The following is a 60948-nucleotide window of genomic DNA, read 5'->3' as shown; positions in this document are numbered from 1 at the left end:
AGGACATTGCATTTGGGGATCAGAAAGGAATACAGATGTTATTTTTCTAAAATAATGTATACAAGAGTAACAGTTACTTTTCTGTGTGGAACTCCTAATGTTAAGACTTTATATCTTGCTATGTTTAACCCCTATTTGTTTTTTTTAAAGTTTCATAAACAAAAACAAGCTAACATCAAGAACTACTCAAACAGGCTCAAGATATGATTGAACATGGAAGAAGTCATAAGATGACACTCAGGGAATTGTTCCATTGGAACAGATATCCAAACAGTGTTGGGTATTATTGTCCAGGATGAACACAAAGTTCTTTAAGGATCTTGTCATGAAGCACTGAAGGTCAGAGAGAGGAGGTCTGGTTACTTTTTAGGGAGCTCAAAATCAGTAACACCGAACCCTCATGTCAGTCCCTTTTTTGTTATTTTAGATGGCTGGTTTTTTTTAAAGGAACTGAAAGGAAGTACAGTAATAGAAAAGTATCATGCAGAGTAACACGCAGTCTAATGAAACACTAAAATGTGGGGATCCCACATATCAACAATAATTAGTTACTTTCTGGGGCTCTTCAATAAGTTACCCCACAAATTACTTTTTAAAAAATTACAACTTCTGCTTATTTTGCCTTCTTTGTGCTCCAGGTCACCATTTTGCTGCAGGAGCCCCCAATGCCCTCTTCCAATCACCCAAATAAATGTTTCCTTCACCTTTTACATGTACATACATTCTTGCTGAGTGAACTTTTACTCATGGGAATTCTTGGTTTTTGGTAACTTTCTGACAGAATGAGGCCCACCTTTGTGAGTTCTTTAATGTCCGGTCAGATTTTGCAACTCATTCAATTTGGAAGAAGGCTCTTTAGTTTTCTCTCTCTTATGGATTTTTTCGTGTCTGATACAAGCTGAACGGTCAGAAAAGCACCTTCCACATATGGGGCATTTATAGGGTTTCTCTCCTGTATGGATTCTTTGGTGTGTTACTAATCCCGAACTGTAAGCAAAACATTTCCCACACTCTGAACATTTATAAGGTTTCTCCCCAGTGTGGACTCTGAGGTGGTTGACATACGCTGAGGTATCAGTACAACATTTCCCACACTCCAAACATTTGTAGGGCTTCTCTCCCGTGTGGATTCTTTTGTGTCGCACAATATCTGCACGGTACGGAAAACATTTCCCACACTCAGAGCACTTGAAGGGTTTTTCTCCTGTGTGGACTCGCAGATGTTGCTTGAAACTGGGATGACCTGCAAAGCATTTCCCACACTGCAAGCACTTGTAAGGCTTCTCACCAGAGTGAACTCTTTTGTGTCTCCTAAAAGTGGAGCTGTCAGCAAAACCTTTTCCACACCCAGAGCACTGGAAAGGTTTCTCTCCTGTATGCAGTCTCCGGTGGCTTGTGAGGCCACTATGAACAGCAAAACATTTCCCACATTCCAAACATTTATAGGGCTTCTCTCCTGTGTGGATTCTCCGATGGCTTATAAGACCAGAGATGGCAGAAAAACATTTCCCACAGTATGAGCACTTATGGGGTTTTATCCCTGTATGGATCTTCTTGTGGCTTTTGAGATGGTGTTGCTGTGTAAAGTATTTCCCACACTCTGAACATCTGAAAGGCTTCTCCCCTGTGTGAATTCTTTGATGAGTTATGAAGGCTGACTGCTGAGCAAAGCATCTTCCGCATTCAATACATTTGTAAGGTTTTTCTCCTGTGTGGACTCTCCGATGGCATGCAAACTGCGATTGTTGAATAAAGCATTTCCCACATTCTGAACATTTATAAGGCTTCTCGCCTGTGTGAGATCTTCGATGGTTCATGTACGGTGACTGGTGAGCAAAAAATTTCCCACAGTCCAAGCACTGATAGGGTTTTTCTCCAGTGTGGACTCTTCGGTGACTGACAACTTGTGCATTCTGAGCAAAGCGTTTCCCGCAGTATGAGCACTGATAAGGTTTTTCTCCAGTGTGGATTCTCTGGTGTATCACTACCTCTGATTTTGTAGCAAAGCATTTCCCACACTCTGAGCATACATAGGGTTTCTCTCCAGTGTGGATTCTCTTGTGTTTTGCAAAGGTGGAATGGTCACCAAAACACTTCCCACACTCAAGGCATTCATAAGGTTTCTCTCCTGTGTGAATCCTCTGATGGATAACAAGGCCTGACTTCTTAGAAAAATGTTTGCCACACGTAGAACACAAATGGTTTTTCCTGGGGTCCTCTGTTGACATAAAAGAGAAACAGAAATGATAAAATTGTTGAATGTGAGCAAAAACATGAAAAGAACCACACTAGATCAGATCAAAGGCCTATTAAGTCCATGTTGTGTTCACAGAGAGGCCAACAAGCTGCCCACAGGAAAGTTTCTAGCAAGAAATAAGTATAACTGCTCCCTCCACCTCGTATTCTCCAGTCGCTGATACTGGCCGAGTCTCCCTTAGTCAAAATGTTTGGGACCATAAGTGTTTTAGGTTTTGGATTTTTTTTTCAGATTTTGGAATATTTGCATATACATCATGAAATATCTTGGAGAGTAGACCCAACTCTAAACATAAAATTCATTTATGTTTCATAGAAACCTTATACACATAGCCTGAAAGTAATTTTATACATAATATTTTCAATAACGTTAAGCATGAAACAAAGTTTATGTACATGAACCATCAGAAAACAAAGGTGTCACTATTTCAGCCACCCATGGAGACACTTTTGGATATTGGAGTATTTCAGAATTCTGGAGAAGGGATACTCAGCCTTGCCTCTGATATTAGAAGGGATATATTGCTATCCTAAGTATTAACCACTGATGGACATAACCCCCATGAGTAAGAAGAAATGCAAGAAAATACACTGGTAAAGGCATGCGAGTAGAAACCATTAATATAGTCTCCCCAAAGCTGGTGTTCTCTAAGCCTATACCAAGTGTATTGTCATCTAGCTGAGGTTCATCATTCCCCATCTCCCCAAAACTACTAGGTTACCTCCCATATTTGTGCCTTCTGGTTATTTGTTCCTTCTGAAACTCTTGCCTGAGGATCACATCCTCAGAACAGACATATTAAGCAGTCATGTTCTTTGTGCCTTTACTAAAAGTGCATACAACATTAATAGTTTATTAATTATATCTAAAGAAGATCCCATCTTTCCTCCACGGAGATGAAAGGAGTGAACATGGTTCTCTCCTTGCCGCCTCATATTTTCATCTCCATAACAGCAGATGGGAAGAAGAGATAAACAAGAGGGAGAGGGTACAGTCTAAGTCAATTCCTTTTTCTTTACAACAGAGGACAGTCAGTTAACCCTAACTGAACCTGACTCTGGAGCCGCAAAGTCATCGGCCTTTCTAAACTAGAAATAACGTAGTTTGATACAAGATTAAGTGCAGTAGCTCTATTCTATAGAATATTGGAATTTGTAGTTTTACAAGGCCTTCAGCCTTCTTTCCCAGAGTTCTGCTGACTCACAAAACTACCAATCCCAGGATTCTGTCGGATGGAGCCATGGCAGTTAAAGTGGTGTCAAACTGCATTATTTCTACAGTCTGTTGTATGGATGATAAACTGCATTATTTCTACAGTCTGTTGTATGGATGATAAACTGCATTATTTCTACAGTCTGTTGTATGGATGATAGAGCTAGTTTTTAACTAAAATTATTATTATTGTCGTGTTTATTGGTCATTTATGGATGTATTTTAGGTTGTAATCCCACCTCGATCCAACTGGGAGAGGCAGAAAATATAAATAAACTATTTATTTATTTCATTTATTTAGATGCATGCTTCTTTAGTGGTGTTGCATGTGGAGGAGTGCAAGCCCTTCTTTGGATGACTGGCAATAAGTATGATATACATACACAAACACACGTGTGTGTGTGTGCACATGTGCCACCAACTGACTTGCTCATCCCAACTTTACATTAAAAATTAGGCTGGTTCTGTTTGGCCCACTTGGGGCATTGCACGCACTTGCCTGCCCCTGAGGCTGAGAGAGTGTGACTAGCCCAAAGTCACCTAGTGGGTTTTCTTGGCTGATCTGGGAATCTTACCCTGGTCTTCAGAGTCATAGTCCAACACACAAACCATTATGCCACATTGGCTCTCTTTGTATGTGTATGTTTGCGTAATTAACGAGTAAATAAAGATTAAATAGCACAAAGAAGAAAAGTAAACTCATGGACTCCTGTGCAACAAATTGAGAACTCTGCAGGGTCACTGAAATTTATAAAGTGATACTTTATAATCTACTGTACAAGGAATTCACAGGGTAGTATTTTAATGTTAATTTTAATCCACAGGAATAATTACCTTTCAAAGCTCCAGCTTGCTCTCTGGGTTTTCTCTCCAGTTTTCCTTTTCCATTTGTTCCCATTTTTTTCATACAGTTCACTCTAACTGCCATTCAGAAAAAGAACGGTCACAGGGAGGAACAATCAGTTTACTTTTAACAGAATAATTTTGAGACATTAATGTTGTTGCATTTGCCACCCACCCAATTTTAATCCCACTCAAAGAGGGAAAAATACATACTTAAAACTATTCACCCCAGACACCATTATATTGAAAATCTTTCTATTACTATTGTGTCAGGGTCAGTAGATGGAAGAGGACAAAGCAATTCCCATGAGGAGATTAGAAGGAAAGAATTATAACACTTAAAGGGTAACTTCCAGTGTTTGCTTTAGTGCTGCCCTTTTGGAATGAGAAAAGCTATGTTCTCATTGTAACATTTAATTTTCTCCTCTTAAGAAACATTATGATGACTCCAAATGCAGGGACTCTTTTTTGCTTAAGTTTTTTAAACAGATGTTGGACGATCATTTTTGAGAGATACCTTAGATATAGACTCCAGCACTTGTAATGGGCTGGACTAGATGTTCTTTGGAGTTCCTTCCAACTTTATGAATCTATGAATGACTGTTTTCTCTTTTCATTGGCAACCCCATTATAAGAGTGCGATCTCATGCAATGTAGTGTTATTTTATTTCTATGCTTTTTAACTACCAACAATGGGGGGAAAGTACCGCCTTTACTAAAATAACGCGTCTGGCTTTGAGTAACAGGCACCTTGATCAGAGGGAGGCGGTGGTGCCATTTGCTATTCTGCCTCAGACAGCAAAATATTTGGGGCTGGCCTTGGCATGGGACTGGGATAATATCCCACTCTGATTCTAGGACTCAATGAATACTTAAAAGCAGTCTTCCCTAACTTGCCATGCTCAAGATGTGTTAGACTACAATCCCCATTGGCCATACTAACCTGGTGCAGAACATCCTGAGGGCAGGTGGACATGGCTGCTTTAAACTGAAAATAGAGAGAAACTAAATATCAAGGTAGCAGCCTATACCCTAAAGGCAGCAGATCATGTCTGATCTTGAAAGTTAAGCAGGGTCAGCCCTGGTTGGTACTTGGATGAGAGACCACCAATGGATATACCAGGTGCTGCTGTAGCCTGTATTTCAGAGGAAGGAACTGTGGCAAAACTACCTCTGAGTATTCCTTGCCTGTAAAAGCCCTATGAAATTAATGGGGTCGCCATAAATCAAAAAGAGACTTGAAGGCACATATACACACACAATGCTTTCTAAGGTCCTGTACTCTAAACTTGGCCACAGCTCCTTCCTCTGAATTACAGGCTACCGCAACACCTGGTATTCAAAAATGGTCTCCCATTTAAGGACTAACCAAGGCTGACCCTGCTTAGCTTAGGATCTGGTATATTACTTTATGTTTTGTAACACACACACACATATATATATAGAGAGAGAGATTATGTTTTGTAACATAAAAAGGCAGTTAAGACGGAAAAGGCAGGCCTTCCCTGGTTGATTTCAACAACTAATTAGACTGCCCCTCTGTCTGTTTATAGCTGCTACTACTACCTGCCTGCTTTATAATTTTAATTTAGATTGGAATTTTTAACCAAAAGTTAAAAGTGTTTAGACTGATTAATTTGATGGTTTTGTAGGGAATGGGGATTGTGATTTTATGACTTTGTGGCTGTGATTGATATTTGTTTTTTGTCAGAACCCGCCTCAATCCAAAAGGGAGAGGCAATCAATCAATCAATCAATCAATATTATTATTATAATATTAATTACTTTATTTCTGTTTTGTAACAAATATATATATTTTTATTTCTGTTTGTAACATATATTACTTTCTGTTTTGTAACACACACACACATATATATTATTTTATTTCTGTTTTCTAACATATATATATTATTTTATTTCTGTATTGTAACACACACACACATATATGTTATTTTATTTCTGTTTATTAACATATATATATATATATATATATAAAACTTGTGTTTTGTAACACACACACACATATATATTACTTTATTTCTGTTTTGTAACAATATATATTATTTTATTTCTGTATTGTAACACACACACATATTATTGTATTTCTGTTTTCCAACTCACACACACACATACATATATATATATATTAATTACTTCTGTTTTGTAACACACACATACATATATTATTTTATTTGTTTTATAACACACACACACATATACTGTATATTAATTACTTTATTTCTGTTTTGTAACACACACACAAACACATATATATTATTTTATGTTGCCTATCACACACACACACACACACACACACACATATAACTTTATTTTTGTTTTCTAACATAAATGTGTGTGTGACTTTATGTCTGTTGTGTAAATAATAATAATGATGATAATAAACTAAATGAAGAGGCCTTATACCTGCCAGACCTCTTTGTCTTCTGTCCTTTGCCTTCTCCTTCTTTTTCTTCTTCTTGGGGGGAATGCCAGCCTCCTTGGTCCTTGAGCCTCCAAAATGTCCAGCCCAAACCAAAACAGCTTCAGAGACAAAGAGGCTAAGAGCATCCCACTCACCCAGAGAGGACCAAGGACCCCCCTCTCTTTGCTGACCCTCCTCACCACCAGCCTCTGCAAACAGAAAGAAGAGACTCCTCCTGAAATTGAATTCTTTGTTGCTTTGCTGTTGCAATCCAAAGGGCCAGCAGCCCTTCTGCAATCCCTATTTGTCCCCTGTTTTCAGAGCCAAAGCTCCCCAGCTCCTGCTATCACTCTGCCCTGCCTTTGTCTTGTTGCAGCAGACCTTGGCATCTCCAGCCTGCCCCTCCTCCAGATCCAGGACTCCAATAGCCAAAAAGCCCAAGATCAGCTGGATCTTGTAGTTTTCTCTCCCCAGCCCACCCCAGCTCATCTCAGGTTCAGAGGGTGCTGGGAGTTGTAGTTTCTGTTCTGTTTGAGAAAGGCAGGGTTTACTGGGAAGCTTAGACAATTCAGAGACATCTGGAATATCAGTGCAAATAGAGTCTATCTCATGCAAAATGCTTGGGACCAGAAGTGTTGGGGGGGTTGGGTTTATTTTTATTTAATATTTATTTATTATTTTTAAATTTTATTTTATTTTTTTATGGGCTTTGGAATACGCGCATACATAATGATGAGATATAATGAGATATTGTATCCACATATATATATATATATATATATATATATATATATATATTTATATAGTGATATCTTTAAAAAGGCTATCAAAACGGATCTCTTCTGGCAGGCCTTTCCAGACCGACCTTCCTGTTAAACCGATTGCCCTTCATTTGCCCAAATGTCTCTCCCTAATCTTGCCTATTTTAAATTGATTTTAATTTGTATTTAGTGTTGATATTTTAGTTTTAAAGTAAAGGATCAGGGGATGTGTAATTTTAGTTATGTACTGTATGTGTTGTGTGTTTATTTATGTATTCTATTGTAACCCGCCTTGATCCTTCTGGAAAGGGGGATATAAATAAAATCTATTATTATTATTATTATTATTATTATCATCATCATCATCATCTTGGAGATGGGACCCAAGTCTAAAAACAGAATCATATGGTTGGAAGAGACCTCAAAGGCTAGCATGTCCATTGTCCAACCCGCTTCCATGCAGGAATACACAAGCAATGCAACATGAAATTCTTGTTTATGTTTCATATGCAGTGTGTACTTGTAGCTGGAAGGTGATTGAATACACAGTGTTTTATTTAATTGTGTGCATGAAACAAAAGTTTGGGTACATGGGACCATCAGAAAGCAAAAGGTGTCACTATCTCAGCCACACATGGAACATGTTTTGGTTTTAGGAAGATTTTGGACCTGGGAATTTGGGATAAAAGAGACTCAGCCTGTATGCAAAGGGGATCTTGTGGCACTTTTGAGGCTCAGCTAAGCAAAATACACCATCTTCCACCCAGTTAGTCTATCCCTTTGCATACTGCCTTGTGTGAAGTTAAGGCCCGTAGGTCCTTTATGATTTAGGAAAGCCTACATTTGTCATGCATGAAATAGTAATGTCAAGTGTGTGTGTGTACTGTATATACTTGACTATAAGTCGACTTCATGTATAAGTTGAGGGCAAGTTTTGGGTCCAAAATTATGGATTTTGCTATGACCCGTGAATAAGTCGAGGGTAAAACCTAGGGGGCATATAGCAAAGGATCTAAAGGATGAAGCAAAGTAAAACAATGTCAAAGAACTCACAAAATTCCAGTAGATATAGTTCTTTGTACTCACCCTTAAGGCTGGATGGAAGAAAGAGTAGAGGGGGTCAGTGCTTCCAGGACAGATTATATTCTTGCCTTTCACCAGGAGATAGTTCCTTCTTTTAAATAAGAGTTAAGATACAGTACTTACATTGACCAATGGACAAGTCGACTGAGGTCTTTTGGCTCAATTTTTTGACCTAAATTTCTAGACTTATACATGAGTAGCTACAGTATGTGTGTGTGTGTGTGTGTGTGTGTGAGAGAGAGAGAGAGAGAGAGAGAGAGAGAGAGAGTTTCTGCTGTTGTGTGCCTTGAGGTCATTTCTGATTTATGGCGACCTGAAAGTGAATGTATCAGGGGGTTTTCTTGCAAAGATTTGTTGGGGACAGGGGGTTGCCTTTGCCTTCCTCTGAGGCTGAGAGAGGGTGATCTAGAGCAGTGATGGTGAACCTTTTAGAGGCCGAGTGCCCAAACCGCAACCCAAAACCCACTTGTTTATTGCAAAGTGTCATGTCCCTCTGGCTTTCCATTGGCAAACTCTGGCAAACTCTGTGCTGGGGCGATGGCACATGTGCCCAAAGAGAGGGCTCTGAGTGCCACCTCTGGCATGCGTACCATAGGTTTGCCATCACTGATCTAGAGGGTTTTCTTGGCTAAGTGAGGCTTCAGATCCTGGTCTTCACTGTCCTAGTCCCAGTGCCCAAACCACACCACCAATCTGGCTTTCATATGCATTTCTAGACACTCCAAATCATAGAACCAGCCAAAAATATGGTGTTGTCAGAAGCAAAGGGCAAGATGCTCACCATCACCATCCATCCCCACATACAGAAAGAAACAAGACAGGCAACTGAACGTTACCTAAGCTCTGAATTTTATTCATTCCCAAATTTAGATGAGGGTTGCCAGAGTGAATCCAGATCTCCAGCGTCCCAGTCCATTCTGCCTGTTATACTAGTCATGCTGTATAACCGGCATAACCAGTTAGCCACTGATCACACCAGCCATCTATGAATGTTTCTTAAGACCAAGTTGGTGTCTGTCACCGACACTACTATCTTATGGTACAGAATTCATTAGCTACCACTCTATTGTGAAGTTGTTCCTTTTCCTTCTCCTGAATATTCTTCTAAGTTTTGGTGGTACAGTGGACCCTTGTTATACTCTGGGGTTTGGTTCCAAGATCCCCCGTGGATAACAAAGTCCGTGTATGCTCAGGTCCCATTAAATATAATGACATAGCAAAATGGTGTCCCTTATATAAAATGGAAAATCAAGGTTTGCTATTTGAAATTTATACTTTTTTTGAACATTTACAAACTGTGGATGCTTGAATCTGCTTATAAAAAACAATCTGTGTATAAGAAGGGCCGACTGTAATTTATATTTTCAAACTCACCCCACTTAGGCAGAGAGAAAGACACACACACAACTTGGGTACACAACATTTTGCTGCCGATATCATTTCTAAATAATGCTGTTGCAGTGTGTATTACAAACAGAACTGGTGGGTTGAATTTGGCAACTTGTTATTCATTGCCACTGGATGTTATTCTCGGTTATTAATTGGCTCAGATCATGTACTCTTTTTCTCAGCTATCTTGTGGACTACAGCAACGGAATGCCTGCAATTCTATATTCACTTACATGAGGGTATTCCTATTCTATACTCACATGAGTATACTGCAATTCTATACTCACTTACATGAGAATATCCGTATTTAAATCAGTGGGCCACAACATCCCAAAACTGGCTCCAAATCAGTACAATTTCCTTTCCTAGTAGTAACCAGAGGTCACTTCTGGTTTCAATTTCTATGTGCTCTATGTGTTTGACAAAGGCATTTACCATTTGGGAAGCGATTTTTCACCCTCCTTTTCAATTGACAGGTCTTTGGTGGAGTGGCTTGGAAGGCTAAAGAAAAGAAGATGGGGATGTATACGGCTCACAGGCCTCCACCTTTCTTCAAACATAGACATAGAGAAACCCACAACTCAGTTATAGTAAAGAACGGAATACATTTATTAACCACAGGGAAAAACAGGTGAGCAAGGTATACAGTAAAGCAAATAGTACATAGTCACCCCTTGAAACAGAAGTCAGATAGTTACTTTCCAAGCTTGAAGTTTGCATCTCTTCATGCCACCTACTAGCATGATTGGCCCTTTAGGACCAGGTCCATCATTGACAAAAAGGCACCCATGGAAATCATCTCTCTCAACTGAGAAAACATCAGCCTCCCTACCCCGAGCATGGCATTCAGCCCTCCCCAACCTCAGACACTCCAAGTGAGACTGAAGTACAATTCAGACTACCCTCAGACAGCATGTTGTCTGGGGATGAGGAGAGATAAATCTAAGCACACCCAGTCTAACCATACCCAGGTTGGGATGAGCTAATGTTCTTTTTTTTCCCCCCTGTCTCATGTTTCTTGGCCCTTTCCATCACCAGGCGCTCTCAAACCAGTTCAGCTCCTTTCCCACCAGAGTGCATCATACACACATACACATGTATGTGTCTTGAGACCTTTTGTTCTATTTCAGTGTTCCCAAACTTTAATCCTCCAGGTATTTTGGACTTCAGCTTCCAGACTTGCCAAGCTTGCTGGGGCTTCTGGGAGTTGAAGTCCAAAACACCTGAAGAACCAAAGTTTGGAAATCACTTTTCTATTTGAATTTTACTTTTCATCCAGCTCTCAAGACCATACACATGGTTTTCCTATAGCAATAACAATAGCAAGTACATTTCTATACCGTTTATCCCTGCCTAAACGGTTTACAATGTGTAAGCCAACTGCCCCCAGCAAGCTGGGTACTCATTTTACTGACCTGCAAAAGAATGGAAGTCTGAATAGACCTTGAAGCCCTCCTCTAGGATTGAACTCACAACCTTGTTGCTGCAGTACCAGCATTTAACCAATGCGCCACTAGGGCTTCCTACCCCAACAAGTTATCCTCAAAACAACCCTATGAGGTGGACCAGGCTGAGTATATGTGACTGGCCCAAAGTTGATCCCTTTGACAGCTGAATGGGGATTTAAACCCAAGTCTTTCCAAGCATAGTCCAACACTCTAGCTGGTACCTGAGGGAAACACCAAGATGGTCCTTCCACTATGTCCCAATACCAAACCAACTGGCAGCTTTAATCTTACTTCAACACTGGTGACAGGACAGTGTCCTCCACTACACCTGAAGGGCAGCAGCCCAACTTAGATGGGGCACAGTAGGCTGTGCAAGAGCTCTTTCCTCTAGTGCTTCCTTGACACTAACTGCTCCTCCGTACCTGTGCATGAAGCAGCTGCTTCATTCTACCTAATGATAGCACCAGCCCTGTTGAGCAGAAGTAAACAAATGAAAGAAAAGTGTGGAAAACAGAGGCTGTTGAGTCATCTGATTCAATGCTGGTGATTTTGAAAGATCCAGGGGAAAATCAGAGCCTGTACCCTCCCCTCCCAAACATTATGTGCCTTCAAGTCAACTGACAACTTAGATTAAACCCCATGAATTTCCTAGGGTTTTCTTAGGCAACGAATGTGCAGAGGTGGCTTTGTCGGTTCCTTCCTCTGAAATATAGCCTACAGCACCTGGTTTTTGTTGGCAGTCTCCTAAGTGCTAACCAGGGCTGATCCTGCTCAACCTCCAAGATCAGACAGGATCTGGTGCCTTTAGGCTATCCTAAAATTTACCCCTCCCAAACTAACAACTCCACCACTGTTTGGCACAATATTAGTCCAGCATTCAGCTATACACATCGCCAGTAACAAAAGAGAAGGCAGGAGTTGATCGGAAAAGACTTTTGCTGTGAATCAGGCTACTCGCAGGGGTAAGGCACATGCTTTGCATGCAGAAGGTCCCAGATTCACTTCCTGTTAAGTCTAGTGCAACTCTATCTGAAAACCCTGGAGAATCCTGACAGTCAGTGATGTAGACTAGAATCAATTGACTCAGATTCAAGTCGCTTCAGTGAGACAACTTGGACTCAACTCGGTAATAAATGACACACTGACTTGACTCACAACTTGTATACTTGTTGGCTTTGGTTCAGTAACATAACACATTCACAATGTTCCTTGGAGGGGAAGAGCAACACACTTGTTGTTCTCTTTCAAGAAATGCACCATGACGCCCCGCACTACAGGGGCACGTCTTGCCTGCTGCTCCTAGGAAAAGCTTTAGAAGGTACATACAGCAAGGACAGGCTGCTGAGCAGACCACATTTTTCTAAAATGCAATCTTGAAAAGTTGCCTATGATAATTTAATGTTTTCTTGATTTTTTAGTTGCTGAATCTTCCCCACCACCATCACATACACCCACGCACCACCACCTCCTCTTTTCTGTTAGTTGGATCCCATACATGAGACTTGAAAGTGCTGTATATTTCAAGGACTTAAGACTTGAAGGGAGAGTTTTGAGACTTGAGTCTCAAATACATCACTGAGTCTGGGTAGACACTAATATGCTACTATCGTGCCAGGACTTCATAGCAAAAGGAGGCTTCCTATGACTGGACAAGAGGTTCAGAACCTTAGCCTGTAAGCACTCTCTACCCGATTGGCGGACCAGATCTCTACATCCTATGGAAATCTTGAGGAAAATCTCTATTTTGTACATTCTGAAAAAGTACCCTTTAGTGTTGAAGCCGAGTCCTCATAAATTAATCTGTCAGTTTTTAGGCCCAATGTTAAATATGTAGTGCCAGTATCTGACACCAAATAATATTTCCCAGTTGTTACCTGGAAATATTTGATATACATCCACAAGCATTACTAATTAACAGCTGGCAGGCAACAATATCAGCATTCCACTATATTTCCTAGCTAACATGCAAAGGTAATATGACTTGACTAAATCTGAGAGCTACCATGCAGTGGTATGTAGATTTTAAGCATATGTAAATTACCTGGCATGCATGCAGAATATTAGCACTTTGTCACTGACACACAACATTATTTACTATTTGATAGCTGAAATGTAATGGTATTATTTGATAATAGCCATGCAATAGCATCTTCTAGTAATATTTCATAGCTGACAAGCAATGGTGTTCAGTATGACTATTTTAAAGTCACTAGCTTATGATGTTTTATATTCAACAACTGATTTTAAAAAAGCAAACAATCAAGAGACTGCTTAACAACATCTAAAGCACTCATATTTTGAATTTCAAATTCAGTTTCCAAGTAATGACACCTGATGTTGCAGCAATTTTCAAAATTTTCTCCAAAAGTTCATTTCTGTCTCAGTGTCATTAAGTCTGATGAACTCTGGACTGTGAAGTTGCCACAACATGGCATTGTGGAAAATAGGGCAGTGGTTTCTCGAACAAATGTTTCACTGTGTTCAGGATGTGCCCAAGGCTTTCCCTTCTGTGTGGACTCCTTCGTTCTGAGCCAGGGACCCTTGAACGGTGAGCCATTTCCCAGCTGCCAACCATTCATACAGTTTGTTTTCCTGAGCAGCTTCTCCAGAGTCACACAAGGCTTGATTGGTCAACAAAATGTTCTCCACACATTGGGACAGAGGATATCCTGGAATGAGAAATAATATTAATGGAGAGGACTGTCAAAGGGGTGAGGAATAACCTGGAATTCCAAAGCCATTACCACCCCACCCTCCAAAAAATGGGGAAAAGAATCAAAACTGAACTACAGTGTGACCTCTATACCAGGGCTAAGCAAGATCTGGGGGATTCAGGGGCAATTTCTTTGCCCTTGGGACCCCAAGTGAACTGCACCATTGCTGAAAAAGGAAACCAAACTGGTTCAAAATATACTGTCCTTCTGTAATTGCACTGAACCTCTTTTGTGGGCTAAGACAAAGCATGGAGGAGAGGGAAACTGAGCTTGTATTGAACAAGCTTTAAGCTTAGGGGTGCTGCAATTTGCCTTTGGGGGACAGTTTTCTTTTAATTATACAGGTTGGGTCTTCCTTATCCAAAATGCTTGAACCAAAAGTGTTTTGGATTTTGGATTTTTTCAGATTTTGGAATATTTGCAGAGACATGAGATATCTTGGAGATGGAACCCAAGTCCAAACATGACATTCATTTATGTTCTGTACTTACCTTGTACACATAGCCTGAAGGTAATTTTATACATAATAGTTGTAATTTTTTTTGTGCATTAAACAAAGTTTGTGTACTCTGAACCATCAGAAAGGAAAGGTGTCACTATCTCAGCTACCCATGTGGACAATTTTGTATTTGGGAATACTTTGCACTTTGGAATTCCAAATAAGGGATACTCAACCACCTGTATGTGAATATTAAGAGATCTAAGGTAGCTGAAGACCTGAAAGGATGGGCAGTGGTCCATATGCAACCTAATGGTCATTCTAACTGCTACCTCCCTGGCCTCGGAGGGAGAGAAGAGCTGACAGACTCTGCTGGACTTGGTCCCCTTCTTGACTGCCATTCCTTTCTCCTTTTATGTCATGTCTTTTCAGAATGTAAGTGTGGCAGGGAACTGACAAATTAACACTGTAAGCCACTCAGAGGGCCTTTGGGGCTGAATAGCAAGGTATAAATACAGTTGACTCTTCGTTTTCATGGGAATCCCCCCCCCCCGTGAAAACAGAGTCATGCGCATATTCAAATCCCATAGGCTTAAGTGGGGCCTGGCCCCGTGCATGCACCCCAGGTGAGCATACCAATGAAAATAGAGGAAGTCGCCCCTCCGTGGATATTCAAGGGCATGGATCTCAGATCTGCAAGTTAGGGCAGGTGACGGTACTCTAAATAAATAATAAGGGCACATGCTTCCCACCCCTGTTCTATACTCTCATAGCATATCCCTCCACATTTACATCTAGCAGTGAAGCCAAGTAGTTAAGTGCCCATCAATTTTGAAGTGCAGCATGGCAGTCCCAAAAATACAAGAGCAATGTTCTACATAAAGGGTGGGGAAAGTGTGCCCCTCGACCCCACTCGTAAGTTTCCCAACGCCCCTCAATTGTTAAAAAAAACATTTTGTATGTTTTTCAGGTGAAAATTATTTGGAGAATTGTGTGCAAAATCATCAAATGTATCCAAACATGCCAAAATTAGAAACACTCCCCCCACTCCACCCCAGGCTCCCAGCCAGCCTTAGAACCTCCCACATCCCCTCCAATACTTTCTTTCCCCTCTAATTCACCTCCAAAATTGTATCAGGAAGCGACACTATATCACTTTTGGTTACCATTATGAAGGCAAAAGAAGGGAAAATAAAGTATTTTGGCACACTTGGGGAGCAATTAGGGGTGGAAAACTGGCCTCTGGCCCTTGCTGAGTTGCCTATTCCTGCTTGCTTTGTTTAACTGTTTATTTGAACCCTTCTATTCCACCCTTTATCACAGGATCTCACAGCAGCAGTGTACAAAGTAAACAATTTAAAACATTTCCAGATTAAATGCATAAATACTTTAAAGCCCACATTAAACATAGCAAGAGTTAAAACCACTGTTGTGTTTCTGTGTGCCTTCAAGTCGTTTCTGATTTTTGGCTATCCCAAGGCAAACCGATCACAGGATTTTCTTGGCCAGTTTCTTCAGAGGGCAATTGCCATTGCCACCTTCTGATGTTGAAAATGTGTGACTTGCCCAGAGTCACCCAGTGGGTTTTGTAGCTGAGCAGGGATTTTAACCCTGTTCTCCAAAATCATAGTCCAATGCTCAAACCACTACACCACAGCAATGCAGATGTGTACTTTGAAGTTCTCAAACAGTTTCATAAAAAGCCAAGTTTGGCTTTGCCACCAGTAAGAAACCAACGTTGGCACCAGTTGGACCTCCAAGGGGAGGGCATTCCACAATTGGGGTGCCACAGCTGAGAAGTGCTATATACACAGAAATATATGTTTTCAAATGTGGGGAAAAGCAGCCTTAATATGTGGCTGGACAAACTTTCAAAGGTCTGTGAGTGTCCCATGTTATGTGGAATTAGAATGAGATGTGGGTCAGGATGAAAAGGGGCATTAAACAGGTTTAGTACCAAACAATTTATGGCAAATATCACAGTGGGGAATTGTCCGTTAATCAGGAAAAATCATGGTTAGAGATGCTTCTGTACCTTTCTCAACAGGAAGAGTATAAAGGAATAAATGTTTGGACAGAGTGGTGTAGTGGATAAACTACTGGAAGGGGATGTAGGAGATCCAAGCCCAAGTTCCCTTCCTACCATGAAACTCACTGTGTGACTTTAGTCCAACCATTCTCTCTGAGATGTATAGTGAGGGGAAGCAAAAGGCCCACCAAAAAAAGAATTCTATTCCTCCAAATGAAATTTTCATTCAGTCTCTCAATTTCAAGTGTTGCAGAGAGTCAAACACTGAAAATCATACACACCACTTACATCCGCTGTGTTCACATTCCCTTGGTAATACAGTGAGCCCTTGGTATCTAGGGTTTGGTTCCAGGAGTTGCCATGCATAACAAAATTCAAGGATGGTCAGGTCCCATGATATACAGTGGGGTAGTAAAATGGTATCCCTTATATAAAATGGTTTGTCTTTTGGAGTATTTTTTAAATAACATTTTCAAGCCATGGATAGTTGAATGCAGAATCTGTGGATATGGAAGGCCGATTGTATATTTTGCCCCTTTTCTTTGGATGCCTAAATTGTATTTATGAATATTCAACTGACATTTTAAGTTAGTGCAAAGCTAGAAACATGGAGATTGAAGGAAATTTTCAATGGGGGAACTGATCTCTCATTTTATCCACATGCCCATAGCTACATCTCTGTCTTTACAGGGTAGTTGAAAAGACAAATGTGTTGGGCTGTGCATGATCCATATACACTTTGTAAGAGGAAACGTAGGATATGAAATTAACTAATATATAATTAAATAAACTATTTATTTTATTTATTTTATTATATATTAGTTAATATAAAGTAAAAGTAAAGTAAATAAACAAAAATTTATTGATATACAATAAATCATGGAGCACACTCCCCAAAGGCAAGTTAGCATTTCTATCACCATTAATCTTTATAAGTTTTACTTTATCAAGGGCAACTCACCTATGTGTTGCCTCTGATGATGGATTAGGCTTCTATTTGCACTGAATTTTTTCCCACATTCTAAACAGGCATAGGGTTTCTCTCCTGTGTGGACGCGCTGGTGGGTAACAAGATGTGTCCTGTTAGCGAAGCATCTCCCACATTCAGCACACTTATAGGGCTTCTCGCCTGTGTGTACTCGTTGGTGCTTCACAAATGCTGAGCGATCAGCAAAAGCTTTCCCACATTCCAAGCACCTGTGGGGTTTCTCACCCGTATGTCGTCTGTGGTGTCTTGTGAGGTGGGATGGGGAGCCAAAACATTTCCCACAGTCCAAGCATCGATAGGGCTTCTCTCCCGTGTGGGTTCTCTGGTGCCTCACAAATGTTGAGCGTTCAGAAAAACATTTCCCACACTCCAAACACTTGCAAGGCTTCTCCCCTGTGTGGACTCTCTGGTGGCTCACAACATGAGACTGACGGGCAAAAGATTTCCCACACACCAAGCATTTGTATGGTTTCTCTCCAGTGTGAACTCTCCGGTGGCTCCCTAGGTGTTCCTGGCGTGCAAATGTTTTTCCACACTCTGCACATTTATAAGGTCGCTCTCCTGTGTGGACTCTCTGGTGTTTCGCAAAGACAGAACGATCAGCAAAACATTTCCCACACTCTGGGCACTGGTACGGTTTCTCTCCAGTGTGGACTCGTTGATGTTTTAAAAGATGCGACTGCTGAACAAAACTCTTCCCACAGTCCAGGCACTTATGAGACCTCTCTACCGCATGGATTCTCTTGTGGCTCACAAGGGCTGAAGGGTCGGCAAAACATTTCTCACACTCCAAGCATTTATAGGGCTTCTCCCCTGTGTGGTATCTCCGGTGGATCACAAGCTGTGACTGACATGCAAAATGCTTCCCACATTCCAAACATTTATAGGGTGTCTCCCCTGCGTAGATGCCTTGGTGTCTGGCAAGATGGGCTTTACGGCCAAAGTATTTATCACACACCAAACATTTGTAAGGTTTTTCTCCAGTGTGGACAATCTGGTGGCTCATAAGATGTGAATGACAACCAAAACATTTGCCACACTCCAAGCATTTATAAGGCTTTTCTCCCGTGTGGATTCTCATGTGTCTGGTTAGATTTGGTTTCTGAGTAAAACGTTTCCCACACACAGTGCATAAGTGCTTTTTCCGAGGGTTATCTGCAGAGATAAGCAAAGGCAAACAGAGAGAGAAATGATCTGTCAAAGGATATTGACAGGCACAGGTTGAAATCCCAGCTTTAAACATCTGGAGGGGAAAATAAACACAGTACACCTCCCATATCTACAGGGGATACCTTCCTGGACTTACTGTAAAAACATGAAACCAGAAATGAATGACATTTGGTGCAAGCATACAATAGAATTGCACTGGAGGACCTAGAAATGCTTAGAAAGAACATCTCATTATGAATCTCTTGGTACTCCAGTGCAACTCTATGGTCAACCTCCTGCAGAAGCATACCAGAGAATTGTGCTGGAGAATCTTTAAATTGCCTAGAGAGAACGTATTATTTTGGACATGGCTAAGTGAAACCACTGGTCCCACAGTCAGGTATACTGTACTTTCTTGCTGACATGTTTCTTTTCTATGTTGGGAACATTTAATCATGTGATCTCTCCTCTGCCTGCATTATGAGCCAGGATATCCATCCTTCTATCTGAGCAATGTCTCTTCTGGTTAGTAGCAGGTCTTAAGGAACTGCCACCAATCAAAACAAGTTTTTCCCAGAGTTTTGGGAGATGCCAAGCTCTAAAGTACAGATCTGCATGCAAGTCATGCATTTTGTCACTGAGCTACGGTACCTGCATTCACACTTGTGAACAAATATACTCAGGTCCAAGAGTGCAGCTATACTATTTCTAGGTGTGGGATTACAGATTATTGGCAAATGCTAAGGGATTGTTTTTCATTCATTTAGCTCTCTATATATATTGTACTTTAAACCACTTACTAAGCAGAATTCTCCTGATGTCGGACAATACATTAAATAACTATCAACACATATGAATATAAAATGCATACAAGAAAACAGGGATTAGAGAAAGCAGTATAATAAATCAAAGAAAAATTGCCTTGAGTCCCATTCTTGGGAGAAGTGCAGGACAGAAATCAAACACATGAATGAATATAAAATCAGCCACAAAGAATAAAAACATGACATCATGTAAAACAAAAGCAAAATCATCAGCAAGAGAGAAAAATGCTAAGATCTAAAAGCATTACGAACTGGTCTTAAACTGGCAGTGAAAAAGACCAAGATGCAGGCACCAGACAAGCTTCTATAGAAAGGTCCTTCCACAGATGAGATGCCACAACTAAGAAGGCCTTGAAAAGGCTTAACCCAGAATAGCTTTCATTTCCTATTCTACTAACTGCCCACCCAGCAAGACAATATTGGGCTCCTTTTCCCTTACAGAGAAAGCAACAGCCAAGTTCAGCATTTCCATCTCTCTCAGTAAATTTGCTGTTTTAATGACAGATTACTGTTTTTATTCTATTTTACATAAGCTGCTCTGGAAACCTTGTTAAGTAAAGAATGAGCTTAGCATGCATAAAATAAATTAATAAATCAGCAAGTCATAATGTCTTACCTGAGCTGGTGTCAAAGATCTTCTTTCCATCAAGGGCATGAGATTCTGGCACGCAGGGGTCCTCCCCTTGTTCCAGACGCAAGACAAGCCCAGGTTTAGGGGCTGGAAACCCTTCTCAGGAAAAAGAGAGAAGAGGCATCAATGGCATTAATTTTGCATTTTGGAATACAACTCCCACAATCCCTCTGCACTGATCATACTGGCTGGCGCTGGGGCTTCTGGAAATTAAGTCCAAGAGTCCATGATTTCCACACACCAGGTGTAATGCTAACTGGCTAATAAAGTAATATTACCTTAGCCTCATATCTTCTAGATGCATAGGACTACAAATCTCACCACCCCACCGGCCATGCTGCCTGGGGATGATGACACTCTTAGTCCTACACAAGTAGAGGTCTTCAAGTAGAGGAGAAGGCTGGAAGAAAGGGGGGAAACCCACACATTTCCTTAATATTAAAAAGAAGGGAGGGGGAGAAAAGACTAAAAACAAAACAAAAATGATATTTAAATATTTATTAATCTATTTCAAAAATGTCAATGCCACATTTCAGAATAAAGCTCTCAGGGCACCTACTAGGTATATCCACACATCTGCCAAATGAAGGAGGAGGTTTCTTACCCAGCAAAGCCAAGCTCCCGTAATTTTCTATCATGACCTCTTTGTACAAAGATCGTTGGTTTGGGTCCAGCAAAGCCCACTCGTCCTTTGTGAAATACACAGCCACATCTTCAAAGGTCACGGGGCTCTGCAGGAACACAAAGACGCCTTGCTCAAGCACCACTGCTTCATAATTTTAAAAAGCAAAGTGCGGGAAGTCCCTCAAAAGAAACACAAAACCAATAGGTGAGAACCTGGAAACCAGAATCAAAAGTAATATGAAAGATTGTTATCTAATGTTATTTTAATTTGTTGTCTGCCTTATTTTATTGAATGTTAACATGTACTAATATGTACTATATTTATTTTTGTAGAATGTACGCCATAGGCAGGTTTATTTTATCTATTTTAATTGATTGTATGTACAGCGCTGTATAAATTTACAGCGGTATATAAATAAAGCTTAATAATAATAATAATAATAATAATAATAATATTAATAATTTCAAAAAAGAGACAGCTACAAAGATACAGATATAGCTGTACAGTCAGTCCTCCATAGCCATGGATATTTTATCCACAGATTCAACCATCCACGGTCTAAAGATATTTTAAAAAATATAAATACCAAAAAGCAAACTGTCGCGGCAATGAGACGCAGAGACAGGAATGGGGGTGCAAAACTTAGCTGGCCAGGTCCTGGCCAGCCCTTTTTATTCACATCAGGGTTACATCAGGTTTACATTATCTCATAGTATATCAGAAGGCAATTTGTGGAATCAGGGACCAATGTGTATTCAGGAGAATTCCAATTAGCAAAGGGAGCAGGATGTGTACACTGTCTCAGCCGAATCAACATGGGCTTATCCAATTAAGGATAAAGCATTGTCAACCAGAAGGCGAGTCATAATCCTATGGTCTGCCAGTAGGGTTATCACACCTCAATCTTGGTAAACATTGCTATCCTGGGAGGGGGCGCACCCCCTGGGCCTGCCAGGGAATGCCACAGCAAACCTTGATGATTCCATTTAAAAAAGAGATACCATTTTACTATGCCACTGTATTTAATGGAAACTTGAGCATTCGCAGATTTTGGTATCCACAGGGAGTCCTAGAACCAGACACCAGTGGATACTAAGGGCACATTATAGTATTTCCCCCAGCTGATACTAAGGACCCACTGTATCTAAACATACAGGTATATCTATACACTCGGATCTTTGTATCCGCATGGGATCTGTTCCAGACCCCTCTGCAGATACCCCAAAATGTGGAACCTTAAGTCCCACTGTTTTTAATGGCAGTGCAACATGCATGCACCAACACTGGGAACAACTGGGCTTGCCATCCACATGTGCTTAAATCCACAGATAGAAAGCCAGTGGATGAGGGCCCACTGTATATATAATATAGATAAAGAACAGAGAAAGCACACATACACAATAAAGCAAATTCACAAAATTCTGGATCTTTTAGTAACAAGCAGTCCAGGCCAAGACCAGTTTTCAGTTCAAAAACCCTGTTGTCTGCAAATGAAAAGTCCACATTCCCAACATTTTTCACAATCTTGATAACTCTGGAACACGATTTCATTTACAAAAATCTTCAGAATGGAAAACCTGAACCTCAAGTTCAACAAGTTTTGTTTGGAATTATTTAAATTGTTTGAATATGTTCTGAACTACTCAAATAGCTTCAGATCCCCTTCTTCTCTGCACCCCACCCTGAGATTTTTAAGTGATATAGGACAGTGATGGCGAACCTATGGCACGCGTGCCAGAGGTGGCACTGCTGTCACCCTAGCACAGAGTTTGCCAGAGTTTCTTACTAGAAAGCAAGAGGGACTTGGCACTTTGCAATAAATAAGTGTGGTCTGGGTTGCAGTTTGGGCACTCAGTCTGTCAAAGGTGCACCATTACTGATATAGGATATGAGATTACAATGTGGTATAGTGGTTTGAGCATTGGACTATGACTCAAAATGAGGGTTCAACCCCCCGCTTGGCCATGAAAACCCACTGGTGACCTTGGGCAAGTCACACTCTCTCAGCCTCGGAGGAGGCAATGGCAAACCCCCTTTGAAAATTATCTTGCCAAGAAAACCCTGTGATAGGCTTGCCTGATGGTCACTCTAAATTGGAAATGACTTGAAGGCAAACAACAACAATAATAAATAAATAAATGTACAGCACACGAAATACAGATCACCAGTAAGGACACTCTTACAGCTAGAATCTCCCTTATCTGGAATTCCAAAATCTGAAATACTCCAAAATTATCCAGATGAATGGCTGAGATAGGGACACCATTCCTCCATGATGGTTCAATGTACACCAAGTTTGTTTCATGTGTAAATTATTAAAATGTTGTGTATAAAACTGCCTCCAGGCTATGTATATGAGGTGTACGTTGTTGTTGTTGTTTGCCTTCAAGTCATTTCTGACTTACGGTGATGCTAAGGCAAAAGATAAATGAATTTCATATTTAGATTTGGGTCCCATCATCAAAACTTCTCAGTATGTATATGCAAACACAGCATTACAAAATCCAAAACACTTCTGGTCCTAAGCATTTTAAATGAGGAAGATTGAACATGTCTGTGCTTTTATTGTACTGTTCTGTCCTTTGTAAACTGCCTTAATCCCCATACTAGGGGAAAGGTGGAATATAGGTTAAACTAGGATGGATGGATAGATAACTGGATCCGTTCTAGGCAGTTGGTATATTCAGTATCTGGTGGAATCTGAACATATTAAGAGACCTACAATTGTATTCAGAGATGGATAATAAACTGCAGGCATCCTTATTACTGTAGTGAGCTGTAGTGACTTGAGCATTGGAAAATGACTCTAAACACCAGGGTTCAAATCCTGGCTCAGCCATGTAAACCCATTGGATGACCTTGGAGAAGTCACACTCTCTCAGCCTCAAAGGATGGCAACAGCAACTGCCTCTGAAGCAATTTGCCAAGAAAACCCTATGAACCTTAGGGTCGCCTCCCACATGAACTTCGAAGAGACATCTTCCAAAGCTTCTGCATTCATTTCCCCTCTAGAAATCCCATCACTCTACAGCCCAGCCAACATGGAGGAATGAGGGGTGTTGCAGTCCAACAGCATTCCCACCACTAATTTACACTCGAAAAAAAGGGGGGTTGAAACCCCTTCTGTTCAGAGTCAAGTAACGGAGAGACTGAATCCAGCCGATCTTCCAGCTCAGAATCCAATTTTACCATCTGGCTCATATTAAAATGTATTAACTGCTGAACAAAGCTAGCAATTGGTCAAGTCATGCTTGCCAAATGCAGTCTCCACAGCAATCCTAAAACTATTAGGTTCCCATTTCACAGATAATACTTCCAGATAAGAAGCCAAAACCAGAGTGTGCCTACAAATCATTTTTATTGAAGAGTTCCCCCCCCCCCCCCATTTTAAAAAGTTAAGCAAATATGCAGTTGTAGAAGAACTGTCTTACCAAACTGAACCAAGGCTTCATCTACTTCTTAAGTGTGTTGGAAACTTATACAATACAAAAATACTGTATAACCCAGCATTGTCTAATAGAGTGATAAACCACATATGTAATTTGTATGTATGTTTAGCCTGGAGAAGCGAAGAGGTGATATGATAGCCCTGTTTAAGTATTTGAAGGGGTGTCACATTGAGGATGGAGCAAGCTTGTTTTCTGCTACTGCAGAGAATAGGACCCGGAGCAATGGATGCAAGCTACAGGAAAAGAAATTCCACCTTAACATTAGGCGGAACCTCCTGACAGTAAGAGCTATGCAACAGTGGAATACACTCCCTCAAAGTGGTGGAGTCTCCTTCTTTGGAGCTCTTTAAACAGAGGCTGGATGTCTATCTGTCAGGGCTGCTTTGATTGTGAGTTCCTGCATGGCAGAAAGGAGTTGTGAAGAGGACTAGATGGCCTTTGCGGATCCCTTCAAACTCTAGGTTCCTCTGATTCTATGTTGGTGCAGCAGGATGGGGTGAGCTGCCGTCACTAGTCCCATCTTCTGCCAACCTAGCAGTTTGAAAGCATCAAATGCCGATAGATAGATAGATAGATAGATAGATAGATAGATAGATAGATAGCACTTTGGTGGGAAGCAATAACAGCATGCACCACATGACCACCAGAGCAGCCCTTGAACAACAATGGCTCTTCGGCTTAGTAAGGGAGATGAGCATCGCCCTCTACAGTTGGTTACGACTAGACATTTATGCCACCTTTAACTTTACCTTTTATTGTTTTATTGTCTGGACTTTGCCCTAGAATATTTGGATATATAGGGCAGGATATGGAAGACTTCTGAGTAGCCCAGCAGACGTGGCACTTTGCAGAAAGACAAAAGTCGAGCCTCTGCCCCAAGGACCTTACAATTCTGACAGGAAAGATCTTGGAATACCTTTGTCAGATGTGAAAGAAAGACACACAGGTTGCAAAGGGATGCAATGCAAGGATAGTGGGTGCATGTGTTCCTTTATGATCTTATCAGCAAGAAAAGAAATACACCGGTTAAAAAATTTGAGTATTGTCTGCCTGGCAAAACCGTAAAGCTCCATGGCTTTGGTGCTTGTTTCTTTGCATCACTGCAGCAGAGGTTTTTACGATTGCAGATAGATATTATTTTTATGATCTTGTCGTCAGCAACAAAAGGCACAATTGACAAAGGGAGCTGTAATCCACATAAACCGATGGTTACGACTTAGCCTTTAAGGCGCCACAAGCCTCCTTTGGGTTGGCAGGGAGAAGGATATGGGGAAACTTGCATATAAACATAATGAGAAGACATGCCTCCAAGCTGGGCTTTTATAGCACTGCAGCGCCAAGAGAAACTACACCCAGGCAATTTCATTACTATTATTATTATTATTATTATTATTAATGATGCAGTTAAGCAGCCAAGGATGCAGGCTGGGTTTTGAGGGTGGATTTGGAGCAGGGGACTTTTGCAAAAATAAAAATCACAAATAATCTCAGACCTAGAACCTGAGATCCAAATTCTGGACCCATGACAGAAAAAGGATAAAGAAGGGAGAACAAATCACATACCTTTAATGGATGCTTTTGTTCTGGTTTATTTGAAACAAGGAAAAATCGGTTAGAACGGTGGACTGGGATTTGGGAGATCTGGGGTGCATCTGCACTGTAGAAATAATGCAGCTTGACACCACTTTCTAAAGTGCTGTGTCTTCATCCTAAAAGAGGGACAGCATGGCATAGTGGTTTGAATATTGGACTAAGACTCTGGAGGATCAGGGGTTAGAAGCCTGGCTCAGCCATGGAAAGCTACTGGGTGACTTTGAGCAAGTCACACTCTCTCAGCCTCAGAATGGCAATGGCAAGCCTCCTCTGAAAAATCTTCAGTCTATGAAGAACATCCCACAGAAAATGACTGGTTATGGAAAATTTTGGAATATATAGAGATGGATAAATTTCGCGTTTGTTAAGAGATAAGTCATTGGACAAATTTCAAAATGAGTGGTCAGATTTTTTAGGAGTGAATAAACTTTTGAGAGACGAGGGTATATAATACATTATATGTATTTATAAAAACACAGTGACCTGAGGACACTAAACCAAAATAATAAGTCAATTAATTTATATTATTTACTGAATAATGTCAATATCGGAAACTGAGTTTTCTTTCTTTTTTTAATAAGGAAATACACTGGACGTGGATGGGATAGACAGACAGAACAAACTGGTATTTATTCAAAGTCGGGTTAGAGAAAGGTTATAACTGATAACTTTAACACTTGGAAGTCATGTTTTACAGTGTATGTATGGAGAATACAGTTAGTACTCTAGTTAGTTTGCTTGTGTTTGTCTGTCTATGTTGGTGTAAGGTTTAAACGATATCAATAAAGTTTGTTTAAAAAAAATTAAAATTAGAAGAATCTTGCCAAAGTCAGAAGTGACTTGGAGGCTCACAACAACAAAGGTCCATCCTATGGAATCCTTGGGTCTGTAGTTTTGCAAGGTCTTTTCCCTTCTCTGTCAAAGGGTGCTGGTGGTGCCTGACCAAAATACAAATGCCAGGATGGAGTCAGAGCATTCAAAGTAATGCCAAAGGGCTTTATTTCTGCAGTGCATTTGTAGCATCACAAGGTCTTTCCCCTTCTCTGCAAAAAGAGTGCTAGTGATGCTTTTTGTTGTTGTTGTTGGGTGCCTCCAAGTCATTTCTGACTTATGGTAACTCTAAGGAGAACCCATCATAATGTTTTCTTGGCAAGTTTCTTCAGAGGAGGTTTGCCACTGCCATCCTGTGAGGCTGAGAGAGTGTGACTTGCCCAAGGTCACCCAATAGGTTTTTATGCTTGAGCAAGGATTCAAACCCTGGTCTCCAGAGTCACAGTCCAACACTCAAACCACCAAAGTACACATCCCAGGATTAAAAGTGGTGTCAAACTACATTATTTCTACAATGTAGATGCACCCTGAGAAGTCTAAATAGCCCCCTAGCAAACTACAAATCCCAGGATGCACTATAGGATGCAGCCACACCACTTAAAAGCGGGGTCAAAGTGCATTATTTCCAGTGTAGATGGACAAGTCTAAACAGCCCCCCTCCACCACCAAACTACAAATCCCAGGATTCCATAAGATGGAGCCACATCACTTAAAAGTGGTGTCAAACTGCATTATTCTCTACAGTGTAGATGCACCTAAACAGAGCCAAACACCCGCCTTTACCACCAAACTACACATCCCAGACTCCCATAAGATGCAGCCACAACACTTACAAGTGGTGTCAAAGTGCATTGTTCCCTACAGTATAGATGCACTCAGAACAAGCCTAAATATCAAGTTACATATCCCAGGATTCCATAGGATGCAGCCACATCACTTAAAAGTGGGGCCAAAGTGCATTATCCCCCTACAAAGATGTAGATATGCACCCTAACAACAAAAAAACTGCAAAGCTACTACAAAGCCAGATATCATCATCATCATCATTATTAATAATAATAATATTTTCCGCCATTTTAAGAGGTCATAATTAGATAATTATTTTTTGCCTGCTTCACTATCCTCTTCCCTCTCTCTTATACTTTACCCCTCAACTTTTACACTTAACTATTACACAAAGCATTTATTTTAAAGGTGAAAGGATGTTGGGAGGAGTGGGTGAAAGTAGAGGGGCTGCATCAGACAAAGAGAAGGAGAAGAGCCCCCACTTCTGCTCTGCTAAGCAAACCCTCTGCAAAAGAGTCCCTTCTCTCTCTATCTCTCTCTGTCTTTCGTGACACACAGCACGCGCTTCCCCTCCCTACCTGCATTTGCGAAGAATGGAACGCTGCTGGAGGCTCTCCCCGGGGAACCAGCCTCTCTCTCCCTCTAGACGCTTACACGCCCCCCTCCTCACTCACTATTGAGGTTCAGCCGCTCTGCGCATGCGCAACCCCCATCCCGGCCAATCAAACGCTGGGGCTTTGAAGCCGCTGGCAGGCGCGGAGCCCGGTGGCTGCCGGGAAATGTAGTCTTTCTCCCACTTCTGACTAATGAACCCATCCTTGGCAGCATCTGTGTGTGTGTGTGTGTGTGTGAGTGGTGTGGTGTGGTTCTGTGATGGTGAGTGTGTTGTGCTTGGTATGTGGTGTGATGTAGTGTGTTCCGTGGTTGTGTGTTCTGTGGTGGTGGTGTGTAGTGTGTTCTGCAGGTATCGTAGTGGTCAGTGTGTTCTGTGCGGTGTATATAGGGTTGCCATAAGTGAGGACCTCCAAACTGGGACAAATGTAGGACAAATGCAGGACAACATTTTCAAATGTAGGACACATTTTTTAAAAATGGAGGACACGTGAAAAAATTGAGGCTTTTTTAGAAATGTTAATATAAATCCATGTTTCTTAGGCATGATCAAAATGGAGGACGTTTTGACATTATTCCTAGACAGATCACGGAAATGTACTTCCCTTTCTGGCCACCCCCCTCTCCCCATTCCAAACAGCACATTTGAGCATTGAACATGGCTTTATTTTAACATTGCCTCTTGCATATTTCAGAGGCTTATTCCACAACCAAACCCTTTGGTCAAGGGACTTTGGTTTTTCTTCATTTTGGCTTGTTTTGTCCGTATTCCTCCCCACTAAATAAAGGAGACATGAAATGGAGTTAATGGGTACAAGTTGTTAAACAAAAAAGTCTTGTGAGACTCTGTAGGCAAGAGGTGCACCATGTTAAGAACTGCATTAAGCACACTTAGGCTGCTGCCACACTGCTTTCACTCTCATCGCTCCATCCTATGGAATCCTGGGATTTGTAGTTTGTTGTGGTGCCAAGGCTGGGCTTTGAAATCTCAGGCATAAGAGAGGCAAAAGGCTTGGGCTGCATCTACACTGGAGAAATAATCTGGTTTGAGACCACATTAACTGTCTTGGCTGAATGCTATGGAATCCTGGGAATGGTGGTTTGTTCCAGCACCACAGGAGAATGGCAGTTAACCCCTGGAAAGCTCTCTGACCAAGGTGACCAATGCCCTCACCCCAAAATGTAGGGCACCCAAGCAAAAAAATGTAAATAAAAGCTAAAAACACCCATGTACTTATAAATCCATGCTTCTTAGCCATGATCCAAATGGAGGACATTTTGAAATGTGACAGAAGAGGACATGTCCTGTAAAAGGAGGAGGATGCCTGGTCACCTTGTCTCTGGTCCAAAACACACTGCAGAAATAAAACAATGTTGGACTGAAATGCCCAGAGTTCCTCACCAAAGCTGCATCCACACTGAGGAAATAATCCAGTTCGAGAGTGACTTAACTGTCCTGGGTTAGTGCTGGGGAATGCTGGGAATTGTAGTACATTGTGGCCCCAGAGCTATCTCTGACAGGGAGTCCCATAACCCTCCAAACGTAGTTGAACTGCAGTGCCCAGAATTCCTCCCCAGGTGCATCCACACTGAGGAAATGGTCCAGTTTGAGACTGCTCAGTGCTGGGGAATCCTGGGAATTGTAGTCTATTGTGGCCTCAGAGCCATCACTGACAGAGAAGTCTCAATGTCTCCCAAACACTCGCATTCCCAGGATTCCCTAGCACTGAGTTAAAGCAGTCTCAAAGTGGGTTATTATTCCTACAGTGTGTGAGAGAGATAGAAAAGCTAGAGACTGGATTCATTTGGAGGATCTCTGTGTCCAAAACACACTGCTTGGACTGCCAGGGCTCAGTGCTATGGAATCCTGGGAATTGTAGTTTATTGTGGCACCAGAGCTCTCTGACAGAGAAGGCCAAATGCCTCACAGACCCCAGAATTCCAAAGCATTGAGCTTTGGCAGTTAAAGGGGTCTCAAAGTGCAGGGGGGGGGGAGAGAGAAAAGCCAGGGAGTGTGAATGAGCTCTGAGAGGAGGAGGAGGAGGAGGAGGAGGAGGAGGGAGGGAGCCAAGGGAAGTGGCCAGGACCACCAGAGGAGCCCCTGCTTTTCCTCATCATCGCAGCCTTCTGCCCCCAGCCAGGCAACGCCTCCATTCAGTCTCCTTTTGTCAAAAGAGCTCTGGTGCCACAAGAAACTACAATTCCCAGAATCCCATAGCACTGAGCCATGGATGTTTAAGGGGGGGGTCAAACTATTTCTGCAGCCTTTGCAACCCCAAAGCCTTCTATTATTTACCAGCAACTTGCAAGGCAAAATCTCTTCCTTCCAAGCCCTTGAAAACCAACCCAAGGGGAGGGGGGCTGATTGCTTCTTTCCCATTGGTCAGCTTCGGGAGAAATTTGCATATTACAAGGAAAGGTGTTTAGGGCCTCAAAAACGACCCTGTGATAAAGAATTACAAGAATACTGAGTGGTAGACATTTAAAAGATGAGGAGGCATTTAGACTCCCAGGGAAACAGGAACGATTGATGGACTTTTTTTCTTTGCTCACTGTAACCTGAAAGTAATGCCTTTTGCAGGGTATATATACCAAGTGGGCTGGCAATATCTCTGAGTGGCAGATGTCTTTAAGACCTGCTATCTAGGCTTAAGTCAGGCAGGGAGGCGGGGAGGGTGGCACACAGCCATGGGGAGGGCTGGAGCTGCCTCCAGGGCCTTGCTGGGGGGGGGGGGGGAAGGTCCTGGGGGAGGGGCCAAATCGGGGGTGGGACCATGTGGCCCTGCCCCAAACCGGGAAGGTCCCGCCCCCAGGTGGGATATGGCAAGCCTAGGTGTATAGTGTGGTGTGTGGTGTAGTGTGGCATGTAATATAGTGGTGTAGTGGTGTGTGCTGTGTAGTGTAGTGTGTGCTGTGGTGGTGGGTGTGTGCCATGTGCTGTGGTATTGTAGTGGTCAGTGTGGTGTGATGTGTGTAATGTGGGGTGTGTGGTGTGTGCTGTGTTGTGTGGTGTGTGCTGTGGTGGTGGGTGGGTTCTGTGTGGTATGTACTGTGGCATAGTATGTTCTGTGGTGGTGTAGTGGTAGGTGTGTTCTGTGTAGTGTGGTATGTGTGGTGTAGTGTGTTCTGTGGTGGAATGTGTGGGATGGAGGAGAGTGGGGTGTCTGTGTTCTGTGGCTGGGTGGTGAAGTGGGGGTGTCTGTGTTTTCTGTGTGGAGTGTTGTGGAGTGTGTTGGGTAGTGTAATGTATTCTGTGGTTTTAGGATGGCGTATGTGAGGTGTGTGTGTGTGGAGGGGGTGTTGTTGTTATGCCTTCAAGTCATCCCCAACATATTGCAACCTTAAAGTAACCCTATCACAGGGTCTTCTTGGCAAGCTTTATTTGGGGGAGAGGGGGTGCCATGGCCTTCCCCTGAGGCTGAGAGAGTGTGACTTGCCCAAGGTCACCTGATGGGCCAAGCAGGTCCCCCAGTGTCCCAGTCCAACACTCAAACCACTAACTACATCATGCTGGGTCTCCCACATGCAGGAGGAAAAAATCATGTTAGTCATGGATCTACATTTTGTCAAGATGTGGTTGTTGTTGTCCTCAGTTCAAATGGTATAGAGGGATATTTGTGCAGGCAGGCCTCTCCTCCCAACTATGTGGTTTTATTCATTCATTCATTCATTTAATAATTTTGTTCGTGATTGAAACAGTTTGTGTACATTGAACCACCAGAGAGCAAAGGTGTCCCTGTCTCAATCACTTGTGAAGAAAGTTTTGGATTTTGGAATATTTGGAAATTCCAGATAAGGGAGGCGGAGGGAGGAAGGTCGTGTTCTGCCTGTGATTCGTGGGCTAGGCCAGTTTAGTGTGCTTTCCCTTCTTTATCTTTGAACTAGACTTGAACTGGAGACCAGCCTTTGAACGCAAGAATTTCCATCTGACAGCCCTTCAGACATACCAGGGTATTTTATAAAGGAGGAAAACAGGGCCATGCTATCCAGTTCTGATAGATGCTGGGCAAAGTATTCTGTCCTCCATTGGCGGACCTTGTTGGCCTCTCTGACGTTGAAAGACAACAGTATCCTAGGTGGCTAATTCTAGATTTCATTTTAATCTTCCACTGTAGTCTGAAGTGGTGCTGTATCAGCGACACTGTGTAGGGAAGAGAAACTAAAATCAGTGTAGAATGGAGACACTGTTGGACTGAAATTCAGAGAAATTCTAGTTCTAGTCCCAGTTGGGTCATAAAATTTATGGAGTATCCTTGGGCCAATCAGCTTAATTTGGTTTCAACTACTTCACAGTGAGATTATTGCAAGCACAGCTAAAGCATTTACATTTCTATACCGCTTCATAGTGAACTCAGCATTCTCTAAGAGGTTTACAGTCTGCAAGCCAGTTGTCCCTAATAAGCTGGGGATTCATTTTATAATCAACCATGGGAGTTCTGGGATCAAATCCACAACCTTGTGGCTACAGGACCAGTATTTAACCACTGTGCTACCTGTGATGAAGTGCTGCTGGTGGTTGTTAACTACCCTTGAGTCAAGCCCAACTCATGGCGACCCAGTGAATGAAACACCTCTAAGATTCCTTGTCTTTCACTGCTCTGCTTAAGTCTTACAAATTCACAAATTAATCCCCGTGACCTCCCTAATTGAGTCCATTCAGCTGGCACACGGTTTTCCTCTCGTTTTACATACCTCCACCTTTCCCAGCATTATTGTCTTTTCTAATGAATCTTGCCTTCTCATTATGTGTCCAAAGTACAACAATCTCAGTTTCATCATCTTGGCTTCCTGGGAAATTTCAGGCTCAATCTGTTCTAGGACCCATTTGTTTAATCTTTTTAGCTTTCCACCGTTTCCTCAGCACTCTTCTCCAGCACATCTCAAATGAATTGATTTTCTTTCTGTCAGCTTTCTTTACTGTCCAGCCCTTGCACCTATACATGGTGAAGGGGAATACAATGGCTCGGACAATTTGACTTTAGTGCTCAGTTGCATATCTTTACACTTTATGATGAACTGGTACCAGCTAGGTAATATTTAGAACAGGCACCAGGGGAGTTTCTATGAGGGTATAGACTGCACCAAGTGACACCGTGGGAGGGGGGTACCTGCCTTCAAGTATGGACTGTATCGCTGCACCTCTCTGTGGGTAAATCAGGATTCCCAGTGACTGAAGGTCCCAAGAAGGACCCAGACCACCCACCCAGAAGCAGCAAGCAACTGGCTGGGGTGCTATCAGCACACCACAGTGAACTCCTGGAGCCCTCTTCCATCACCGAGTGGCACCTGGACCCCTTCAGGACTTGTGAACAAAGTGGGTAGACCAGAATGTTCCAGTCCACAAAATAATCCCTTCGGGTGTCCCGATCCACCAGCCATTGGCAGTAAGTAGACCAGACCATTTCTATTCTATATTGGCCCAGTCTACTGAGAAACTATTGTCCTGGTGGCTCCAAGCCTAGAATGACAGCACAAGTTACTGCACTGGAGAGACACCAAATCTAATAATGCCACCAGTAAGCACAGACTTTTTTTTAAAAGGAAGCCATAACTGCACAACTGAATTAGCCCACCCCAAGCCCCATAACTGACTGAGCTAGTGAGTTTTATGCATGGGCACACTGTGCTAATGGGTGGAAAGGGGGCAGCCCAATGTCAAAGACACTATAAAGTCTTCAATGTCAATAATATATCATTAAATCCTATAATACTAACATGCAACAGAATGCACCTATGTTATCTGTTCCTCCTTCACTGTCAGGTTTTTTAAATCATTTTAAAATGCTTTCCCCATATCTTCCACTCCCCCAACTGCTTCCCTGCTCCAACATTGTTGTTTTAGAAAAATCAGAAGCCATTCTTAAAAACAAGATATATAAATATGCAGTATTTTATTTAGCTGGTCTCCTCCTAACCTAGTCACCTGAAGGAGACTGTCGTTGGCATCCAAGCCAGGACGGGCATCCAAGCCAGCAAGAGAACACTGGACCAAAAAGTGCCATGATTCGGAATGAGACTTTTGCATTGTGGTGGAAATTCCGTGTTGAAATAAAAAAAGCTATAGAAAGATGGAGTCACCTTTGTCAGCCAGAGAGATAGTTTTTAAAACAGAGGATTGGAGCTGAGAAAAACTAGAGCAAAGGAATAATGAGTGCATCTTGACCTAAATGGAAGCTGGCACCAGTAAAAAAGACATAACATAAACTACTGAGATAAGGATACATAGTTGACATTCAGAAGCAAGGTTAGAAGGAAAACTCCTAAAGAAGGGGGTAAGAAGTGATGATGCAGTTTTAATATATGCATGTATTTCTGTTCTGATTGTAAGAATTCTGTATGTTTAAATTGTAATTAACCAATCAGGTATATTGAAGAAGCTTCTTTGTCTTCAATAATATAAAAAGGGCCATTTTGTCTTGTTCGGGGCCTCAGCTTTTTGGAACTTGAATTCCACTGAGTTCAATGTTTTCCTTTGTCGACAATTGGAAATAAACTTATGGATTTTCATTACTAGGTCCTCTTGCCAATTCTTTTGCTCTGTCAGTCCTAGATTTTTAAGTTTCCTGAAATTTCTGTTACAGCATCAGAGACGCTAACAGAAAAGGAACGCGAAAGGAGGTCATTACTGTTTTATTTCAGATTGGGAAAAGATGCTTTTGCGTCATTACTGTTTTATTTCAGATTGGGAAAAGGTGCTTTTGCATCCCTCTGGCCCTCCCTTCAGCCACCATATTGAGGGAGAGAGAGGCAGGCTAGCTCCAAGAAACCAAGTCCTCCCTCCAGTCCATCTGCCTTGTCCAGGCCTTGGAGGTAGAGAAGAACTGCTGGACCTCATCCCCTTCCCCACCACCACTCCCTTCTCCTTTTGTGTTGTGTCTTTTTAGATTGTAAGCCTGAGGGCAGTGAACCGTCTAATTTAAAAGATTGTATGTACAGCGCTGTGTAAATTTGCAGCGCTTTATAAATAAAGGTTAATAATAATAATAACAACAACAACAACAACGTGTGATATGAGGTTTGAATGAAAACCATACTATCCTAGTGCTACTGCAGTATAACACCTTCATGTGATAAACTTCCCAGTGCAGCCCTTCTGCAAAGATGTGTCAAGGTACATCTGAAATGACATTGAGATTTGGTGTAGTACAGACTTTCAGATGAGATAGTTCATATTTTAGTTGCCCATTTAACAATTAAATTCACTGAATGGCCTTTGGCCAGTTAGCCCGATTCACCTCACAGAGTCAATAAGGTGAAGAGGAAGAAAACCATGCACACCCCTTTTGATTTCATTATAGGACAAAGGCATTACAGGTTGAGTATCCCTTATCCAAAACATTTGAGACCAGAAGTGTTCTGCATTTTGTATTTTTATGGATTTTGGAATATCTTATATGCATACCAGATAATTAAAAAAGAATGATAAAAAATTAAGCTGTTCTTATTTGGTTTTGCACCATTCATTTTGAATCACGTATATAATGAGACTGGATAGAGACTAAAGAGCTGTGAAATGGCAGGAAAGTGAGCATAGTGCTTGGTGCAAATCCATGCCTCCCACCATTTCACAGATCCTCACAGGAACTCTGATGGCACAATGGTTAAATGCCAATACTGCAACCACAACATCATGAGTTTGATCCTGAGGGGGTCCAAGGTCAACTCAGCCTTCCATTCTTTCATAGGTCGGAAAATTTTGTTCTCATCTTGTTGGGGGCAACTGGCTTACGGATTGTAAACCGCTTAGAGACTACAGTGGTGCCTCGGGTTACGAAATTAATTCGTTCCGCTGTCAATTTCGTAACCCGAAAGGCTTTTGCAAGCCGAATCCCCATAGGCGCTAATGGGGAAAAGCTGCGATTTGGTGTAAAATCGCGCCGAAAAGCACCAAAAGTTTTTTCGTAACCCGAAAAAACTTTCTTAACCCGAAACAGTTTTTTTTAATTAATTTTTTTCGTATCCTGAAAATTTCGTAACGTGGGTAATTCGTATCCCGAGGTACCACTGTATTTAGTTTTGTATGAAGCGGTATAGAAATGTAATTGCTGTTGCCATTGCTATATCTCTCCAGTCATCTCTCTCTCTCCAGCTTTGCAAATACATTACAGGCACATAGCTCAAAAAGTTTGAGTATTTCAGATTTCAGAATCCGGGTAAAGGATATTCAACCTGTACTAATAAAAATAATGCTTTACGAAAGACTGTAAAAATATATCCTCATATAAGAAAACAGCTATTTCTCTTAGCAAGTTTTTCTCATATAGCTAAGATCTCATAATGGCTGTGAAAAATATTCACCCTTCGGGTTTTCAGAAAATGGTGCTTTCTTTGATGTCTCCCTGCCCACCAAAGCCTCAGTCTAAAAGACTTTTGTAAAGAGGTGCTGCGGGAACTGCTGATTTGTTGAAGGTCTCTGTTGATCTGCAGGTGCTGCTACACCACTATTTCTCTAATGCTGACAACCAGGGCATTGTAATGGCATACATACAGACGACAACATAAGTATTACGATACAGCCGACACTGACACTAACCAAACGGGAGAGGAAAGCTCCCACTTCTGAATGCTCATTGAAAATGGACAAGAGCCTGCAGTGTGGCTGAGGTATGTACCATAGAAAGAGAGGCACCACACTATGGTCCTCCATGCAACTCCTATCATTAGCCAGCACAGCCAGTGGTGACTGACTATGGGAACTACAGACCAAGAGAATGAGATATATGAAAGTCTCTGAAGGCTTTTTCTCAACACATTGCTTTGACTCTTAAGGTGTTTTCCCTTGGCAAACAAGAATTCCACTTCCACTCAAGTAAGACAAAGTCCCTGAATCTTGTAAGCTACATCCTTCAGTGTCCTGGCCCACCCCACTGCACCTTACTTTAAGCTTTTAGGGCAACATTTAAAGCAGCCTCCAGTTGGGGAGAAGGCACCGAGAAACCCTATACAAGACAGACATGTGTTTGGACCTCAACAGATACAATCCACTGTTGCCATTCCTCAAGCATTCACGAAGTTAGCCTTTTGCAGAAAGTTCCTCCTTAGGAATGAAGGCCTCCTCTGACGTAAGGCCTTGTTCCTCCATTTCAGCCTTTCACAGAATTTTCTTTCAGTGAAAACTGGATTCTGCGTAGTTTCTTCAAACCCCTTGCTTCCACAGGCTGGACAAGTATGTCTGTCTATTGGGAAATAAGAAAGAGCAGTAGCAATAAAGAGCTGAGCTTCATATTACCATAGAACGAGGAGCATTACTGTAAAGATAAGTGAAAAAAATAAAGCTATGCTGCACATACCAGGGGAAACAGCTATATAAAATACTCTCACCTCAGTCTGTAGATATCTCTGCACTGCTCTCCAACCGTATTATAGAGCTATAGTAGGCAAACAAGTTATTGTTGGGGATTTCGTTTCCAATTTATGGCAACCCTAAGGCAATCGTATCATGGGGTCTTCTTGACAAGACTTGTTTTGGGGATGGAGGATGCCTTTTCCTTCATCAGAAGCTGAGAGAGTGGGACTTGTCCAAGATCACCCAATGAGTTTCTATGGCTGAGCAGGGATTTGAACCCTGGTGTCCAGAGTGTACTACAACAACCAAACCATTACCATCATCCTTCACCAAATGCTATGCTGGCTGACTGATGACAGTTGTAGTCCAACAATACCTGGAGCGACATGTTGTCCATCCTTTTCATATAGGCATTCCCATTCTGTATAATTAAGGTACAAGATTTTTATAGCTCCCAAATATCTGAATGTTTCAAATCTGTATATTATTTATCTAGACTTCTACCCAGTGTGGTGTAGTGGTTTGAGCACTGGACTACAATCCTGGAGACCAGGGTTTGAATCCGTGCTCAGTCATGTGAACCCATTTGGTAACCTTAGGCAAGTCAAACTTTTCTCTCAGCCTCAGAGGGAGCCAGAGGCAAACCTCTTCTGAATAAACCTGCCCAGGAAAACCCCATGATAGGTTTGTCTTAGGGTCACCATATGTTAGAAACAACTTGAAGACACACACCAACAAAACTTCTACCCCACTTTTTTTGGTAAAATATGAAATTAAGGCTGCCTGCTTCAATGTGGGAAGTCTTCCAAGATGGAGGTAGGGGAAAATATGGGATCTGTCTCAAATGGATTACCTCAGTGGTTGGCCTAAAATAGTTTTATAACTGTTGCTTTGCCGTCCTGGTGGTAGTGTCATATTCCTAATAGCTATAGATCTCAGAGATTACAAGGATAAAAATGATTTACATTTTATACTTACTATTTTCTTGGGGCTTATCAGATTTGCTTGTAAATGTACTAGGTTGATATATTTCTCCCCAGGCCAGCTAATTCTCTTACATGGAAAAATGTATTGGTAATATTTGCAATTATACAGTGGGGTAGATTTCTTTGAAAATGGATTTTAAAAAAATACAGTTCTAGCAAGTTATATACTCCTGTTTTAAATGGAGAACCACAATGACTCGGAGCAGACAGCACCATGCTGGGCAAATGTGACAGTCTGAGCTGGTATTAATCAGTTTCCTGTTTCCTTCACTAACTCTATGCAAACTATGGCGCGTTACAGACCGCCCCTTTGGGGCGGCCTGTAGGCGCACCTTTCCCCGCTGGATCGGGGCCTCAGCGGCCAGAGTGGCAGCCGCTGAGGCCCCGATCCGCCGCTTTCCGGGCTGCGGGGAAGCGGCAAAAGGCCCCTTCCCCGCAGCCTGGAAAGGGGTGTCCTTGGGGCTTCCAGCCCCAAGGACACCCCGCGGTGGCGGGGAGAAGGAGAAAGGGGCCGTTTGGCCCCTTTCTCCTTTGGTCCGCTGAGCGCAGCCGTCTGAAGGCTGTGCCCAGCGGACCAAACCAGGAAGGAGCTCCGAAACGGAGCTCCTTCTGGGGTTGTGGAAAGGGCACCCTAGGCGCCCTGCCGCGACCCCAATACGTCACAACCGCACCGCCTCGTTTGGAGGCGGCGCGGTTGTGATGTATCGATGACAGCGGCCGTGTGGAACGGCTGCTGCTATTTTGTGCGCGCACAGTGCACACTAGGGTTAGGGCGGTGCAGAAGCACCGCCCCGCCTTAAGCCTAGTACGCGCTGCGCGCGTACTTTTAAGCCCGTGTGTAACGGGCCTTTGTTAACTTAAAATCAGTCAGTGAGAGATCATGCCACAAACTTGAAACTGCAAGATCAAATCTGTTCTCTTGACATTTGTGCTGTTTCTTATTTACTTACAGCCGGTAGAATTACATGTTTTCTCATCCTTTTATGCTGCCAGCATATACAGTACACATTTTTCTAGTTGTAGGTTGAGTTGAACTCAATGGAACTTAGTTCCACAGGTTAATGATGTATAGTTTACTAATTCCAGGTAGCTGAAATATACAGACACAAAGTGAGACTAGAAAATTGATAATTTTAATGTTTTCATTCCTTTTGGCCAGGGCTGGATTATGATAAAAAGAAATCAAATCTAAATTCAAAGATGATATAAAGAATAGAGGGATTGAAATAATAATAAATGAACTCGATGATATATGGTGGAAACCACAAAGAAAAAAGATAGCAAAATTCTACAAGATATTACTAATGAGAGATCTTGAAAAGGAGACAATGGCCTGTTACAGACAGCCAAAATAAAGCTTCTTCGAGTCCCAGTGGAGGTATGGTGTTTCAATGATGCATGCGTCCTAAGAGTCCAGAAGTCGCACCAAAGCCACGCTCCAGCCCTAAGGACTGGAGCGTGGCTTTGGTGTGGTTTCTGGACTCTTAGGACGTATGCATCATTGAAACACCATACCTCCACTGGGACTCGAAGAAGCTTTATTTTGGCTGTCTGTAACAGGCCAACAAAAGAAAATATGGTAAGATGGGCACGGGATATAGGACATCCAATCCCATATGAAGAATGGCTGAAGGCCTGGGACAAGACTAATAAATTCACCGCCTCACAGTCTCTAAAAGAAAATCATCTCAAAATAGCCAATAGATGGTATTTCACACCAGCTAAAATAAAAAAAATATATAAAATACCTAACTTAAAATGTTGGAGATGTGGGGAGAAGGAGGGCACGATGTGGCATATGTGGTGGTCTTGTAAAAAAGTCAAGAAATTTTGGTTTAAGGTTCATTCTGTGATACAAACAGCCTTTTCTTTTCAATTTAACATGTCTCCAGAGTTCTATTTACTGAAGATGTTGCCAAAGATGGAAAAAAAGATGGGGAAAAAATATTGGAGAACTTTCTTATATTTAGTTACTGCTGCAAGACTTGTGATAGCACAAAATTGGAAGAGCAGTAACCCACTACAAATAGAAGAATGGATGATAAAGACACAAGAAATGAAGGAAATGGACAGATTGACAAAATTGCTAAATAATAGATCTGAATTGGAATTAAATGATGAGTGGTTACCAATAGCACAGACATGGGGAAAGGTATTTGATATAAAGAAAGATATTTTGATATAAATTTGATGTATGTGAAATGAGGTAAAAATGTGTGTACATTTTTTTCTTTTTATTCAGAAACAGTTGTTTTTGTTAAATTGATTATAACAAGTATAAAAAAATTGAGAATGTAAATAAGATTAAGATGTGAAATGAGCAAATTGAAATTAAAAAAAATATTAAAAAAATAAATAAAAACAAATACATGACGAAAACTGTAGTTTCAAATGTATTACAGTCAGCCTTCTTATCCACAGACTTTTTATCCATGGATTCAGCATCCACAGCTTGAAAATGCTTTAAAATATATATAATTTCTGGAAAGGAAACCTTCATTTTGCCATTTTATACATTTTCTGTGCCATTGTATTGAATGGGACTTGAGCATCCAAAGATTTTGTTATCCATATTGAACCAAACCCCAGCGGATAACAAGGGCCCACTGTATTTATTTAGTTATTAGTTAAATAACAATTTCCAATCATAACTTTGTTAAGGAAAAGCAACATGGGATATACAGTGTAAGAAATAAAACATGTATGTAAGAGTCAGCATGACTCAGCAAAAAGCAATTAGGAGCCACACAGGTGTTAAAGGTAATGTAATTAACAAGTCCTGAATGCCAAGGACAGAAATGCAAAGTGGATAATTGAACACACCTGAGAATTGTTAAGTGGTCAAGGTGAGATGATGAAATCATTAATTATGGGATGAACCAAGAGAACCAATGAAAATGGATGTACACGCCCACTGGGTGGAAACTGACAAGAGTGGGTGGTGTTTTCCAAGGGCTATAATAATGGCTATGAATCCCAATGTATTGTGTGGGTAGTAGTTGTGGGGTATTGGATAGTCTTGGAGCTGTATATAGTAGAATAAAGTAGATCTTTTATATAAGACTACTGAGTTGTCTGGTGTCTTGAGTGAAGATACAAGAGCCAGCTGGATCCCGAAGAAGTGGGAAGACTTCTGTGGAAGCAAGAGTGAGAAGGCTTGGAGAGTTTGTCAGGGTCTTCAGCCTATTCTCTGTAACTCTGCTGCTTTAGAGCAAAGCTTTAACCACTGGCCAAAACTGGTCAGCGCCGGTGCGTAACAAGGTGGTGAGTTTGAGCCAGAGGTGAAGAGCTACAACTCCCATCATCCCTGACAAACTTTATTTATGTATTTGTTTTTATTGTAGGAGCAGTGTTTTTGAATTTATATTAGAATTATGAACCCAAAATTAGCAAGATCAGAGAGAATTAGAACCTTCCTTTTCAGACACCACCTCTGTCTTCCAGCAGCTGATCCTTGCAGCTCATCCTATCACCTATTTCAGAGCCTAGAAAAACTGCTTTTAAAAAAAAAAAAAAAATTACAACTCTCACAATCCCCCTGGACTACAGGAAACTGTAATCCAAGCTCTGCCTACTTCTACTTTGGCACAAAATATAGGGTTCATCAATGATAAAATATTTCTCTCATGGGCAATATGTTATATACTTTAAAACAACTCTCACCTGCACATTTTCAGCATCCAAGTATGCACCACTCTCTTCTATAGGGGTTTAGATCTTTCATAATACAATTCATCCACATGGGTCCTCTCATGACTGATAAGAGCTGATGTTGAAGGAAAACAATCGCCACACATCAAACAGGTATAAGGTTTGTCTGCTGCACAGGTTCTCTGATGTCTTGTGAGGTCTGCACTTTGAACAAAACCTTTCTGGCACCTCAAGCATTTGTGGGTTCTCTCTGCTGGGTGAAGTCTCTTGTGTTTAGCTAAGGGTAAAGGATCAGCAAAGCACTTCCCACACTCTAAGCATTTAAAAGGTTTCTCCTCTGTGTGCACTCGTTGATGTCTCATGAAATGAGATTTGTCAGCAAAACGTTTTCCACACTCAACACAGTCAAAAGTTCTGTCTCCTGTGTGAACTCTCCGGTGTTTAGAGAACGTTGACGGTTCAGAAAAGCACTTCCCACATGCAAGACATTTATAGGGTCTCTCCCCTGTGTGGACTCTTTTGTGTTTAGCCAAGGTTGAAGAATCACCGTAACACTTCCCACACTCCAAGCACTTATAAGGTTTCTCACCAGTGTGGACTCTCCTGTGTATGGCAAAGGCCGAAGAATCAGCAAAACATTTCCCACAATGCAAACACTTGTAAGGCTTCTCTCCTGTGTGGACTCTCTCATGCCGTGTGAGATGTGCTTTTGCTGCAAAACACTTCCCACACTGTAAACACCTATATGGTTTCTCTCCAGTATGGACTCTCTGATGTCTTATGAAGTTGGATCTGCTAGCAAGACACTTCCCACATGCCAAGCATTTAAAGGATTTTACTTCCACATGGACCTTCTGGTGTCTCAAGAACTGTAATTTGCGGCCAAAATATTTTCCACATTCCAAGCATTTATATACGTTCTCTGCTGTGTGGGCTCTCTGGTGTCTTGCAAAGGTTGAGGGATCGGCAAAAGACTTCCCACATGCTATGCATTTGTAGGGTCTCTCTCCTGTGTGGACTCTCCTATGTATTGCAAAGGATGTGGCATAAGCAAAACACTTCCCACACTCCGAGCATTTATATGGTTTCTCTCCTGTGTGGACTCTCTGGTGCTTTGCAAAGATTGAAGGTTGAGCAAAACTCTTCCCACAGTCCAAACATTTATACAATTTCAGTCCTGTGTGGACTTTTTGGTGGTCCCTGAGAGATGACTTTTGACGAAACCGTTTCCCACAGTCCACACATTTATGATGTTTCTCTCCTGTGTGGATGGATTGGTGATCCAAGAGAGATGATTTTTGACTAAAACACCTTCCACACTCAAAGCATTTATATGGAAATTTCCCTGTGTGGAATCTCTGGTGCACCAGAAGATGAGATTTCCAAGCAAAACATTTTCCACATTCTAGACACATACAGGGTTTCTCCCCTGTGTGGATCCTCAGGTGGCTTGTAAGATTGGATTTGGTGGTACAGCACTTACCACATTCTAGGCATTTATATGGCTTCTCACCTGTGTGGATTCTTTGATGGATCATAAATTTTGACTGCTGAGCAAAGCATTTCCCACACTCCAAGCATTTGTAGAATGTCTTTTCCACATGGACTCTCTGATGGTTCATGAGGTGTGATTTCTGAGTAAAGCATCTCCCACACTCCAAGCATTTATATGGTTCTTCTCCTGTATGAATGTGTTGATGTTTGGAAAGGCTTGGTTTTTTTGTAAAATATCCTGGCCAAACTGTGGGTAAGTGCAATTTTCTGTGTTCACCTTTGGAAATAAAGTAGAATCAGGAAACAAAAATACTTAAAACAAAAAAAAGTAAGCTTAGGAAGTAGGCTGAAGCAGAAAACAACCATTAAGACTTCAGCAATATTAACATACTGAATACAAAGCCAGCCTGTCAACATCTCCCATGCTTATCTCCTGAGTCTGTAAGTTACTTTTTAGGGTACAACTAGAGTCCCTAGCTACTATGGCACTTTTCCAATTACCATTCTGTTGGGAGATTTTGGGAGTTGAATTCCAAAAATCTTTCCAAGCTCTGCTCATTTTATTTCACTGTCCCCTTCCCCATTAATTCACTTCAAAATACTAAGGACTTTATCACACCAAGTTCGTAAGACACCACAATCTTTTTAGTCTATGCCCTAGGAAATACAAACATACTGGGTTGGAGACACTCATTATTGCACAGCTCTTTCAAACTGCCATGGTGCTGTTTCTGTTTAAACCTCTGCCTTCCTCACACTGGCCTCCATAGCCCTGCTTTCCTGCCCTATCCTCTTCCCAGTATACCTTTTGGTCTGTATTTATTTTTATTTTTAACGTAATTGCATGATCATGACAATATATTAAGTAATAGAAAAGAAAAGAAAAGAAATGGGGGGAGGACAAAAACAGCCTGCTCAGGAATAGCAACAAGGAGGGGAGATGAGCAGAATGATGCCTGCTCACATCATGGATTGCTTGCATACTGGAACTGCTTCAAGAGGAACTTATCACACTTGAATCAACAGTGGAAAAGAAACACGACCGGGAAACATTGACAGGTGCTGCCAGTCAATGAGAGGCAGTGCTCCATCAATGGAGGGACTACAAAATAGTTACTGGACAGACATAGTCATGTGAAAAGGGAGAGTCACAGACACTGACATCCTGCTCTAATTCCAATTTTCACGCCTTGTGTGATAAAGTTCTAACACAGCACATCTTAAAAGCTAGATGTTCAGTTTTAACTATATATGAAAAGAACAAGGCCCTGTTGCCAGTCTTATGATACAAAGAAGACCAAAAATAATGAAGGGACCAAAACAGGGAGGAATACAGGAGGAGAGGAAAAGAGCCAAGGAAGAATTATACTTTCAATCCAAATTGAAGAAATATACAAAAGGAAAGGTGTAGATGTCAGAAAGCATTAGACACTCTAAAAGCAGATTTTTTTTTCCAGGGGAAAGCGCGAACACAGTCCCCCACTACCACAAATTATGCAGTCAAGTTTCTCCACCCGGGGAAATCACAGGGGTCAGCACACCCAGATTGCAATGGACGAGCCTACCCAGGGAAAACCACCTTTGCGACCACGGTGTCTCCCTTAAAAGCAGATTTTGAGAAATGGATCAGGGTGGGTAATAGAAATACAACAACCCCACTTTTACTAACAGCAAAAGCACTGACATGGCAAAGATAACGAAATGATAAATCGGGGGGGGGGGGGGGGGAGAGATTTGACACATCAGTGAGCCTCTAAGATTGAGAGATTTTCAAATGAGCAATAAAAAAATTAACGCAGATTAATATCACTTTAGTAAGGATTATGATAATCCAGAGACAACAGAAGAGATAGAGAACGTGAAGGTGATACAGAAATTCCCAAAGAAAAATACAGTACCCAGGCCAGGAATGGAAAAGAGAACTAAGCGTGGCCTTTGCAGATTTTCAGCATCTTTGTAGGGATTGTAACATGATTCAGACTTTCTGCCTGCCATGGAATCTCCAGCTAGATCCTTCCATTATCTTTAATTTAAACAAAGGGGGAGAGTCTATTCTGCTGCACCTTCCCAAGGACACCACAGTTACATCAGAAAAAACAAAGGAGTATATCAGATGGAAGTTTTTGCACATCAGTTCCGACATGAGTGCGGATCCAACAATGTGGATTCACGTTATAACGTGAATGTTTTATCACACTGGTTGCCCTTCCATCATTCTTCCGAAGCGAGTGGGAAGCGAATCCAAGGCAATTCACGTGATGCAAATTCATGCAAAACGGAGTGAGGGCAAATTGTTTTACCACACCAGTGAATCAGCACCGTTGCACATGTTCAGTGGGGGTTTGGACGCATCCTGACCTTTTATGCTTCCGGGGGCAGCGAGGAAAGGAACTGCTTCCTGTTTCCTGTTTTGCCTTATCGCATGATTGCGTGCATGTTAGCTCCATCTCCTCGGGTGTTTCCTTTCACATGAATTCCCTTTTTTAATTCAGGAATTTTGTGATGTCCCCTGCAACGCAGACTCCAGCCATGCGTCTTTCTATTATGACCACGCTGCTTGCCAGGTACCAGCAGCTGTGGCTTAGGAGGAAGGAAAGGCGGAGGGGGATGCTGAGATTCTTGCGTGTGTGGATGAGATCCAGGGGGGTTGGGGGTCTCTCCACTAGGGATGTTTGCCAGCTCTTAAGGCAAGGCGATATTAACTGGGTTCTGGCTCACCTTGCAACAATGCTGGAACCCGGTGCTACTGGATCCGGCCACAGATAGCGAGGGGCTGGTGGAATGAGGAATTGGTCCACATGTGGAACAATGATATGTGGATGCGCCACTTCAGGATGCCCAGAAGCACCCTCTTTGAGTTGGCGGAAGTCCTCCAGCCCCACATCACAGCAATGAACACCGTGATGAGGAGGGGCCATCACAGTGGAGGAGAGGGTCGCCATCACCATTTGGTGGCTTACCAGCCAGCTGATGTATCAGAAGGTGGCCCTGCAGTTCCAGATTGGGGTCTCCACAGCAGCTGTAATATGTATCCAGGTGTGCCAGGCCATTGAGAAGCACCTCCTCAAGAAGACCGTATGGCTGGGAAATCATCATTGCATATGTATCTTTCAAAGCAACACTGCATGGCTTCATGCACGCCACACATATTTTTATGTTTTTGTCAAGTTTTATTGTGGAACCAAGTGTTAAGGAGCACTGAGTTAGAACCAAAAAAAAGCAAAACACAACCATAACAGTGAAACCATATAGTAAACATAAACTTTTTAAAGTGCAACAGTAGAACAGAACGATAAACATTTAAACCATATCGAACTATTACATGTATAAAACAATGCCCACAGCCCATAGGGGAAAAGCATAATACTTTGATCATTGGGGATGTGTGGGTGTGCTGAGGTAGAACACGAACTCAGTCACTACAACAACAGTGCAACCTTAAAGTAAACATAAACCTTTTAAAGTAGAAAAGTAGAATGAAACCAAAACCATTGTAAGCATATCAAACAGTAACATTTATAAAACAATGTCCATGGACCGTAGGGAGAAATTGATGTTCATTTGGTGTTTTGGATGGCCTTGCAGAGACAGCACCAGCATCATGGTGAGTATATTTGCTTTCTCTTCACCATCCTCTTCCCTCTGTTCGCAGCAGTGCTTGTCCCAGTGCATTGGGATTCCAGCACAGGCAGTGTCATCTGGGAACCAGGCATAATCTCATCCTGGCTCTCTGTATCCTCCACTGTTACATTATGGGAGAATTCCCCCCCAACCTGGGTGGGAGTTTCTTGGGTAAGGTTTCCTTTACATTGAGCCTTTGGCCTCTTTGATGGCCAGTGAAGGTCACTCCCTCCAGCTTGCCCCATAGCATTTCCAGCATTAAAATGTGTGATTTTTGCCCTAAGGAGTTCCATCTGTAGGGCTGCCAGGGATTCATTTACCTTGATGTGCCTCTCCGTCAGAGCTGTATCAGCCCTTTGGGCCTCCATCATCTCAGCTGCATATGTGGCCATGGTTTGAAAGCACGCTCCGATTTTCATGCTTTCCTGCCTGCAAGCTTGAGTGTCTGAAGTGCAGGTGTCCATCCATTGCTGCAGTAGTTCAGACTCATGCTGCCACTGCCTGTGCTGCCTGTTAGAGATTGCCCTGTTCTGGCGCCTGAACAGTCTCCATTCTTGCCTCCCATGTGCGATGATGGAGTTGGCAATGTGTTCCCCTCTTCTTTCCCTACCATCTCTAACCTCCTGTTCGTGCACTGGGAGATGTACTACTCCAGGCCTCTTCATTCCATTTTCTCGCTCTGCAGAAGAAAAGATCACATAGATGTTAGTTGCACTGTTACGTGAGGCAGCACTCTTATTTCCTGCAATGCGATCATTCATTACCTGCAACACAACAAGTGCTGAGACCTTTTCGGCCCCTCTGCAAAAACCATGGAATGCCGCACTTCTGACTTGGGGACTAAATTGAACATATACAGTGGGAATACTTCTTTGCTCTGGTATAAATCTCCACAGCTACAAGCTTGTGGAAAGTGCATGGAACGTACAATCAAGAATACATTATCTCTAGATAACACTACCTACCACCATGAGCTCTAGGGGGTTGAGGGATGACTGCTGCAACATCATTTTGTGTTTCACTAGGAGGAGCGTCATCCAGGCCTTCCACAATTTTATCTGCAAGATAAAAAAGGGAAAACAGGGCTAGTTAGTTATAATTCTGTAAAATAACGTGGGCTGATAATATCCCAAAAAAAACCAGCAAGAAAACTTTGCAGTGCACGTGAGTAACAGAGCCGAGCTAGCTGGCTGCTAATACAGTGATGTGAAACCTATGTTGGAGGCTTTGCATTTAGGCCCATGGGGACTATTCCTCACTTTCCTGCATCTAGGATTTAGTATACATGGTTTGATTTCTTAATATAATGGCAACACATGTAGGAACTTGCAAATAAACAGTGGATTTCCAGCCTTGGAGTGCGGGAACTTGTATGGTTCTTTTTCACACTTGTCACTGTACTTTCAGAAGACAGAACTGGAAAAGAATGGGGTAGCTAGTGTTACTATTTTGCAACAAGATGTCTCTACACCTTCTCCATGGCTGTGTAGATCCTCCTGCTCCTGGCCTCCCGGCATGTCCACTGCCTCAAGCTCCTCCTTCAGGACGGCATATAGATCGAGGCCCACCTCTTCCTTTCCTAGATGGTAGGGAAAGATGAGACAAATATGAAAACACATGTAAGAGAAGTACTACAGAATAGGGGGCATTAAACAAATTTGACAAGAGTTATGATACAGAGTGAACAGATGAACAACAGCTTTCCCTTTAGTATTTTGGGCCTCCCCAAAACACCAATTCACATTCCAGTGATTAGGAAATAGGCTGGTGAACTTAAGATGAAAATGACTGTTCTATGTACTAGGCACATTGAATGTAACAGGATTTGAAACTGATCATGAAAGAGGTGTCAATACCACTGGGGACATGGTTGATTTGAGACAACATTGAGGGCACAATGCAAAAAACAACACACACAAAAAAGGCTGCACATACATACCTGTCAGTATGCTGTTGTCGGGCACTTCCTGGGGCTCTGCTTCCTCAGCAGGAACAGGAGGAAGGGTGACGCCCTCCTAGCTACCCTCAGAGCCCTCCATGGTACCCTGCTGTGGCAAATCGATGCTTCTGCTTAGTACCATTGGCTGGAAGGTCCGGCTGCCTTGCATGAATCTATCCATTTCATAAAAGACGGACACGTCACCCTAGACTTGCCACTGGTTGCATTGTGGCAGCAAACATTTGTATAGTTTTGCTTCATTATTTTAGACTTTGTCCTGCATTCCTCAGGCATTCTGTCATGCCCTCTTGATCGCATCTGCTCCAATATTCTATTATAGATAGCGAGGTTTCTATGGTTGGAGTTCAGGTGCCTCTGAATCTCCTCATCCCCTCAGAAACACAGCAGGTCCAAGATCTTATATATGTACTTATATATATGCATCATATATCATCTGTCTGTCTATCTATCTATCTATCTGACTTTTATATATATATATTTACATATGGTTTTTTTTCTCCCTGCCAAGGCTCCCCTGGATGCAAGACTTTGGAGGCTCCAAATGTTCCCTTAGAAAATGGTCGCCATGCAGCAAGAGAGGCAACATTGCAATCCCAAGGGGTACCCCAGGCCAGCCTTTTCATTTTACCCTATCCGGAGGGTGATTCTTAGCTTTGGGGTAATCCTTGATATCTTCTCTTCGAATCTTTTGCGCAATAACTTGAAAGTCGATTGTAAATGGTCCTGGACTCCTTCCTCTTAGAAAGCCACGCAGAGAATGGCTTTTTCCTTTGTCACGCAAAAGTTTGCAAGCAAGCCAGCAGTGTTTCCTGCATGTGCAAAAACCACCTGAAGCGCCATCTGCTGGCCCGCCAAAAGTTTTACTGGCAAGGCCCTAACTCTGGAAGCCAGATTTGGGGCATCGGCTGGTGTGTTGGCCTGTGTTTGTTTTGGCCTGTGTTTCTTCTGGGCTGTGTTTCTTTTGGGCTGTGTGGTTTGGGGCCTGCCTCCCTGCCACAGACTCATCTTTGCTGGCTTGCCCTTGCTGCCTGCTGTCTCCTGTCTTCCAGTGATTGCCTGCGTAGACCAACTGGAGGCACAGAATGCAGCACTGGTTGCCCGCATTGCCCAGCTGGAGGCAAAGGATGCAGAGGTGAAGGGCAAGCTGCAGGGAGGTAAGTCTTCCCCACCTTAAAATTTAGGGGTGGATGGGAGAAAGGAACAACCATCAAATTCTAACCACGTCCTTTTACCATTCCAGCACAAAGGCGTATTGAATCCCTGGGGAAGGCGATCATCCAAGCACATCTGCGCATGGACAGGCAGAGTCTGTGGCTAAACCACTTCTGCATGTGGCACACCCCACCAGGCTCCCCAATGTGGTGTGAGTGTGGTGCCCGACCCCCTGCAAGCTGTGAAGTAACAGCCAGTGGGTATTTTTATGTGTATTGCTATGCATGCGCGCGCATGCACGTGTGTGTGTGTGTGCGCGTGTGTCTGTGAACCCCCCCCCTGCAAGCTGTGAAGGAACAGCCTACAGGTATTTTTATTTTATGTGTATTGCTGTGTGTGTGTGTTTGTCTTCTTTTCCAACAACCCTCCCCCCCCGAAAGCTGTGCAGGAACAGTCAGCGGGTATAATTTATTTGCTCTCTCCTTTTTTATTGCTTTTTTATTGCTGTGTGTATATATGTGTGCGTATCTCTGGAGCCCTGGTGGCGCAGTGGTTAAATGCCTGCACTGCAGCCACTCACTCAAAACCACAAGGTTGCAAGTTCAAGACCATCAAAAGGGCCCAAGCTTGACTCAGACTTGCATTTATTTACGTTATTTACGCATTCTTCCGAGGAGGTTGCTAAAGTGAGTACCCAGATTGTTGGGGTAAATTAGCTTACAGTTGTAAACCGCTTAGACACTGCTTAGGTGATATGAAGCGGTATATAAATGAAGCTTGTTTGTTTGTTTGTTTGAGAGTGTGCCCCCCCCATCAGCTGTTATGTAACAGGTGCCGGTTGTGATTTATTTTATCATTATCATTTATACATTCTGATTTGTAAATAAAATAATTTATTTATTCATAGCTTGTGTCCTGAAGTTTTTGGAGCATTTTTGGAGAATTAGATACATGGATATGGTAGCATATGTATGTGTGTGCATGTGCAATACATATATATACATATATATATACACACACACACACACACACACGTATTGACAAACATCTAAGAGCACGTGTGTGTGTATATATATATATATGTATGCATAGCATACGTATATATATATATATATATATATATGCCAGAAGACAAGCATGGATATGGCAGCGTATGTATGAGTATGCACGAGCAAAACATATATATATACACATGTGCATTGACAAACATATAAGAGCGCACGTGTATAGCATGTGTGCATATATATATATATATATATATATATGCATGTTGACAAACATATCAGTACGTATGTGTATATACACATATATGTGTGTGTTGTGATATGTTTGTCAACATGCATATATATATATATATATATATATATATATATATATATATGCACACATGCTATACACGTGCGCTATTATATGTTTGTCAATGCACATGTGTATATATATGTATTGGATGTGCACACACATGCATACGCTGCCATATCCATGTATGTCTTCTTGCATATATATGTGTATGCTATGCATGTATATGTATATACATGTGTACATGTATATAAAGGAAAAACACAGATGTGTGTGTAGATGCACATGCATGCTTGCTCTGCTCATATGTATATACACACGCACACGCACACATCTATATATATATATATACACATATATATGTGCATGCATATGCATATGTACCAATGCATATAGGCATGTATATGCATGTGTATAATATATAGATATATATAAATAGACACACACACACATATATATACATATCCATATATTCACATTCACGCAAACACACACACACACACACACACACATATATACACATATATCTGTATATTCACATTCACGCAAACACACACACACATATATATACATATATTCACATTCACACAAACACATGATTTACTCCAGACACACCTCACGCTCCAACATAGTCCCCAGGAAGTGCGCCTGAGGCCAGGGAATACCCCCAGAGACAACGGAGGGATCGCTCCCCACCTCCAGGTTGCCCTGAAAGTGGAAGGAACACCAGAAAGGAATGGGGGAAAACTGCAGCGCCACATCATGGGAAATTCGCAACCCGGGGTGTTTGCGGTGAAATACCAGAGCAGTAGCAAAGCTGCATTCCACACCAGATCAAACTGCAGTGCAATCGAAGGGAGCTTGGAAGCGAATTCTCTGAAGTCACTTTTTTCCCGGTTTTACCAAAATGAGGGGTCACTTTGGAAACACTGCGGAAGCACCTCGCAAGGAGCTCCCATAGAAAGGAATGGCATCTGATAACACATTCGCGTTACAATGTGAAACTGCATCGTTGGAAGTGCAGTCACGTCAGAAATGAGCCGGAACTGAGCCAGAAAGCCATCAAAAAGCTCCGTGTGATATACTCCAAAGAGACCGCCTGGCTCATAGCTCAGCCCCCAAGCCCATTTTCCTGGGAAACATGCAGCGACAGGAGAGAATTGGGTGTGATAGTGATCACCCAGCATACAATGGATTTACTTTATAGAGTATTAAGAATCATTCATAAGAGACAGAGATTGGAAATGTTGCCTTTTTGGACTAGAAATCCCAGAATTCTCCAGCCAACAGGGCTACGTGACTATATTAACAGTAATGAGGCTCAGCGGTCTATGCCAATGTCTTACATACAAGAAAAAGCTAGCTTCAGACATGTCTCAGAATCCTTTGCAAAGTGAATTATTTGCAAAATGGAAAATTTAGTGACACATACACATGGATCCTTTAGGTGAGGAACTGATGTGAAATTGCTTCATTCAAGGGGCAGAAATTCCTAAAAATCACTGAGCTGGGGCAGGAACACCAGGAAATGGGAAAGGCATGGAAATCTAAAACCTGCAGGCAACCCTTTCTTCTACAGGAGGTATGTGAAGCACAACATCGTAAAAGAAATGGGATGGGGGAATCAGGAATTTAAATAATTTACTTTTAGAATTTTGGTTAGTTGAGCCCCTCACCTGAGTTGATGATGGAATTCTCTGTCCCACCCGCAGCCCAAGAATCCGACACCCAGGGAGCTTCCCCTTGTTCCAGCCGGGAGATGAGCTCAGGCTTGATCACTAGAATTCCTTCCCAGGAAAAGAGAGAAGAGGAAGTATTAAGATGCTCCTAGAATCATAGTTGGAAGAGAGCCACCAAGTCCCACCTCCTGCCATGCCAGAAGACACAATCAAAGCACCCCCAACAGATGGCCTTCCAGACTCAGTTTAAAAACTTCCAAAGAAGGGGACTCTGAGGGAGTGTGTTCCACTGTCAAACAGCTCTTACTGTCAAGAAGTTGAGGTGGAATCTCTTTTCCTGTAACTTTACATCCATAGCTCTGGTTCCTGATCTCTGGAGCAGCAGAAAGCAAGTGTACTCCATCCTCAGTATAATAATATTTCAAATATTAAACAAGTTATCATGTCACCTCTTAACCATATCTTCCCCAGGCTAAACACAACCTGTTCCCTAAGCTGCTCCTCATAGGAAATAGTTTCTAGACCTTTCACCATTTTGGTCACTCTCCCCTGAGATGCTCCAACTTGTCAATATCCCCCTTGAACTGTGGTGCCCAGAACTGGACACAGCATTCCAGACAAGGACTGACTAAAGGAGAAATAGAGTGGCACCATTACTTCTCTTGATCGAGATACTATGCTCCTATTGATGCAGCCTAGAATCACATTGTTTTTTTAGCTGCCCCATCACACTGTTGGTTCATGTTCTACTTGTGGACTACTAAGACTCAAATGTTATCAAATTCAATTTATGCCTGCCTTGCCAAAAAGCGAGAGAGAGAAAATTCCACCATTTTGGCAAAGGATTTATTCTCACAGTTATGACTAGAAGACATTCTTTGTATCTGACTTAGGATGCATATTTTAGGTTCGATGAGGAGTGTCAACACTGGGTGTCCTCCCAAAGAAATCAGGTCACTTATTTTTATCTATCTCTAAGAAGGCTTTGCTCAATGGACACTGCAAAAAGATGACCCCAGGGAGATGAGTATTGATTTCCCCTGAGTAAATGTGTCACTCAAGTGAGAGGCAACAAGCCAATGCTCACAAAATTACTTCCAGAGTTAATTGAACCTTTTCTAATCCTAACTTGTCACAGATTGTTGTTATGTGAAGGAAAGGGAGTAAGCATACCATTCAACCTGCCCTCATCTTTTAAATTAAGCTGAGAAACAGGTGACTGGAAAAAACAAACAAGAGCCTTGTTTGAAAAACAGAAGATACTGCTAAAATGTAGCAACAGGCAGGAGACTGTTAAAGAGGAACCCATTTTCTTACCTAAGGAGGCCATGTTTCCATAATTCTCCATCATGACCTCCTTGTACAAGGCTCTCTGGTCTGGATCCAGCAGGGCCCCCTGTCCCTCTGTGAAATACACAGCCACATCTTCGAAGATCATTGGGCCCTGAAAAAAATACACAGAGGGACACCATCTCAGTCTGCAAAACATCCACAGAAACCCTTTCAAATGATTAGCCACAGACGGAGAAACTCACTAGAGCTCTAAGATCACTCAGAGATCACCCTTCTCTCTGTCAGGCTGCCCAACTGGCCCCAATCTCCTTGTACTGATCTTGCTGTCCTTCTTCCTCTCCCTTGCTCCCTATCAGCTTTTGGAAGATCTCTTACCTGGATTGGTTCTCCTGCAATTTCTTGCCTTGTCCCAGAAGGAGGGAGCAATTGTGAGTGAAATCCAGACATCATTCTTCACTCTCTGGGAGCAAGGAGCGCAAAGCAAAGATTTCAGAAATACAGATATTGAAGATCATATTCTCAAAGTCAGGATGCAAAGGGATCTTGTAGCACCTTTGAGGCTGATGGAAAGAAAGAAGCTGGGAGCATGAGCTTTCATAGACCTGCGCCTACTTCCTCAGATGCAGGAAGGGAGGGTAAAGAGACAGGCCTATTATCTAAGCAGGCTGTGTGTGCGAGAATTGCCATAGAAAAGCAAAACTTGGGGTTATGGAGATGAGGTGACAAGTTCAATTTTAACTATGGCCTTTGGGGGATAAGCCAGTGAGTGAGTCTTGAAGGTGCTACAAGAGTCCTTTGCACACTGGTTTTCCAGATTAACAGAGCTATGCCTTTCAGTTTAAAATCAGGTTGTTTGTTACCTTCTCTGGAACAGATGAAGATGTGAAGAAAAAAAAGAGGCAAAAATCTAAAGGTGTTCAGCAATTATTCACTTTGGCCTTTTGTCCCTTTCACCCAGAGCTAGAATAAGGCATGTGCACATGATGTATTTTCTCCAGAATTTTGTCACAGAAAGTGCTAAAAGAAGCCTCAGCAATTTCACTCTGAAAGCGTGCAATGACACCTCTGAATTCTCCCCCAGGTTTGAATCTGCCCCTTGCAAACTGAAAAGCAGGAGAGTACCATCTTTCCTCCACTCTGGTAGCCCTGGATGCATCTGCATTACAGAAATAATGCAGTTTGACACCACTTTAACTGCCATGGCTCAATGCTACAGAGTCATGGGATCTGTACTTTCATGTACTATTTAGTCTTCTCTGTCAGAGAGCTCTGGTGTACTAACAAACTACAAATCCCAGGATTCCAAAGTGAAAGCAGCATCAAACTGCATTATTTATGCAGTGTAGATGCAGTCCTTCTGTTTGAAGGGAGTTTTCATGGCAGGGATGCATTCAAATGAGGTATCCTTCACCGACAGTTAGAATCATAGAATAATAGAGTTGGAAGAGACCACAAGAGCCATCAGTCCGTCCTCATTCTGCCATGCAGGAAATCCAAATCAAAGCATCCCCGACAGATAGCCATCCAGCCTCTGTTTGAAGATCTCCAAGGAAAGAGACTCCACTACACTCTGAGGGAGTGTGTTCCACCGTCGGACAGCCCTTACTGTCAGGAAGTTCCTACTAATGTTAAGGTGGAATCTCTTTTCCTTCAGCTTGCATCCATTCCTCCGGGTCCCAGTCTCTGGAGCAGCAGAAAACAAACTTGCTCCCTCCTCAATATGACAACCCTTCAAATATTTAAACAGGGCTATCATATCCCCTCTTAGCCTTCTTTTCTCCAGGCTAAACATCCCCAGATCCTTAAGACGTTCCTCATAGGGCAAGGTTTCCAGACCTTTCACCATTTTAGTCGCCCTCCTTTGGACACACTCCAGTTTCTCTATGTCCTTTTTTAATTGTGGTGCCCAGAACTGGACACAATATTCCAGGTGGGGCTTGACCAAAGCAGAATACAGTGGCACTATTACTTCTCTTGATCTAGACACTATACTTTTATTGATGCAGCCTAAAATTGCATTGGCCTTTTTAGCTGCCGCATCGCACTGTTGACTCATGTTCAACTTATGGTCTACTTAGACTCCTAGATCCCTTTCAAATGTAGTTTCATTCAGCCAGGTGTCCCCCATCCTATATCTGTGCATTTCATTTTTCCACCCTAAGTGCAGTACCTTACATTTCTCCCTGTTGAATTTCATTTTGTTAGCTTTGGCCCAGCTTTCAAGTCTATTCAGATCATTTTGAATTTTGATTCTGTCCTCTGGAGTATTAGCTATTCCCCCTAATTTGGTATCATCTGCAAATTTGATAAGTAGGCCCCCAATTCTGTCATCCAGGTCATTGATAAAGATGTTGAATAACACTGGGCCCAGGACAGACGCCTGTGGGACCCCACTGGTCACTTCTCTCCAGGATGAAAAGGAGCCATTATTGAGCACCCTTTGGGTTCGGCCGGTCAACCAGTTACAAATCCATGTAACAGTTGCCTTGTCTAGCCCACATTTTACAAGATTGTTTGCAAGAATGTCATGGGGAACCCTGTCAAAAGCCTTACTAAAATCAAGATATATTAGACCCACAGCTTTCCTTTCATGTAACAAGGTGGTAATTTTATCTAAGAAGGAGATAAGGTTTGTCTGGCATGACTTCTTTCTCTGAAACCCGTGTTTAATGATCTGCTCCAGAATCTTTCCTGATATTGATGTCAGACTAACTGGACGATAATTGTTGGGATCCTCTTTCTTCCCCTTTTTGAAGATGGGGACAACATTTGCCCTCCTCCAGTCTGCTGGGACCTCTCCTGTTCTCCAGGAGTTTTCAAAGATTATTGCCAATGGCTCCGATATTACATTTGACAGTTCTTTTAATACCCTTGGATGTAGTTCATCTGGTCCTGGAGACTTAAATTCATTTAGATTAACAAGCTATTCCTCTACTATCTCTTTACTTATTCTGTACTGAAATTCCCCTAATCTGTCCTCTATCCTCAGGTTGAGCACCCTTTGCCTTTTCTGAGAAGACTGAGGCAAAGAAGGTGTTGAGTAATTCTGCCTTTTCTCTGTCTTATGTTAGCATTTTGCCATCTTCTCCACGCAGTGGCCCTACCGTTTCCTTCTTCTTCCTTTTGCTGTGGACATATCCAAAAAAGCCCTTTTTGTTGTTCTCAACCTCTGTAGCAAGCCTGAGTTCATTCTGCTCTTTAGCTTTTCTGACTTTACCCCTACATGTGCTTGCTATTTGTTTGAATTCCCCTTTGGTGATTTCTCCATTTTTCCATTTCTTGTACATGTTCCATTTAAAACTTAGCTCAGTTGAAAGTTCCTTAGTCATCCATCCTGGTTTCTTGAGACATCTCCCGTTTTTCTTTCTCACTGGAACTGTTTGAAATTGTGCCTTCAGTATCTCCCTTTTGAGAAATTCCCATCCGTCCTGAACTCCCTTCCCTTTTAGTATTTCTGACCATGGGATCACCCTCAATACTTCTCTAAGTTTACTGAAATCAGCCTTCCTAGAGTCTATAATGCGTGTCTGACTATGCCTGGCTTCTCCTTTCCATTGTATAACAGGACAGTTGAAGTCACCCATCACTACTACAATGATAAAGAATTATGGGCAACATACTTTAAAATATCTGAAAAGTATGAAATTATCAAACCTTTCTTGTAGAATACACTGGCCTACACTACAGTAAATATCATCAGAATCGGTGGCATGGAGATGGTGTTTTGACCACTGGAATTGTATGACTATCTTTTAATCGTTAGGACCACCATCACCCATCGTGGCACTCACTCTTCCAACTCTCATAATCCCTAGTCATATGTTTATGCCGGTTGGTGTCGAATTCAGCTGGAGGGGCCCAGGTTGTGAAATGTTGCTTAGGTACCATTACCTGATGAAGTAAAAAGGCAAGCCGTGTTTAATTTAGAGACTGGATTTGGTGCCTCAGCATATTAAAACCAGAAGGCTCCCACCTGCACCACCCATGGACTAAACGTGTGACTTATCAAGCAGAGAGAGAAGGAGCCTATATACCCTAAAAGCAATAGATCCCATCTCATCTTGCAAGCAAAGCAGGGTCAGCTCTGGTTAGTCCTTGGATGTGAGACCACCAATGAATCCCAGCTGCTGTAGGCTATATTTCAAAGGAAGGAACTGACAAAATCACCTCTAAGGATTCCTTGCCTAAGGAAATCCTACAAAAGCCATGAGGTTGCCGCAGAAGTCAATGGGTGACTTGAAGACATACACACAGTTGTTGTTGTTGGGTGCCTGCATGTCACCTGCAACGTATGGCAACCCTAACGTAAACTTATCACTTGGCAAGATAAGGCCATAGCCTTCCTCTGAGGTTAAGAGTGTGACTTGGTCCAAGGTCACCCAGTAGGTTTGCATGGAAGAGCATAGATTAGAGCCTAGTCTCTAAAGCCCTAGTCCATCACCCAAAACACTAATGTGTGTGTGTGTGTGTGTGTGTGTACATACACACACACGTTTAAAAGCTGCTTTGCCATGCAATAATACATTTATTAGAACTATGTAATAATAATTGGGAATGATACAGATCAGACTTTTATCTTTGAATGGGAGTTCCTGCATGGCAGGGGTAAGGGTTTCAACTGGATGGCCCTTGTGGTCTCTTCCATGATCCCATGATCCCTCCCTTACCATTCCTCTTTAAGAGGGAAGAACAACTTTGTACTGGGCATTTTCTTCACCTTTGCTGCTGCTCTTTCACTCTCATGTGCCTCCCAGTTGTTTCCAGCTTACGGCAATCCTAAAGCAAACTTACCTGCACTGAAGCCAGGCTGATCCCTAAGTCCCAGGCAACAGTTGTTAAAGAAACCTTCCCACCTTTCAGTTGTGTAGAAACCAAATAGAAGAATCAGAAGCTCTTCCGTCCGCAGAGTCTGGACTGGGAGCATGCGTTTTTACCAGCGCCACGCCCCCTTCCCCATCCCAGCCAATCACGACGCTTCTCTCGACGTTCTAGCTCAGCCCATGGAACCTCTGGATGTTGAAGATTCCAAACCCCGGTGGCTGCTGGGAATTGTAGTTCTTTAGACATCCCTCAATGTACTCCACCTCCCTTTGCTGTATTTTTTTTTTGGGGGGGGGGGAATCTATTTGGTTTCCTTTATGGTTTCCACTCCATTTATTCCTCTACAGTTTGGAGATTGGAGGGGAAAAGAAGAGAGATTTTGGACTGATGGGACTATGGAGGACTACATTTCCCAGCATTCATTGAGAGATTCCAGTAGCTATGGAATCCTAGGATTTGTAGTTTTTAAACAAGGTCTTCCAGCCTTCTCTTTGGGGCACCAAGCACTTTTTTTGGCATAGAAGGCTATAAAGTCCCTGTAAAACTACAAATCCCTTAATATTTCATGGGAAACTGATCCATATAATGAATGTTGTCAAATATTAGGTTGTTTTCACCAACTCCCTCTAATGGTGGTTGAAGTGGTTTTAAAATGTGTATATTATACATAGAGTCATAGAGTTGGAAGAGACCGCAAGGGCCATCCAGTCCAACCCCATTCTGCCATGCAGGAAATCACAATCAAAGCATCCCCGACAGATGGCCATTCAGCCTCTGCTTGAAGACCTCCAAGGAAGGAGACTCCACTACACTCCGAGGGAGTGTGTTCCACTATCAAACAGCCCTTACTGTCAGGAAATTGCTCCTAATGTTGAGGTTGAATCTCTTTTCCTGCAGCTTGCATCCATTGCTCCGGGTCCTAGTCTCTGGAGCAGCAGAAAACAAGCTTTCTCCCTCCTCAATATGACATCCCTTCAAATATTTAAACAGGGCTATCATATCACCTCTTAATCTTCTCTTCTCCAGGCTAAACATCCCCAGCTCCCTAAGGCATTCCTCATAGGGCATGGTTTCAAGACTTTTCACCATTTTAGTTGCTCTCCTTTGGACACGCTCCAGTTTCTCAATGTCCTTTTTCAATTGTGGCGCCCAGAACTGGACACAATATTCCAGGTGAGACCTGACCAGAGCAGAATATAGTGGCACTATTACTTCCCTTGATCTAGACACTATACTTCTATTGATGCAGCCTAAAATCGCATTGGCCTTGTTAGCTGCCACATCGCACTGTTGACTCATGTTCAACTTGTGGTCTACTTGGACTCCTAGATCCCTTTCACAGTCGACTGCCTTGTAATATACATACACACACACACACACACATATATATATTTACTATGACAGGTATTTGCTGCAATAAATGAAATGAAAGATCAATATATTTTTTTAATTGTGTGTGTTGTGTTTTAATATACACTTGAATGTTATTATTATTATACAGAAATCTCATTTATCTGCACTGGGTGATCTTGGGCAAGAAGTCACACTCTCTCAGCCTCAAAGGGAGGCAATGGCAAACCTCAGAACAAATCCTGCCAAGAAAACCCCAGGACAAGTTTCACCT

General features: G+C 42.2%; 2 protein-coding genes and 1 non-coding gene across 4 annotated transcripts; all 3 read right to left on the bottom strand.

Annotated features, from left to right (window-relative positions):
* Positions 1 to 493: 493 nt before the first annotated feature.
* LOC149320977 (uncharacterized) lies at positions 494 to 28134 on the bottom strand. Of its 2 annotated transcripts, XM_089514417.1 has the most exons (6): positions 28052 to 28134; positions 20794 to 20920; positions 20175 to 20285; positions 17601 to 18740; positions 14206 to 14213; positions 494 to 2162 (listed from the first exon to the last, which is right to left on the bottom strand). In XM_089514417.1, the coding sequence occupies exons 1-6, from the start codon at positions 28055 to 28057 to the stop codon at positions 807 to 809; spliced, it is 2748 nt and encodes a 915-aa protein (XP_089370543.1). In that variant the 5' UTR covers positions 28058 to 28134; the 3' UTR covers positions 494 to 806. The 2 variants fall into 2 exon arrangements, with proteins under 2 accessions (XP_089370543.1, XP_089370534.1); XM_089514408.1 differs by lacking the exons at positions 494 to 2162; positions 14206 to 14213 and adding an exon at positions 10573 to 14084 and having other exon boundaries at positions 17559 to 18740.
* Positions 28135 to 42058: 13924 nt separating this feature from the next.
* On the bottom strand, positions 42059 to 59412 carry LOC149320975 (uncharacterized). Its single transcript, XM_089478312.1, has 10 exons — positions 59295 to 59412; positions 54879 to 54963; positions 54495 to 54654; positions 53208 to 53309; positions 48595 to 48702; positions 48089 to 48181; positions 47107 to 47802; positions 43488 to 43779; positions 42879 to 43319; positions 42059 to 42800 (listed from the first exon to the last, which is right to left on the bottom strand). The coding sequence occupies exons 2-10, from the start codon at positions 54951 to 54953 to the stop codon at positions 42059 to 42061; spliced, it is 2709 nt and encodes a 902-aa protein (XP_089334438.1). The 5' UTR covers positions 54954 to 54963; positions 59295 to 59412.
* On the bottom strand, positions 44957 to 45118 carry LOC149320976 (U1 spliceosomal RNA). Its single transcript, XR_016279623.1, has one exon. It is a non-coding gene; the product is annotated as a U1 spliceosomal RNA (small nuclear RNA).
* Positions 59413 to 60948: the final 1536 nt, after the last annotated feature.

This window comes from Sceloporus occidentalis, unplaced genomic scaffold, assembly GCF_023333645.1.
Source record: "Sceloporus occidentalis isolate IW3139 unplaced genomic scaffold, rSceOcc1.0.p SCAF_1, whole genome shotgun sequence".
Classification (NCBI taxonomy): Eukaryota; Metazoa; Chordata; class Lepidosauria; order Squamata; family Phrynosomatidae; genus Sceloporus; species Sceloporus occidentalis.
Note: the sequence above shows the minus strand (reverse complement) of the source record. Positions and strands in the feature narration are given on the sequence as shown.

Excerpts from the sequence above, each read along its gene's own strand:
- LOC149320977 (XM_089514417.1), bottom strand. Across the intron at positions 20,286-20,793 it reads CGGGAGCTTGGCTTTGCTGG|GGTTTCCAGCCCCTAAACCT; the intron begins GTAAGAAACCTC and ends TTTCCTGAGAAG. Across the intron at positions 18,741-20,174 it reads GATCTTTGACACCAGCTCAG|ATAACCCTCGGAAAAAGCAC; the intron begins GTAAGACATTAT and ends TTATCTCTGCAG.
- LOC149320975 (XM_089478312.1), bottom strand. The coding sequence starts at position 54,953 with ATGATGTCTGGATTTCACTCACAATTGCTCCCTCCTTCTGGGACAAGG. Across the intron at positions 53,310-54,494 it reads TTCCTCTTTAACAGTCTCCT|TGATCAAGCCTGAGCTCATC; the intron begins GCCTGTTGCTAC and ends AAGGAATTCTAG. Across the intron at positions 48,703-53,207 it reads GAATTCCATCATCAACTCAG|GAAAGGAAGAGGTGGGCCTC; the intron begins GTGAGGGGCTCA and ends CCTACCATCTAG.